The sequence below is a fragment of the Podarcis muralis genome, chromosome 13 (genome assembly GCF_964188315.1).
Source record: "Podarcis muralis chromosome 13, rPodMur119.hap1.1, whole genome shotgun sequence".
Lineage (NCBI taxonomy): Eukaryota > Metazoa > Chordata > Lepidosauria > Squamata > Lacertidae > Podarcis > Podarcis muralis.
In genome coordinates this window covers 18626546-18698309 of record NC_135667.1, presented here as the reverse complement: position 1 = coordinate 18698309, position 71764 = coordinate 18626546, and the positions used below count along the sequence as shown (strand labels likewise).

At 47.5% G+C, this 71764-nt stretch overlaps 1 protein-coding gene across 2 annotated transcripts; it reads left to right on the top strand.

Annotated features, from left to right (window-relative positions):
* The first annotated feature begins 25306 nt into the window (after nt 1–25306).
* CACNG7 (calcium voltage-gated channel auxiliary subunit gamma 7) lies at nt 25307–67241 on the top strand. Of its 2 annotated transcripts, XM_028702870.2 has the most exons (7): nt 25307–25617; nt 26693–26946; nt 44174–44413; nt 46887–46991; nt 55761–55901; nt 60439–60584; nt 65492–67241. In XM_028702870.2, exons 3-7 carry the CDS (start codon nt 44218–44220, stop codon nt 65747–65749), a joined length of 846 nt encoding a protein of 281 aa, XP_028558703.1. In that variant the 5' UTR covers nt 25307–25617; nt 26693–26946; nt 44174–44217; the 3' UTR covers nt 65750–67241. The 2 variants fall into 2 exon arrangements, with proteins under 2 accessions (XP_028558703.1, XP_028558702.1); XM_028702869.2 differs by having other exon boundaries at nt 25307–26946.
* Nucleotides 67242–71764: the final 4523 nt, after the last annotated feature.

Here is a 71764-nt window from a genome sequence, read left to right as displayed (position 1 = left end):
AATCAGAAGCTGCGTAAGCCGCGGTGGACATTTGTCTTCCAAAGAACATTCGGTGTACGGGAGCCAAAACATACCTGTACCAAGGCGTTTGACAACCAAGGTATGACTGTATTGTGTTCCTTTATCTGCCTAATATATAGGCTGATGAAAGAGTTCGGAGAATGTTCCAAAGCTTGCTCACTATGCAGCAACATTATGTTTGATCCTGTGGATTTTGGATATAGGATTATAGTGCTACAAGTCTTACACATATAGTGGTGGACTTGGGCCAGGGAGATACCTGGGTTGGAATGAGCCTTGGAGATTATCCTTAGTTTAGTTGCTGGTTTTGAGCCTAACTTAGGAAGGGGCTGAAACTCCGTGGCTGAGCTCATGCATTCCATTGAGCAGGTCCCAGATTCAACCCCTGGCATCTCCAGGTACAGCTGGAAAAGGCCTGTGTTCGAAACCCTGGACACCCCACTGCTAGTCCTACACTGCCAGCCAGTGTGCTTGGGCTAGGTTGGTCAACTCTATACAAGCCAGTTTCTTCTGTTCTTCATAACTTACCTTGTAGGGCTGTTGTGATGAAGACGCGGCGGTCCCATGTCTGCCACCTTGACCCTGATATGATACAAATGTGAAAAAGAAATCAATGCAATACATAGGTGGGGGGTCACTTGCTAGTTTTATTTAATATACTTCTATTGTACTGTACCTCTCGATTTTACAGAACCATTGTAACACCAGTACCAAGTATACACATTTTGGGCAGGTGCAGACATGCAGGTGTATACCATCCCATATGTAAAGGTGGATGCTTGTGTAAAATTGGCATGTGCCTGGAGCTTGTGGATTTGCCCTGGAGTGTGTGCATAGTGCTGTATTCCTATGCACATTTACTTGCTTCTGAGTAGACATGCATAAATCTGTGCTGTCTTGTATCCGTTTATTCGTGTGTGTCTCTTTGGTAGATCATTCCTTAAGGGTAAATACTGCGAATGCATAGCTATGGTTTGTCTGTGCATATTATTGCAGTGTAAGGTGTACATATGTGTGTGTGTCCCCTTGGTGTGTGCACATGCATTAAAATGCCTTCATATATGATGCCCAATGTGGGTGTGTTTATTTCTATTCCTATATCTGACACATGAGGAGCATGCACACAAATATGATTGTGTGCATCAGTACAGTGTCTGTGTACATTTTGCGGGGGGGTGGAGTGTACACAGTTTGCACACATGGTGTTATATGTACATATCCTGGTTTGAATGTATAGTGTGATGGCGTCCTGGCGAGTGCTTATGGAGCACGTGGGGTCTGTATGGGCAATGTTACCCATGCGCAGATGTGTTTATATGTAGATGTGCATGCAGTGCTGAATGAGTCTGCAAAAAGTGGCATGCTTGACGTACAATGATCATTTTTACATCCTTCGTCGTTTGCAAATCCCTCTTAATGGTTATAGCGACTGGCACTCTCTCTTCTTTTCACAGTAGCTCCCAGAAGTGTGAGCTTAATGAGGATACACATTGCGTCAGGGATGCAGAATAGGTGCGGGTTGCTGCTGCAACATCTCTTGTCCATCCCCGATCAGTTGTGTGTGCAGTAGAAAACAATGGAGTCAGTACATCCAATATCAATGGCTGGGGGCAGGGAAGAGTGCGGGGGGGGGGAGAGAGATGGATCTCTATTTTACAGCAATCCAGCACACACACACACACACACACACACACACACACACACACACACCCCTCTCTCAAGGCACCCGCCCCAATGGAGCCAAGGAGCCAGCCGCGACTCGCCACTCCCCCTTGGTGAGAGAGCCTCGGCATCCTGACACAGCAGCGCTCTGGACCCCTCGCTCCCTGGCCAGAGAACCCAGGCGTCCTGGCCCTGCGCTCTCTCCCTCTCTCTTCCCTGCTCTTCCTGGCTTGGGTGGTGTTTATGAGCTAATCATGCGCAGTCAGGGCCGTTAGCTGTTCCTGGCAGGTCTGAAGTTGCCGGTAAAGGCACCGCTTTCCTAGCAGTGATTAGGGGGAAGCGAGTGCGTGATGGAATGCTAAACAGCAATAACCACACGCGGAGGCAGCGGCGGCAGGAGCAGCAACGCTCCCCGGGGCTTTGGGGAGAGTGGGGCAAAGGGAGGGTCGCGGGTGGGGAGGAACGCCAGGCAGAGGGTGGCCGGAGACCTCGCAGCCCCCAACACACCCCGTTTTAAGGCTGCATCGGATGAGATTGAAGCCTTTGCCCCAGAACCATTTTTTTCCAATGCAAGGGCTCGTCTGTATAATATGTGAAACCAAGAGTGTGCCTCTGAGCATGTGCAGAACGCTTTACTACTGATTCTTCGTGCATCTAAGAAGGGAACGACAGCTGGGGCGGTGGATGAGATTTAACCCCGGACACATCTGATACCAGAACCTTGGGGTGAAGGGTGGAATGATGATGATGATGATGATGATGATGATGATGAATGCCTCATCTATCCAGCCAGCGCTTAATCTGAACAGGATCTTAGCCCTAGAAAATACTTGAAATCATTCCCGACCCCACACCCGCTGCCATACCTTCACACCCTAGGGATATTTGAAGAAGAAAGAGTGCCTGTGAGGTCATGCCGAGTGCTTCCCTTTACCGTAGGAGAGGAACCAGGTCACAGAATTTAAGCCCCTGCACTTTTCTTTCTATCCTTTATGAGAGCAGGGGCGGCATTCCGTTTTGATCCAATCCTTCCTCCAGGGAGCTCAGATAGAACACATAGAAACCACCAGCCTCCATTTAATCCTCGCAGCAACCCTGCGAGGTGGGTTAGGCTGAGAAGACGGACTGTCCCAAAGTCACCGGGCAAGCCCTGAGCCCAGGGAAGGATGGGACCTGGGCCGCCCCAGCCCAGCGCTCTAACCAGGAATGATGCAGGCAATCATTGTCCAAAGCAACACGTTTGTCTGATGGGATGGAGTAACACACCCAGGATGCTGACTGTTGGGGGGCTTGTGATCAAAGAGACCCCACCACGTCCTTCCACAGCTGGCACACGATGATGATGATGATGATGGAGGAGAACATAAGGACATCATTTTTAACTATTATTTCATCTAACGGTTGTTATTTTTCGGTCAATTCCGAAAGTATAATGTACCACAAGCTGAAGTGCTGCTTAAAACATTGGTGGAGTGTGTGTGTTGTTGTTTTTGTTTCACGAAGCATTGCTTGTTAAATAGTTAAGCATTTTTATTTTTATTTTTAAAGGGGGGGGGGCTGCAAGCAATCTGATCTCCTTCCATCTACATGCGCATGGATGGGAGACATCCAGGCAGATAGACAATGCTGCCCCCGTCTGGAGCAATACAGGAAGTGCGGATGAGATGAGAGCCGGGGGGCGGGGAGGCCATCTCAAGAGTACGGCGGCTGTTGCTATGAGGATCCCAAGCCGTGACAAGTGCGAAACGTCATTTGCAAAAGGAGGTATCTTTCCTTGACCTAGTTTCTCTCGCAGGAAAAGTAAGGGTGTCTTCAGAGAAAGGAGGAGAGGCTGGGTGGCAGACGGTGAGGTTGCTGGGCTTGTAGGACGACTGAGGCATTTGAGCTTCTTGGCTGGAACATAGAATCATAGAATAATAGAGCTGGAAGGGGACCACCAAAGGCCATCTAGTCCAACCCCCCTGCAGTGCAGGAATCTCAACTGAAGCATCCATGACAGGTAGCCGTAGTGCCTGATAAAAGTCAGACTACGGGTCCATTTAGCTCAGTACTGTCTGCACTGGCTGGCAGCAGCTCTCCAGGGTTTCAGGATTTTTTTTTTTCCTTCCCATCTCAGGTCATGTAAAGGTAAAGGGACCCCTGACCATTAGGTCCAGTCGTGACAGACTCTGGGGTTGCAATGCTCATCTCGCTTTATTGGCCGAGGGAGCCGCCGTACAGCTTCCGGGTCATGTGGCCAGCATGGCTAAGCCACTTCTGGCGAACCAGAGCAGCACACGGAAACGCCGTTTACCTTCCCGCCGGAGCGGTACCTATTTATCTACTTGCACTTTTACGTGCTTTCGAAATGCTAGGTGGGCAGGAGCAGGGACTGAGCAACGGGAGCTCACCCCGTCGCGGGGATTCAAACCACCAACCTTCTGATCGGCAAGCCCTAGGCTCTGTGGTTTAACCAACAGCGCCACCTGCGTCCCTTTCAGGTCATGTAGGGAGATGCCAAAGAATTGAACACAGGAACTTTTGCATGCAAAGCGGGTGGTCAGCCACTGGACTGCAGCTGCCCGCCCCTAAAAATCCGGGACCACCACTCTTTATTTCTAATAGGAATATAAAAAGATGCTTTTCACTTGGTCAGAGCATTGGCCTTCTAGATTTTCCACTCCTATCTGCAGATACCAGAGTTTGCACCTGGGAGCCTCTGCATACAAAGCAGATGCTCTGGACTACTTTCTTTTGCTTTCTAAGGAAAAGCCTGTTGGCATCTGTCTGTCTCAAGAGACAATGGAGTGTGCCTCCAGGGTGAAGCCAAACTTCTGTGTTTGCGGCACCGAAGTGACCTCTCTGGGGTGCAAGCCTGGCCAGCGTGTAAGGAGTAAAAGCCTACACCACCCAGTGGGATGCACTAGGAAGATCTCTAGGGCAAGCCCCACATAAATGAACTGGAAATGCAGGAGGGGAAAAAAAGCATAATTTTGCCAAGTTCTTGTGTATTTCTCATTCATTTCCCTGAAGCCCTGTACAGGTGATTTTCCTGGCAGATGGCGGCTCCTGGGTCAGATCTGGCTACGGTCCACTCCGCTCTCCTTAATGGTGCCTGAAACCCGACAGCCAGTCTGTACGTTTGAGTGCCACGTGTCAATAAAAAGCCATTTTGCCTCCGTCAGGCTTCCCAGTACAAAACGCTGAGCTTGAATTGGCAATTTGGCAGGGATGATTTGGCAGGCCTGGCGATCAGGCATCACACAAAGGCAGCCTGTGAAACCTGGGAAGTTTTGTTACTGTTGTTCAATTGGCTATTCAGCTCACCTTCTTTGAGGGCATCCATACAGCTGGTACTTAACAGGCACCAGGAGTACTATTCCCTGCTCCACCCCCTGCAAAAGATATACAAAAATATTTGCCCCTTCCAGAAAAGTGAATAGGAAGATCTTAACAAAATAATACTACAAGCATGCTGCTGTTTTCATCTGTGGAGTGGTGGAAAGCAGTGATGCCTGGAGCCCCTTGGGCCAATTCCTAGAGTGGAGTAATAGGCAATCCCTCTTCACAGGAAAAAAAGGGATGCGGGTGGTGCTGTGGGTTAAACCACAGAGCCTAGGACTTGCCGATCAGAAGGTCAGCGGTTCGAATCCCCACGACAGGGTGAGCTCCCATTGCTCGGTCCCCGCTCCTGCCCACCTAGCAGTTCGAAAGCACGTCAAGTGCAAGTAGATTAATAGGTACCACTCCGGCGGGAAGGTAAACGGCGTTTCAGTGCGCTGCTCTGGTTTGCCAGAAGCGGCTTAGTCATGCTGGCCACATGACCCGGAAGCTGTACACCGGCTCCCTTGCCCAATAAAGCGAGATGAGCGCCGCAACCCCAGAGTTGGCCACGACTGGACCTAATGGTCAGGGGTCCATAGGAAACTCTGGGAACTGTAGCTCTGCAAGTGGAAGGTGGGTGGGGTGTCTCCTAACTTTTCTTAGTGTCCATAACAAACTACAGCTTCCAGGATTCTTTGAGGGAAGAATGATGGGTTAAAGCAGGGGTCAGCAAACTTTTTCAGCAGGGGGCCAGTCCACTGTCCCTCAGACCTTGTGGGGGGCCGGATTATATTTTGAAAAAAAGAAAAAACAGAATGAATTCCTATGCCCCACAAATAACCCAGAGATGCATTTTAAATTAAGGACACATTCTACTCATGTAAAAACATGCTGATTCCCGGGCCATCCACGGGCCGGATTTAGAAGGTGATTGGGCCTGATCCAGCCCCCGGGCCTTAGTTTGCCTACCCATGGGTTAAAGTAATATAATGGTGCTTAAAACATAGGGCAGAAATGTGGCTTAAGGAGGATGCTGGCAGCCAGGGCCACCCTCTGAGCTGGTTGCAAGAAAGAAAATGGGCTGAGTGCACACTGAAGTTGGCGAGGCAGCACTCCACTCACCCTGCTGGCCCAGCCTTAAATGTTGGAAAGGATGCTTACAGCCCAGAGCTGACAGAGACTCCCTTCTTCTCTTTTCCCATCCAAGTCAAAGAACCCCAAGAAGAGAGCATGGGGGTCCTTGGTGCTACCCATCAACAGTGAGCAGTCCCTGGAGAGCAGCTCAAGCAGGAGTACAGAAGGCCCTAGAGAGTCTGAAGAGGGAGCTGACAATGCCAGCAACTCACACTAACAGGGCCTTTTCAGCGGTAGCCCCCCCTTGTTGTGGAATGCCCTCCCTTGTGAGGTGCATGCCTGCATCCATCATTATTAAATAGCCGGAGGAATACGAAAACAAGCCTGTTTACCCAGGCATTTGGTGGTTCAAGAATATTGTTCCTGGCAACTCGTTGCTCGTTGGACAGAAGAATGCTATTCACAGTCATTGCATTTAGAATGTTTTCAGCTGTAACTGCTTTTAGAATGTTTTCAGCTGTAACTGCTTTTAGATGTTTTTAACTGTGATTGTTTTTAGAAAGCTTTAACTGTTTCAGAAACACACACCCCCCAGGCTATTGCTTAAGGTGCAAAGGAATTTCGTGGTATATTGAACATTGGGGGAGGATGTTTAGAATTCTCCACTGCAGCTTTTCAGCTCTGCTACAGTTCTCAATCCAAACACTGAGGTGTGTATTTTCTCAGTCCTCGTGGATCATCTTTCTTCTGGATCATTCTGTGGGCAGTCTCTCCTAGGCTGCCCACACACCGTGCACTAAAAGGAAATTAAAAGCATACATCCCACCTCCAAAGAATCCTGGGAGCTGTAGTTTTCCCATCACAGAGATACAGTTCCAAATATTCTTTTTTTGTGAGGGGGTGTGTGTGTTTTTGATGGGGTATGTATGCAAGCCTAAAGTAATCAGTGAAGCTCTATGACATAACAGACGTCAGTCAAAAAGAGGCCCCCAGAACTGCAAATGCGCTTTGAGCTCCCTATAGCAGCGTATTGAACACTGGCATCTGTTGCAGCCCCCTCTTCCTCCTCCTGGCCAGCTGCTCCACTGCCGCCATCTCCACTCCCCACCCGCACCCCATTCCTGTTGGGGAACAAAGCGCCTTGCAAACAGCTCCCTCTCTCTAGCTTGGGGACAGCAATGGTGGGAGGGAGGGGAGGCGGTGGCGATTGCAGCAGCTGCCATCAGAGTTGTTGTGGTGGATTTCGGGAGCTCCCCGTGACAACCCTCTGCGCTACACCCCCAGAGAGAATCCAAAAATGCGTGCTGATCCATTATGTTGTTGTTGGCACCCGTCTGTGTCAAGAGACGATGGAGCGCACCTCCGGGGGTGAAGTCAAACTGCTGTGTAAGCAGCACTAAAGTGAGCTCCTCGGGGCACAAGCCTGGGCAGTGCGCATGGAGGTCCTGGGCTGCCCAGACGACAAGGTCTCCCTCTCAGCCTCGCTGATGTGGTCCAGAGAAAAGCAGAGCAATATGTCTGGCAACAGGAGTTGTCGGAAGGAGGCATAAAAGGAGCCATCAAACCGTGTTTTAGGGAGTCCACTCCGGATCTGTGTAGGGTTTACTCTTTTGCCTTTTCTTCTCCTGAAGATGTCCCACAATGCAGCAGAGGTTTAGGACCAGAGTTTTCCTTCTCCTAGATGGGCTACTTTCCCAAATTGAGGAGCCCCATCTGCCCCTCACTTCTGCATGTGCAGAAACTGCCTTATTGACCATCGGACCCGCTATTGATCTCATCCGCTGACTCCACTGGAGCCTGTCTTCACACGCAGAGACACCTCGGCTCCCCTCACATGGCTTAGCTAGCCAGTCAAAGACACTCCCAGGTGTGGCCTCTGTCACATTCTGGCAGCTCCTAGGAGCCGCAGGTGAGAGCGCAGTGCAGGGGAGGGATGAAAGGACAAAGTGCCCCAGAAGGAGCATGACATGTCCCCCGCCAGAGGTAAAGGTAAAGGTACCCCTGCCCGTACGGGCCAGTCTTGACAGACTCTGGGGTTGTGCGCTCATCTCACTCTATAGGCCGGGAGCCAGCGCTGTCCGCAGACACTTCCGGGTCACGTGGCCAGCGTGACAAAGCTGTTCCGCCAGAGGTACTACTCCCCTAACACCTCACACACCCCTGATCCCTTATAGCTATGTGTATATAATACCCACTATTACTGGGGTCCCCAATATGTGGCACCCTCAAGCGCCCCCTTGAGGCCTGCAGCTCCCTTGCAGCTCCCAAATATATATTTTTTATCTTTTACTTTCAGAAATGTTTGAACTTATTTCTCTTTGAGCTGGATTGCTTGTTTCTCAGGGTGGTGACTTTACTATTTGTGTTTTATTTTGGGAGGGAGGTAGCTGTTTTCCTGGTGTGTTTTTTTGAGGAGGAGGCACTAAGCACCAGCAGTTTTTCTTGTATGGAATAATCATTTTGCGGTGACCATTACATTTGCTTAGATTTCCAAGTGTGACCCTGGGGCCCTGTCTCCCTAGTAGACATCTGATGCAGAACCAACAGAAGGGCTCTGGCTTTGTGTTGCTTCAACCAGATGCCTCTACCTATGCTCAACCTGTAAACAAATGCAAATATTACAGAAACGTCAGTGAGCCTCTGCTCACCTTCTACCAAAGAAAGCTGAATCTGCTGCATCCTGGAGCTTCTCACTGGTGGAAGTGGGTTGGGCTGAGCATAGCAGTACGATTACGGAAAACCTCACTACCCTACAAATGTCATGTCTGCCTTCGTGCCCTTGAGCAGAAGTCTCGGTTGCACCCCGTAGTGCACAACCAGAAGTCTTCCTGGATAAAGAAAGCCTCAGCCATCTCTTCCCTGCTGGCCACTCCCTGCCCCTGGATTCCACAGCACCGAGGATGGGAAACTGAGTGTGTATTGCTACCACCCACAAGGGCGTGTGTGGGCAGCAGGGGCTAAAACCCTGGCTGTAGCCTTACAGGGATTGCAAGCAGTGCTGGTCCTTGGAATGAGCAGAGTGTGCATAACAAATGATAGCAGATGCGTTCCTTCCAAGCGCAGTGAGGACACATGGCCACCAGATGGCGAAGGATGACTATTACCAAGGCCTGGAATCCTAGAATCCTAGAATTGGAAGGGACCCCTGGGGCTGGGGGTCATCTAGTCCAACCCCCTGAAATGCAGGAATCTCAGCATGCAGTCCCCCAGCCAACAAAGAATACTTAACAGATAGACTACTACACAGGAGACCATGCTGGTTGTAGCAGGGCTAGAGGGATCAACCACCTAGCAGCTTTAAATGTTCTCTTTCTTGTTCCCATAGCTCTGTGGTAAGAGCACATGGTTTTCATAGAGAATGTCCTGGGTTCAACTCGCACCATCCCCTGTTTTGTTTTGTTTTTTAAAAAGAAATGTCACGGTAAGCCAATATGGGGAAAGACCTTGGCTGGAGAGACACTGCCAGTTTAGATGGCTGGGCTTAGATGGATCAAAGTGGTCTGGCATATCTTTTATTATCATTAATGGGGATTTTTATTTTTATTTTTGCCCATAAAACCACGTAAGAGTGGATAGGGAAAACACCATACTTTTTAATTGCCCAGATTGCAAAGTACCTGTGAAGATAGCTGGAGAGCATGAGAGAATAATTCAATCATCATTGAAAGTCCTCGACTCAGCACACTTAGGCCACTTAGGTTAGTTACTTCTTCTTTTTCTCCAGCAGACCACTTGAAGATTGCAGAGAGTGTTGGTGGACCACTTAATGCTTTTTTTGGCCCATAGTGATAATTTAGAATGTGCTGTGGTAGATGCTCTATGTTTTGTATTTTAATTATTACTATTACTACTACTACTACTACTACTACTACTACTACTACTACTACTACTATTATTATTTATACCCCACCCATCTGGCTGGGTTTCCCCAGCCATTTTTAACACTTCTTTTATTTCTTCTATATTGTATTTCATTTTAAATCATTATTAATTTATACCTCACCCCATCCTTCCTCCCAAAGGAGCCCAGGGCAGCAAACCACAAGTGATAAAACAATTTTAAAAGTTATTAAAAACCATTCCAATAAATAAGCAGATTTCCACCAGTGTTAAATTCTGTAGACCTTCACCACACCTTTCAATTTGCCTCCTCTCTCTTCCTGTCGCTCTGTCTTTTGCGATGATAATCCTCTCCACTCCCTTCATGGAATCATAGAACTGTAAAAGTTGGAAGGGATCAGCGGGGGGGGGGGGGGTGTCATCTAGCCCCAGCAATATTTTGCTGAATTCGGGGCTTTAACCCTTGACCCAGAGATTAAGATTCTTCTGCTCTACCGACTGAGCTATTCCATTGGCTCTGTCCCTTTCACCTTCCAGGCAGGCCAGACTGCTGGGTTCTGAGAACACAGGAAAGGTTCCTGCAACCACCACTCACAGCCACTGCCATTTTTTTACCAACATGCCATGGACCACTTGAAGGAAGCTCATGGGCCACTGGTGGTCCTCAGACTACAGTCTGAGAACTCAGATAGTCTCATGCATCTGACAAGGAGGGACAATTTAGAGATGTCAATGGACAGGGCTGCCTACTGGGATAGGGGCTGCAGAGGACAGCAGACTGCTAAAGGAGCAAGGACGTGGGTCTCCTTTCTCCAAGCGCTGTTGATTTATTTTTAAAAAACAAAACCCTGGTGTGTTCACCTGCAAGTTTTCCCCCTTCTCGTAATCGCATTGAACACCAGAGCTGCTGGCAGGCTCATTGGGGTTCCCTTTGCTTTTGTGCGCATGCAAACGCAGCCCCCCAACAAGAGCCTCACCCTTCAAACCTTCTGGCACTCTCTCTTTACCCCTGAACAACATTTCCCAGGAGTAAAATGAACCAGTGTGGGTCATCGCCAGCAGAGGGAGCTCTGGTCCCCTGTCTCAGCCTTGAATCAGACAAGGTCTGCTTAATCTTGTCCAACAGGACACATCATATGCACAGTGTTATACATGGAATAAATGAGACCAGGAGAGGTAAGCAATGTGGCGAACCAAGAGAGAGGGGCAGAGGCTAGGAGTCACAAGGAGAGCGAAGCATTTCCCCCCTCTTTTGCTGCTGTGACTGATGCACTTGAAGGAAAATGCCTTTTTGAAAGCCCTAAAACTTAGCCCATGTATAGGGGGAGAAAGGGCTGGGTTACCTGAGTTGGCTGTGGCATCCAGCTAGCAGTGGGAGGGAGGGGGGAGGGAGAAGCAACTAATAATCAGGGGCATTGAGATCCCAGAGGCAACGGGAGGGAGCCAGCGGGACGGATAGGGTAAGGAACCTTAGATCTGGGGCGGGGGCAGATGTGGCCCTCCATTCATCATTAGGCCCTCAGAACTCTCCCTGGGCCTCACTCTGCACCTTCAGTGCATGCTTTTGGCTGGTTGGCTTGTGTCCTTGATACCTTGATTATGCTTCTGGTTTGCCTGGGTGGCTGATGTAAAGATTGGTGTCTATTTAGAAACCTCTGGAGTTTGCATGGGTGGAATGGAGCCGATGGTACAAAAACCAGAGTCATGTCCCTTGCTCTGCCATGTTAGCCTTTGGCCACGCCCATCTCTTGACATGCAGAAGGTTGTCCACGAAGGAAGGAAGCCCTTGGGCTGATGATAAAGCTTCACCCCAGTGTATGGACCCCATAACATACATGAGTAAGGTCCCCCTCTAGCCTCCAAAGGATGGTTGGGGAAGCTGTGGCCCTCCAGATCTTTGCTGAACTACAACTCCCATCACCCCTGACCTTTGGCCATGCTGCCTGGGGCTGATGGGAGTTGGAGTACAGCAACTGGAGCACCACAGGTTCCCTGTCCCTCACAGAGAACTAGATCTCAGAAACGGATGCTGAGGTGCATTGATTTAAACCAGGCATAGGCAAACTCGGCCCTCCTGATGTTTTTGGCCTACAACTCCCATCATCCCTAGCTAACAGGACCAGTGGTCAAGGATGATGGGAATTGTAGTCCCAAAACATATGGAGGGTCGAGTTTGCCTATGCCTGATTTAAACGGTTGTGCTCAGGTCTTGCTTTTGGGCTTCCCATAGGCATCTGCAAGAACAAGATGACGGACTAGATTGGCCACTGGCCTGATCCAGCGTGGCTCTTATGTTCTTAACAAAAAGCCAGATTCCCCAACCCACCAACCCACTAATGCAAAGTAAAAACACTGTGACACGCAGCAGACATTGTCAGGGCTAGCCCAAAGCATGTTGCTGCCTGAGGCAAAGCCGAGTGGGCTGGCTGTTTAATCTGACTTCATCAATGAGATAGGGGCCTCGGAAACACCAGTGCCAGACTTTGGGCTCTCCAATTTCAGTGGTGCCCCATGCGATGCTAAAATTTGCTGCTCCCTGCCTCTTGCGCTCCATTCTACAGCACTGCTGTGGCACCCCTTGCAGCACAGCACATAGTCCGGCCAAACTGGTCACACTAGCCTAAAACCACCTCTGACCACCCATGGGGAAGCCGGCTTGTTTGAGAGGCCGGATCAAGCCATGTGCCATACACAGCTCTGTCAGGAAGAGTCATGAGAAACAGCCAGCATTTGCCACCTGATGAGGTTGCCTCACTTTGCCTAATGGTAGGGGCGGCAGCCCCAGACATTGTATTAGGAGGGTGACTGAGGCAGTGATTAATGCAATGAGAATAAAAGGTAAAGGACCCCTGACAGTTAAGTCCAGTCGCAGACGACTCTGGGGTTGCGGCGCTCATCTCGCTTTACTGGCCGAGGGAGCCGGCATTTGTCCACAGACAGTTTTTCCGGATCACGTGGCCAGCATGACTAAGCCACTTCTGGCGAACCAGAGCAGCGCATGGAAACGCTGTTTACCTATTTATCTACTTGCACTTTGTTCGGTCCCAGCTCCTGCCAACCTAGCAATGAGGATAGTGGTCCTAAAAAGCAAGCTCCTTCCCCCCCCCCCTAACCTGATCAGTTCTGGAGAGTTGCCAATGTGGAGAGTTGGTAGGGACTAAACAGTCACTCGCTTCAGTTCGCTGTCCAAATGCTGGCAGACTGTCCCATCTGCCATCTCCTCCCTCTGCCCCGAAGTCCTTTGCCTGCGGTGGTCTGATTTCAAACCATGCTGCAAAGCAAAACACATCATCTAGTGTCATTCTGACACCAGATGATTGGCAGGTGGGCGGTTCTGCTCACCTATCAAAGAAAAGCCACAGAGGATGGACATGAGGATCACTTCTCCACCTCTGTCATAAAGCCTAGGTAAAGGTAAAGGTAAAGGTAAAGGGACCCCTGACCATTAGGTCCAGTCGTGAACGACTCTGGAGTTGTGGCGCTCATCTCGCTTTATTGGCTGAGGGAACTGGCGTACAGCTTCCAGGTCATGTGGCCAGCATGACTAAGCCGCTTCTGGCGAACCAGAGCAGCGCATGGAAACGCCGTTTACCTTCCCGCCAGAGCAGTACCTATTTATCTACTTGCACTTTGACGTGCTTTCGAACTGCTAGGTTGGCAGCAGCAGGGACTGAGCAACGGGAGCTCATCCCATCACGGGGATTCGAACCGCTGGCCTTCTGATCAGCAAGTTCTAGGCTCTGTGGTTTAACCTACAGAGCCACCCGTGTCCCTTGTCATAAAGCCTAGTTGATAGCTAATCACTTGGATTTAGGCATCACCTAGGCAGTCATCCATGTTTACTTTCTCACCGAAATACATTGTGCTGCCTTGATGAAGCTCTCACCCTGCTCTCTGCAGCACAGAGTCTCCAGCTAACTCCACCACATGGAGAAGATCTCTGACATGTGACTGTCCTTAAGCTTCCGGTGAGATGTCATGTTTACACAGCCACAGCTTAGAGGTTGTCCTTTCAAGGTGGTTATCCAGACATAAGAGGTGGTTATCCAGTCCATAAGTCCCAGCGTTCTTACCTGGCCACACGCTCTCTTAGAATAATAAAACCATAGAACGGTAGCATTGGAAAGGACCACAGGGGCCATCTAGTCCAACCCCCTGCAATGCAGGAATCTTTTTGCCCAACGTGAGGCTTGAACCCACGACCCTGTGTCTCAAGATCTACCGCCTGAGTTACATCCATCATAGGCTCTTGCGTTGATTATCATCAGTGCAGGACTTTAGGGCCGAAGTCCAGAAGGGTCTCTAAACAGGGCCAGTACCCTCGCTCTGTTGCTGACGCTCTTGATTCATTCGAAGGATGCTTTGTTCCTCTAGGGAACAGCAGAGAAAGCTTTGCAGTTTAAACTGGTGTTGGGATGAAAGAACAAGGACTCAGAAGCCGCCCCCTTGCTGCCAACAAGTGCTGTTGACTCTCTTTCGATTCCCAGCCCCTTGAGGCCTGCTCTGCACACCCCGCAGAACGATGCGGTGGAGAGATAATGGGATGAACCTGGACCACTTCAGAGTGAGTGGGAAAGCACTTCTGAGCACCGCATGCAGAGAACCTGCAAGCCAGCTTCTCGTTTAATTGTTATTGTTTCGGTATGGTGAAAACAACAAGAAGAAGAACCTCAGAAAATAATTCTAATCCCTGCAAGCAAGAAATAAAATTAAAAAATACTTCAGAGAGGAGGATTCAAGCTCAGCCCTCTCCCAATCATGCCATTTTTCTACTGTAGGGGGTTTCACGCATAGGGGAGAACAGTGCTTTTTTTCTAAAAAAATGTTTAGGGGTACTCTTATTTTCCTACTCGTATTGAAATACTGCCCCTCAATGAGGCCAAACTTAGATTCACAAAATGTTTAGGGGTATGCGTACCCCTGCTTACCCCCCAGAAGAAAAGCACTGGAGGAGAATTCAAAAACTGGATTCCCCAGCTGAATTGGTACAATCCACACTAACACCTTGAGTTTTTTCATCACTTCATTCGCCAGCTTTTTTTTGCTTATTATATTTAGACCAGGTCTGAATCTCCTTTACCTCTTGAGCAGCGGCTGATAAATCTTTGGTGGCCTCAGTGGCCATCCAAAATTTGCTTGTTGCTAACACACAAACACACATACATACGGGACAAGGTGGTGTCCCTGACCTTATGCCATATGTCTCTAAAATGTAGCATGAATTCTGGCATCTTTCCAGCTCTAAGCTTAGAATTGAGGCAGGAGGAGGCACACAGGGCAGAAATTTGATTTGGTGATTCGCACCTTCCTAAAACAATATGCAAATAAAAAAACCCCCAAAGTTACCTTTTGGAATTCTCCAAATTCTGCAAGGCAGTTTTCCAAACAAAAAGTGTGTACTGAAGAATGCAAAACAACAACAACAACACACCATGTGTGTGAAAACAACATACACAATTGTGTGCAAATTGCTTGTAAAAAAATGTATATAGTAGGAGAACTGTGCATTAAAATAATGACAAATTGTCATGAGGACTTTCCAAAAAAATTACAAACGGATGTGCAAGGGCAGTGAACCAAACCTAAGATTGGAAAACTGAGAAACTCAGAGAAACCAAAATTAAAAGAGCCATCTGCCCCTAGGGTCAGGGAAGAAAACAAGCTCAGAACCAGAAGGGGGCTGAGGCTTGCTGTGCCGCAGCCTTGGGTGGGCGCCCTTAGCTCACAATGGCTCTTGGGCACCATGCACACAGCAAGCCAAGATGCTCTGCTCCCACTTCAGTTCAGAGCTATAGTGAAGAGGGTGAGCGAGATAATCAAACCCTGCTTTTGAACAAGTATATCAGAGGTTGAAGAGTGATCAGAAGTTGTTATCACCCAGATTGACAGCTGTGTTTGTGACATAAATTTGCTAGTTGTCCCCTCCATAATTTCACAGACAAAAATAGGGAAACATTTAATGCACACAAGGGATTATTATTTTGACACATGCTCACCCTGCCTATTGCACCAATATATTGCCAAAGGCTCTATTTGCTGTGTGCAGTAACATGTCATTTCCCACTTTTCAAAACCAAGGTGTTTTTATGCTGGGTGTGTGTGTAGAATTGTCCTACCATCTGTTAACAGAAGTTTCAAAGCCTTACTAGCATTTGAAACTGCTGTTGTGCCTTAGTGTTCATGAATAAGCATTTGTGCACATGTGCACTAGAGGTAGCAAAACTCACCTTTTCCTCACTCAGAGATCTAACTTCTAGGCACACAGAGAGACAGAGAGACAGACAGACAGACAGACAGACAGACAATTGAATTCTGAAGAACGACAACACTCACAACTTGGACTAACACATTTTAACATTCTCAAACGCGGGCACTTCCAGACTATCACTATTTTCAGGTGGGATTCAATTATGTGCTGACAAATTCAGGTTGATTTGGAGTTCTTATGCAACAAACCGGCTTCTCCAAAAGATTGGACTTTTTGCAATAAGTGACGGGGAAATGCATTGGAAAGTATGGGATAACACTTGGGGTGGATCTACACCCGGGGGAAAATGCACTAGAAATAAGTCAGAAATTAAATACAAAAGGGAAAAAAATGCTATGGAAAAACACTTAGAATTTTGTTTTGCTCTCCAGCGCCATCTGGTGTTGCATGTTTATAATGCATTCAAAACACTGTTGTTTTTTAACTAATGTAGCTGAGTCCTTGCTTTGGTACAATGCCATCTAACCTCCCCAGGAACAAATCAGGACGAATGCTCAAGGAAACAGATAGTCTGGAAGTATCCAAAGTAAGGACAGTGAATTATCAGGACTGTGATCCAGGGGATGTATACTATGCAAGGCAGGGGCATTAATTATTAGGGGCTGGCCCAAAGGGAAGTCCCAGGTCTCTTGTGCCAGGCCCCAGATCTCTTGCCCCTTCCCTCTTCCTTTTTTGAAAAAAAAAAAACTTTGCTTCCAGGGCACCTGCCTACTAGACTCACCCATCCACAGGCCTGCCATACATTTATGCTCATTCGTGTTGGGAGCCTATGACCCAGGCCATTTAAATTCTTAGTAACTCCTGCTGTTCCTGGTCACTAAGGGAGAGTGGGAGCCAGGGCCAGCTCTACTATTAGGCAGGATGTGGTGGCAGCCTCTAGCAGCAGATATAGGTGTTGGGGTCAGCAGTGAGGTGCTGGGATGGCAAAGCTATGTGTCACACACAGCCTGCCCTGTGCCCCCTAAGCAAGTCTTTTGCCCTGAGATATTCTGGAGGACGTTGTCTCATCCACTGAGATTCAGCGACCAGTCTGGTCGGCTTCCGAGCATGGAATGGGTGAGAGGGGCCTCTCATCTTTTGCCTCAGGCAGCAAAATGCCTTGGGCTTGCCCTGAGTTGGAGTTAACCGTGGCATTCCAGGATTTGTTGGGCGCTGCAGCAATCTTCAGCAACTGCTTCTGCTGCTGCACACTGTTGTCGGCAAATCGCGAAAACGCAGGGAACCCAGGGACACCGCAAGGAAATGAGAGATGTTTTGTGCCAGGGGTTTTGGGGGAAACCAGAGGGAAGGGCCAACTGTCTGTTGGTTTATGGGTGTCCAGGGATCAAGGGTCATCTGCAGGACTGGGCAGGGATACCTCTTTCCCCCCACTTCCTTCCATCCCCGGCAAATTGCCTGTTCAATAAATAATGTTGTGTTTCAAAGCAGAGTCTTTGAAGGGGACGTGAGCTGTGACAGCTGAGCAAAGGGAAACATGAAGCTATTAGAGGAGGAAAATGTACTTGGGAGGAGAGAGAGAGAGAGAAGGCAATTCAGCACTTTGAGCTCTGGGTGCTGAGTTCAGTGTTATCTGACACCCGCCCTTGCTCTTCTCCCCCCCCCCCCCATCTTCTTTTCAAAATTTGACTTTCCAGAGCTCCTTCACAATTGCGCCTGGCTCTCGTTGTGGGGGAATAGTTTAAGAAGGGTGATGGTCAGATTGGGAACAGGCAAACAAGGCAATTAATGGGCAACAGGAGAGGGCGAGACCTTAAGCAGCATCGCAGACTGGCAAGGTCTGAGCCAGCCCCCAAAGGGGCAAGGGAACAACTACCTCTTTCGTTCATGAGCTTTTATAGTTTGGCAAGGGGGCAGTTATAACCCTTCTGTGTTTCATGTGCACATACAGGCATCTTCCCACTTACACGGGGGTTACGTTACATTCCCGACTACCGCACATATATGTGAAATCGCGTGTAGTGGTGAACATAATCTGAAAAGCCTGCAAACACCCTCAAAACTGCTGGGAACCCTTGAAAAACCAGCAGCAGTTACCAGACTGGCATGAATGGTGGCAATGGTGGCTCTCAGCCTTCCTCATCACTGATGATGTGGAAACAGCAATGGGGGGGTAGACCAGTACCCCGGAGTGCCTGGCTGCGTTTCAGAAGTATATTGGTACCCCAAAGTACTTGGGATTGCTCTTTTTGCTCCATTTTTGCAGCTTTCTCACTGTTCTTTGGCCATTTCCGCCCTTTTTGTGTGCCTTTTTTGCAGTTTGAATTGATTTAATTATTTCCCAGCCCCGCATATATATGTGGTCACTCACGGGTCAAATGTGCATAAGTGGGGAGACACCTGTACCTTTTCCATCATCCTTAGCCATTGGCCACGCTGGCCAAGATTGATGGGACAGACTCCCCGCTCTAAAATATTTGTGCAAGCCAAGAGATGAAGCCCTACGCCAACCTGTGCTAACCTGGTGCTAGCTGGGGCCAACGGGAGTTGTAGTTCAAAATATCTAGAGGGTGCCAGTTGGTGAAGGCTGCTCTGTAGACTCTTGCTATGGAGGTGCCTAAGTCTGTGTAAGGAATTGGGGAGGGGGGGGCAGAGCACTTTTTCAAACTGAGGCTGTCAGCCTATGGCTACTTACTCATCACCTCTTGCACTTCTGATGCAAGCCTGGCAAAGGGCAAATGTTTTCTAGTCAGCATGCCGGACCCTTATATGCCCAACCCTAGGGTGGGCTGGCGGGCAAATTTGACACATGGGTAGGGCTACACACCTGTCAATCACCTAGTGCCACTACAACATCAGATGATGCTGTGTGTTGAAGTTCAGATTGCTGCAACTTCAAAGGGCAGTGTAGGGGCTTTTTGAAAGCCCTTTTGCAAACAGCTCTGAGCTGCTGTTTGAACCTCTGAAAGCCAGCAGATGAGCAGTGGGAGCGTTCCTTGCTCCAGCAGCAAAGGAACAATCCTGGAGCTCACAGTTGCTCCATTTCAGCCACATCAGTATTTGCCCCACACCTGACATCACATACATCATCAAATGTGGAGCGAGTGGGCATGGTTTGGAGGGACATGGCCTTGCAAGCCAAACAGAGACCTCTGGTGGGCCAAGTCTGGCCTTTGGGATGGAGCTTCCACACCCTTCGAATACAGTATCATGATCCCTGAGGATTGGCTTGGGTGGCCGGGGCTGATATGGGTTGGAGTCAATGAGATCTGGAGGGCACAGGTTCCCCGTCCCTGTTGTAGGAGCAATATGCTTGCCAGACTCCCAGGCTGCCTTTCTGGACTGAAACACATCAAGATGGCCTATGCTCTGCAACTTCTGAAAGTACATTTCTAACACCAAAGAGTGTTGATTGCTTAGCCGCCAAATCCAACATGGTAGCAATGCTGTCATCACTAACATTACCACCTATGAAGCTTGGAACTAACAGGTTTGCAGGCAGTGTGAATTGGCTGAGTAACAATATTAGCTCAAGTCACTTCTTTTAAAACTTATTTCATTCATCCTTCTGAAACAGAAACTTGCTCACAAGATATAAACCCCAATCACCTCCGCCCCAAATACCCACCTTTCCCCATTTCATAGGGAGGAAATGCTTTTGAGTCTTTCCAACAAACGTCTCCTCCCTCCCTGGCCTTCACATCTTTACTCAAATTTCATCTTAGCTATGAGCTCCCTAGATGTGAAAAACGGGGTTGACAATATGCTATCCTTGGGAACTGTGGTATGTGTTAAAATGGCAGGCTGTGCCCTACATGGCACCTTAGCTTTCATGCCCATGCATTTCATCTCTGTGTGCCCAAGGGACTCAATGCATTTACCCACCCACTCAAATTTCTGATGCATTCACCCACGTCTAGAAACCCTGGGGAGGGAGGCTAAACACTGATGCCTCTCTACAGTGGTAGCTCACTCTAGCAAAATGTCAAATGCTAACCCCAGCAGTAGCATGATGGGATACTGCTGAAATATGGGCGGGGGGGAGCGAACAGGCACAGCTGTTATCTCTGCTTGGTGGCATGCACAGGCTCAAATGAGGTACGGGCAGGATGCAGGGATGGGACACTTCTGGCTGCTATCAACTTACAACTCACTCACTTTCGCCATGTTGTCATTGTGTGATTGTTACCCCGGTCACATATTGTTGCTCCAGCCTTTGATAAACCAATGTATCGCTCTATGAATCTGTAGCCCAGAGTAGATGTCATAGGGAAGACACCACTGAGTAGAAAAAGTCACCAGGGCAATTGAACCTTCCTGAGTACTGGAGGATTTCCCTTGAACCTGTTGCCAGGTTAGATCCGATTGCTGGATGCCAGGAACAGGGCCTTGCTCGCAGTGGCCCCCTGGTTATTATTTATTTATTAAATTTGTATGCCACCCTTTGTCTGAAGATCTCAAGGCATAAGCACACACTCCAGAGGGCTCCTCCAACCCCCATTTCTCCTCTCTTTTAGGTGGGATTTCACAAACTTAGTTTAGAAGGCCCTTTCCTGTGATCTTCGCCCAACCAACTCTACCATGTTCAGTCGTCCAAGGGTCTCCTGCACCCTGAATGGACTCTACCCAATTTCTCTTGCTGCTGCCCATGCCTGGAACCACATCCCATAATGCCTCTGTGTGACCATCAGTCCTGTTTGCTTCAAGTCCAAACCTCACATTTCCCAAAAGTCTTTGGATCGCCCGCTGCCCAGGCCCTAAGCTAAAGAACATTTAATTGATGCAATCACATATTCTTCCCTTGCATGCTCACGTTTCCATTTGCCCCCTTCATCTGCTGCTTCCCTGAGTCTCTTTTACATTTTAAGTCCTTTGGGGTTGAGTCCTTTCAAACTTGTTATTTATACAGCACCATGCACATAGAGTGCTCACTGGAAGGACAGATCCTGAAGCTGAGGCTCCAATACTTTGGCCACCTCATGAGAAGAGAAGACTCCCTGGAAAAGACCCTGATGTTGGGAAAGATTGAGGGCACAAGGAGAAGGGGACGACAGAGGATGAGATGGTTGGATAGTGTTATCGAAGCTACCAGCATGAGTTTGACTAAACTGCGGGAGGCAGTGGAAGACAGGAGTGCCTGGCGTGCTCTGGTCCATGGGGTCACGAAGAGTCGGACACGACTAAATGACTAAACAACAACAACAACAATGCCCATAGATGGTGTGAAAGGATTTTTTTAAAAAAATGGCAGCTTTTGTTTTATGCAGAATCCCTGGATTTTACATGCTTTGTTTTCATTGCTTCATGGTTTGTTTGACTGGTCTTAATTGCTCTCTTATTGTTGCTTTATTAGGTTTTACAGATTTCTTTTATGTTGAAAAGCAATGTATAAATATTATTATTAATAATAATACTCATAAAGCAATCACACTCAGTGTTTCTCTGGCTGCCATTAACAAGCAGTGGTCAATGAAATGGAGCAGGGCCCTGGAAATGCTGGGTGTGATGACATCACAATACTAAAGGAGAAGGCAAGGAGAAGGAAGTGTCACAGGGTGGTGGCAGCTGCCTCCCATGACGCACAATGATGACCTCATTGCATGATCCAAAGTGGTCTCCAAGCAAGTGACGTGTGACTGTGGCAACAACCCTGAGAAGACTACCTCTGCATATTTTTCTTTCTTTCTTTTTTAAAAAAACACCTCTCAGTTTTGGGGGCCTAGATGAAGAATTAAGTGTAAACAGCTTGGTAGATCACACATTTGATTAAAGAACATAACAACAGAGGAGTATGTCAGCCACAGATCAAGGAATATGTTGTTTTTGTATTCATGTTATTGATTTTAATAAAGGAGGTGATTTGTGTCTTTGTGTTTGCATATTTGAGACATTAATTTTACAAATTAAATATCTCAGGCTATCGTATCTCACAGAAGGAGTTGGAGATTTTTAAATACCCTCTGCAGAAACAACTCAAAACTTTTGCAGTTTCCAGCCTACCCTTTGGCCACCTTCCTCCTGTTGACTGTTTACAGTCTCACCAGCTCTGCGATTTCTCTCCATCTTCCCTCATCTCTGTCACTGGAGCAGAGGGAGGCTGAGTTTGTGGGCTGTGGGGGGAGAAGGATAAAAGGAGGCTTCTGTTCTGTTACTGTCTGATGATAAATATATCTCTACATTCGCCCACTCAAAATGCCTCAAGGCGAGGAATGGACGCCATTTGGTGTTTTTGCAGCACCTGGGACCAAAGAAGCCCAGTTCTGCAACAGAATGGGAAGGCCTTCTGGAGGGGACAGGGTTGCAAATTGGGGTTTTGTGGTATCTTATCTTTTCAGATTCTTCGAGTGCCTGGCTGTGGTTTGAAGTTCACTGAAGGCTTACTGGGGAATGTTTGCATGTTTCTACAGTCTACATCTGTATTGGAATTGTTTTAAAGAGTTTTTTATATCATTTTGTTTGCCGCTCTAGGCTCCTTTGGGAGGAAAGGTGCGGGTATACAGTTGACAAACAAATAAATGCAAAGTTGGCAACTTCTTTTTTCCCCTAGCACGGCTGTGTGTTTGTGTTGCTTTTTAAACAAATACATGGCATGCAAAAATTCAAGAGGCACATGCAGTGTATGAAGTAGTATAGTGGTACCTCAGGTTAAGAACTTAATTCATTCTGGAGGTCCATTCTTAACCTGAAACTATTCTTAACCTGAGGTACCACTTTAGCTAATGGGGCCTCCTGCTGCCGCTGCCACGCGATTTCTGTTCTCATCCTGAAGCAAAGTTCTTAACCCGAGGTACTATTTCTGGGTTAGTGGAGTCTGTAACCTGAAGCATCTGCAACCCAAGGTACCACTGTACAAAAAAAGTGCCTCTGAGCACGTGCAAAGTGTGGGCCCTGAATAGTCCTAGCTCCCACACACAGAGGATCAGATTAAAGCATGCTGAAATGTTGAAACAGACCCTCTGTTAAGTTGTGGGTAAACATATCAGACGACACAGCGATTCTCCAAACAGCTCTTATTTATTCATAAGTCAGAAAAGAACTGAACTGAAGGGTTCAGCCAGCCTGTTTATATAGAGCTCCAGTACAACGTAACTGTAACAACTTTCTGTAACTATCCAATCACTGAACGTCACTTTTGATCCCTTATTTGCATATGTGGACCTGAGTGAAAACCATCTACAGTACCCCCCTGCTGGCCCAGGGTGAGAACTTCAGTACATAACACCCTCCTTCTTCCTTCACCCCTACAGCTATATCTACCTGAGTCTCAGTCCCTTTCTTCCTTCCCACCCAGCCCCATCAGTTTCATTGCTCCTCAGGCTCCCACAAGCTCCTACAACTCGCTCCCACTGTCTCAGGCCCTCACTTCCCATCAGCCCCTGGGGCCCTTTACCTGTTGCCACTTTCCTTGAGCACTGGCTCCTATTTCCTGCAGTGGTCAGAAGCTCAGCTCCAAACAGTAAATCTTGAGGTATCCGGGGGTTTCAGTGTGGCTGCCCCTGCTCTGTGGAACAGCGCCCCCTGTTGAGATAGGCCAGGCACCCACTCTCTACATTTCCCCAGGAGACACTTTTGCTGCACCCAGCTGGGTGAATAAGTGTCTCCCATACGGTGTTCATTCTGCATTGTTTCTGTTTATTTTTGTAACTGCTATTTAGCTGTTTCAATCCTATTTTGTGCATCGCCTTGGGACATGTGCGGAAGGTGATGAATAAATCACAACAATAAATTTTTAAAACCCACTGATGTGTCTCTCCTGTGACTCAGGCTTCCGCAACCAGGTGCCCCTCAGACGTTTTGGAGACTACAACTCCCATCATCCTCAGCTACGGCAGCTGCTGGCTCGTCTCCCAGTTTCTTGCCTCCCAGTTGTCTACAGCTGCTCCTCTCCCAGTTTCTTCCCATTTACTTCCTCCACATACCAAGGGAACCCAAAAACCCAGTTCTGTGAACTCACTAGATTACCACCTGGAGATCCAAGGAATCTGAAGCTTCCAACGTGACCAAAACTCATATTAATAACTATGGCAATAAGCTTCATAAGGCCATGATATCTAATGAGGATCTGATAAAGGTTTTGCCCTAATATGGGATTGGGTCATTTCTTGTGGGTCAACAGGATCATCTTCTGTTGTGAACGAGGCTCTCATGGGGAGAGACCAGGAGTCCTCCTGACTTCGGCTGGAGTCCCTTTAGCTTCCGAAGAGACCTCAGGAACCGAGACTACAAAAGAAAAAAAGGGAAAAAAGGAAAAAAGAAAGCCAAGCCAGATCTCCCTCCCCTTTTCAAGATTTCTGGCTCCAGAGAGCATCGACGCTCAGTCCCCTCACGGCCAGTCCTAGGAACTCCTCGTATGAAGGCTCATTACAAAACCTCTTTTCTCCCTTCGCCACCCATCCTGATGCTCACACTAGGGGGGACTCCGCGCCCGCGTGGTGGTGAGAAGGAGATTTAGGTGCATTTCATAGAGGTGTGCAGAAAACAAGGTGGTGTTCTAAGGCGCAGGTGCCAGTTGTGGGTGTCTCGTTTTGTTATCATTAACATTTTTAACGAACTGTATTTACTTGGCATTATCCCAGCAGCATCAGCTGTGAATCTTTGGTGCTGCTGATAAAGGTAATAATGATGATGATGCTAATGATAGTTGTTGTATATGACAGGTACCAAGAGGAAAACAACACCTCCATAGGCTACAATGACTGTCCAAACATCGGTTAACTCTTCGCTTTCATAGACGAAATGCTGATAACCCCAGGTCGGTTTTGTGAATGTATTGGGCTCAGATGCCCGCACTAAGGCACACGTATGTTGTGTGTGTGTGTGTGTACCAAAACATACGCAGACATCCAGGCTAGCTCATTGTCCGAAATTTGGTGAAGGCTGACTTTTATATCTGACTGTCGACAGTCTAGACCAACACACGCGCGCTCCACACACATGTGAATGCGGGCAGAGCGAATGTTACCGCGAGTGTCGGACGTATGGAGAATGTCGACATTCCCCACGTTTCGGATATTCACCGCTTGCTATCTGTCCTGTGCGTTCCTCTCCTATTCAGATCTATCCGCTTTCTGTCTCTCTCTCACACACACCACCCAGCAGACGAGCCCACTTCCCCCCCGGCTGGCGAGGTCGGGGCGGGAAGCCGGGGCGTCGTGTCCCTTTAAGAGTGGTCCCTCTGACATCACGGCCAGCTGCAGGGAGCCGGGCTGGGGTGTGTGTGTGTGTGTGTGTGTGTGTGTGTGTGTGTGTGCTGGGGCGATTGTGAATTCTCCTCGCGCCCCTCGTCAGTTCCCAGCCAAGCGGATCCCGTGATCGTGCGGGATCCGGCCGCGGGGGCGCCCTGTGCGTGCCAGCCTGTGTGTTTGTGTGCGTGCGTGTGAGTGTGCGAGTGTGTGAGAGGGAGAGGGAGAGAGGGGGAAAGCAGGAGGGAGGGGGACCGAGAGACAGGCAGCCACCTCTCGGCACCCGACTGCGGCATCACTGCCCGATCGAAGCCCCCCAGGACAAAATCGGTAGCAGCCTTTCTCTCTCTCGGGCTCCCTCCTCCTCCCTCCTCCGGCGCGCCTCCACCGCAGCCCCCCTCGCCCGCTCTCTTTTTCCATCCAACGATCCCTCCCCCCCGCACAGCCACCCTTCTCTCCCCCCCTTTTGGGGGTCGCCCTCCAGATAACGAGGCTATCTTTGGCTGAGGGAGACCCTCCTTTCCCCCAACCGGGACTTATTGATTTAATTCTCCCCCTCCCTCTTTTACCCGCATCTCTGCTGCGCTCCCTGACTCCCCCCCCCCAAACGGGTTTTCCTCCTGCTGCGATTTCTGATCGCTCCCCACTCGCTCGTTCTCCCTTTCTCTGCTGCTGCATTCCCTTGCCCCCCCCCCCAGCCTCTCGCCATTGCGTGGCTTTTTCAGTCCTTTGCCTCCTGCCTGGAAACAACCCCCCCCCCCCAATAGCACTCCCCTCTCCTCCGCCTCCTCCTCCGGACCCTCTTCCTTTCCTTCCCTCTCTCTCCTTCTGCCGGGATCCCTCTTCTATTCTCTCTCCCCCTTTTCCGCGTCCCGATTCCTTCGTCCCTTCGAGGGCTTCCCTTTCCCCCTCCCCATCCGCTGCACCCCTTTTCAACCCCCCCCCTCCGCCTCCCCCCTCTCCTGCACCCCTCTTTTCGCCCCTCTGCCTCTTCCCCTCCTCTCCTTCTGCGTCCCTCGTTCTGTCGTCTGCTCGCGCGCTCCCTTCTTCCCCCTGCTGCATTCGTCCGCTTGGCTCCCTTTTTCATCCTGTCATTCCCCGTCTCCCTCCTGCTGCTCCTGCTGCATTCCTTCTTCCGGCCCCCCAGCTCGGCTCCTCCGGCCCCCAGCTCCATATTGACCACCGCCAGCTTGCCCTCCTGCTCCCACCCCACAGAACCGCGGCTGGCTGCTGCATTCGTCGCCCCCCCCCTTCCCAAAGCTCCCTCCTTCTTCTCCCTCTTTCATTCTGTCGTGTCCCCCCTCCTCGAAGAAGACTGCAGCCCCTTCTCCTCTCATCCATCTCTCTCTCTCTCTTTCTCTCTCTTTCCTCCTCTTCTTCTCCTTCTCCCACTTTTTGGATGAAGCAAACTTCTGGATGGGGCCTTCCGCGATAGAGACCCATCGTCGCTTGGGGGTCGCGTAGTCACCGGCCCTTCAAGAAGATACCCTCCCTTAAGAAAGAGGGAACGGGTGACATCCCATCCCAACTCCCAGCCACCCCTTGGAAGGTTGGAGCGAGAGAAAAAGGAGAGATAACTAAGAATAAAAAGCAGGAAAGCGATGCAGGTGCGGTGGAAGAGCAAGGATCTCAAAGCTCCGGTGGGATTCTAACAGCAAGGTGAGAGATACAGACCCCGGCTTAGCCCACCTCCCTTCCCAACAGTGCGCTGAAATCCCTGCTAGTAACGCAGCTGCTACATTGTCCTGCTTGGGAATCGCCTTTCCTTCGCTTCAAGGCAGGTTGCTCTCTCTGTGTGTCCATCTGCATTAGAGACCCAGAATGAGGAGAGGGGTTATCATAGCTCAAATCAGCTAATAGTTCTAAGAGGATGGAAGCCTCAGAGTTACACAGGACTCTTCCCCGGCAGCCCCGGAGTTCTGTGCAATTAAGAAGCTTGTAACCTGCTTGGCTGGCCCTAAGTAAAAGAGAATCTCGCTAATGTCATGCTGCTCTTTTGGGTCCCCACTCTGGATGATTCGCCCAGTGTTGTGTTACTTTGGACAACTTTGGCCTGGGTGTGAGCTTGTGGCCTTTCCTTGAGGGGCAGCGGAATGGCTGTTTTGTAGCACCTGATGTGCATTGCAGATGCTTAACTTTTAAGCCCTCTGGTTGGTGTGTTAGTGAATTCCTTCAGATCCTCTTGGATGAAGGCTGGGTTTTCTCTGGTACATAACAGCACAGACTGGCGATGATGTGTTTGGATTCTTTGGTAATAAGTTAGTGAAGAGAACACACATCCTGAACTCGTTTCTGTGCGGTTCTGTTATTACACTGAGGTGCATGGGAAGCAATTTTTATTGGCATAATCCTCCTCTCCCCCAGAGATGTGGAGTCTGTGCAGGTGGGAACTTCCCTTGCTAGTACATATATGTGCGTATAGTCAATACAAAACACTGCATGCCACTTCATATGAAATCTCATGTTTTTCAGTGTGTGTGATTCCCGTTACACCTAGTAAGCATGTACGGTTCAGCGTCCTTTCTGTAGATTTCTCTGGCTTTCTGTAGAGCCAAGCACAAACACAAAACTGATTTCGAACAGCTGCCTTCAGTTAAACCTTTTCAACTATAACATTACCTACGGAGCCGTGTGGGTTCATGCCTTTACAACACTACACCCATCTTCCTATTTATTTTTTGACGCCTAGTAGATACAAATCCCTTTAAATGCATTTTGTATGTGTGTTGCAAAACAGCCAGAACTGCTAATTTAGATGAGCCGTATGCTGCACCAGTATAGTGTGTGTGTGTGTGTGTGTGTGTGTGTGTGTGTGTGTGAGAGAGAGAGAGAGAGAGAGAGAGAGAGAGAGAGAGAGAGAGGATTGCTGGATGTAAATTCATTCTGCACCTTTCTCTGTGCACTGCACTGCCTGGCAGGCAGGATGTCTGTGATTTAAAAACAGTGTTCTATGTTAGGAGAGTGATTCCAGCCCGTAGTTTGGTACTGTCCCTTTAGCACACTTCCAACATAGCACTAGTATGTTTCACTGGTTTTGTTCTGTTTAAATACAGCATGCAGCATTAGGGTAGCTTGGACACCTTTGTCAAGGTGTTGCACTGGTATGTAATGCATGTGCCTGTGATTTTCTACAGCACTGTGTGTGTGTGTGTGTGTGTGTGTGTGTGAGAGAGAGAGAGAGAGAGAGAGAGAGAGAGAGAGTGCAAGCAAGCAAGAGCTCCTCTTCAATCCTTTTAACATCAACCTGTCTAGATTATCCAATGGTGTGTGTCTGTGTTTGTGATTACTATTAGCTCCTGTCTCTCTAGCTTGTGTGTGCAATTTCACAGGGTGGTGTCAATTGAATTATGTTTACGCTTACCTCCCACCCCTCTTCATGTTAGTGCACATAAGGGTACCTGATTTATGGGAGGCTCCTTTAACGCCTCGGTGCTTAGATTACATGGTGCATAAAGATGAGGGTGGTGTGTGTATGTGTGTGTAGTCTTATATGTGCATCTTATTTAACTGTTTGTTTGTTTGTGTGTGTGTGTGTGTGTGTGTGTGTGTGTGTGTGTGTGTGTGTGTGTATGTGTGTGTGTGGCAGGAGTAGATTTAATGTTTGCATATTTCCCATTAATTCTTGGCAGATTGCCCTCTTTGAGAGAGTATGTACTGTGGTCGCTCAAGTGAATTCCTTTCAACGTTGAAGTCTATGTGAATTCTATACCCTCGGTGTGCATGTGAATTCTCAATGCTAGCGCACAAATACAAAATTCTCGGAACGAGCCCTTTGTGTGTATAGACTGTGATATTATAATTGTAACAGCAATTCTGAGGTTTTAACTTGCATCCAGGAGCTATTCCCAACCCCTCCTCCTCCCCCCTCTGTGTTTTTCTGCTGGATGTGTGAGTCTACTTGAAAGAGAGATGGGTTTCAAGCAAAAAGAGCAAGATTTTGCATATAATACAGTGTATATTTCTGTCTCACTGCGCGCCCCTGAAAACAAACAAACCCACAAATGTTTAATCCCAGATGGTGACATTGCTGTAAGATTGTATTCCCCGCCACAGATGAATATGGTACAGTATTTGCTGGAGGGAAGAGATGTGGTTGCTGTGGAGCTGGGAGAAAGGAAGAGGTATTTGGGGTGGGTTCTGGCACTGAGCTAATGGGTGAGATTTAATCTAGCATGAGATACAGAGGGGTCAAGCAGAATGTGTGCTGCATTTGTGCTAGGTTTGTTACATTTGTGGGGGGCGCGCACACACAACCAACTATACAATGATAACAGCATGGTGTGGGGCAGAATGTGGGGGGACCAGTGTGGTGGTGGTAGAGGAGAAGGAATCATTTTAGGAGTTGCACTAGTGGTTATGGGGAGGGGAAACACTTTTATGCTTATTGTATGGGAGGCAGTGTGGTATAGTGGCTAGTGTGTTGGGAGCACCCTCAATCCCTCCTCATCCATGAAGCTAACTGGCTGGCTCTGGGCCTGTCATGCTCTCTCAGACTCACTTTCCTCACTGGGTTGTTGTGAGGATGAATTGGGATGGATGGGACCGTTAGTGCCATCCTGAACTCCTTGCGGGAAGAGTGAGATTAAACTGTAACAAAGATGGTTTCCTTTGGCCTATTTATCTGGCCTATGAACACGGGTGGCCCTTTTAACACGGAAAGTCTGCGTTAGGTGGAAAGTGCACCCGTGTGTGTGTGCGTGCGCACACACACACATGGGTGCATGCGCAAAAATCTCCTGGGAAATGTTGCTAGTTTTATTCGAACTCTTTTGGTTTTTCTTGAAATTATGCAGAGGCTTCGCCTGAGGAGGAGCCTACAAGTTCATTTTGGATTTCACTTTCGGTGGCATTTCAGCAGCAGTTCCCATTTCTATGTTTAATTCATCACAATCTGATCCAGAGTGACCAGGGCAAAATACATGGGCTTATCCCATTTTACCCTAATAATATCCCAGTGTTAGTCTTGCAACAGCTCTCTTAGGCCAATTGATAGCCAAAATCATCCACTCAGTTTCATAACAGAACAGGGATTTGAACCTGCCTCTCCCTAGTCAGACCACACTACAGTCAGTGGCTTAACAGGCTGTAGAAGTTGGTTCATTAGGGCAAACGGGGCACTGCTCCACAATTGGCCTCCAAACAGCCCTTGCCTGCCTGCCTGCCTTCTTACTTACAGCATTGGCTGTCAGCTTCCTCTTGCGCCTGAATCTCCACTTAGAACTCAGCAGGGAGGAGAAGGATGGGAACAAAACTCGAATGAGTTGGTTCTGCAGGTCATTGGCTCTCTGGCGCCACCTACTGACTAGGCTCCCTGCATCCGCCCAACCAGCCCCAACGGACACCAGCCACTGCAGTTAACGGGAAGCTTTTCCTGCCATGGAAATATGTGGCAGCAAAAGCTCCACCAGCTAAATTTCTATGGAGCAGGCTGCTGTTAAAGGCTCAGGAGCAAGACTGGGGGAAAGGGTGGTCACCCTAACTTAAGGGAAAGGGGTCAAATGTCAACACTCATGGGATCATAGGAAGCTTCCTTAAACCAGACCAGATGACCAGTATTGCCTACTCTGACGGACAGTGGCTCTCCAGGGGGGTCTCAGGGTTCTCAGGGCTTGCTACAGCAGATAATGGAAGCTGGTCCATTAGGGCAAACGGGGCATTGCCCTCAGCCAGCTCCCGCCAGCTCCCTGCCTTCCTGCTTGCAACCAGTCCAGGGCATGGCACTGGCTATTAGCATCCTCTTCCTTGGTCTTGTTGCCCTTGTAGAACTCAGAAGGGAAGGGAGCAAAACTAGAGTTGGTTCTGCCAGTCATTGGTGCTCTGGCTCCACCTACTGTTTGTCCTCCTTCCTTCCACCCTGCCAGTCCCAGTGAGCACCAGACACTACTGAATGGCTGAGATCAAACCTAGGACCTTCTGTATGCAAAGCATGGGAATCTCAAACGCACAGCCTTGGATTATAGGCACTTCACTGCAAACCCAGCTGAGGTGATGGGTTTATAGATAGCTATAGGCTTCATTCACTCTTAACAACTGGCCAGCATTGGTTCTTGATCTGTAGGTGCTACTCAATGAGTTTGTACTCAGGCTAGGAGCACATACTCAAGGCAACATAGCACAGATTTGTTGCTCCTTAAGTACGGTATCCCTTTGGGACTCACGAGTTGAGTTTAGAAATGGGGGGTGAAAAGGGTAGATGTCTCATACTCTCTCATAACATGTTTATTGAGCAACTGGAGTTTGTGATTGCTATTAAAAATGGACAATGGTTATTCCAGATGAGTTGTTTTGAGCATGGAAATAGAATATCTTACGTACAGAGAACTTTAGGACTTGTGACAGCGAGCACTTACAGATCAGTATATAATAGGTCTTGGAAAGTTCCATTAGACATATTGTATGATGAACCCTGCAGGCCAGCTCTTTGAATACAAGTTCAATGGAGAGATTTCCACTCATCCTTTTCTTGGTGTGGATCTCCTCTCCTGCCAAGTTATTGTCTTTTGCACCTCTCACAATCCTGTCTGTTTTCCTTGTATAACTATATTGCCCTTAATTTTTTAATTGGCCCTATCCTGCAGATTGATACTGTGTACGCATTACGACTTACTCTGGCTCCAGTGCGCTCCCACTGCTGGTGTTTGAAGCTCTGTACACATAACATTAGTCACAATCCCTATCTATCTTGAGAAATACAGCTGTTGGAGGCATTTCCTCACAAACCAGTTCCCATCTGATTTGAAGATGGAAGCCATGGTGAAACTGAGGTGTGTACGCTAGAAACAGTCATTGCACATGTGCAGATGGCAGGCCATGGCCAGATGACAGCTTCATTGAACAGGAGTTTGGGGGGCGCATTGCAGGCACAGGGAAACATAAAGTGCATCGGGTAAAGACATTCCCGCCCTCAGGCGCATACAGCAACATGCAAGTGTGACTTGAAATGGGGAGGGGAAGCGACATTGCTGCATTTTAAGCTGCTATTGGGTGCATCACTTCAATGTGGGAAACAACATACCACTTACAGTAAATTATGCAGAAACTGCATGAAAAACTTATGTCATCAAGCTGAGCCACAGTGCAACCCGTCCATCAATACCTATCTGCGCATCCATCATGGCAATAAATATCTGTCTGCCAATCATCCTTCCTCTTCTTCTCTTGTAAATGTCTGTCCACCTGTCTGTCCTATAATCTTACCATCTAGAGTTGGAAAATGTATTTGTAGGCTATCTGGTCCATCCCCCCTGGGTGATGCAGGAATTGAGAGGCAGAGCACCTCCATATCTACTACTATTATTTAGTGTGTGTGTGTGTGTGTGTGTGTGTGTGTGTGTGTGTGTGTGTATATATATATATATATATATGCTTTCGTAGATTTTCACGGGTATAGGTATGCAGGTTTTGGTGTCCTCGGGTGTCTTCCCGTGTAAAAGTTGGGGTGTCTAGGCGACGTTTCGACGAGGTCTCACTCGTCATCTTCAGGCTGGTGCTTTCGGCTTCTTGTTACTGGAACAGAGCAGGATCTCAGTGTTTGAGTTCCTATAAATACTGTTGAGGGGTGTGGTGTATAGCCTCCAATGTTCTGGGCCGAGAGGAAGTTCCCAGGCTAGTGTGCCTTTTCTTCTTTTGTTCCTTAGTTGCTTGAGGGATATCTTGAGTGATTTCTTGAGTGATATCCTGAGTACCACTTAGGTGGGTCATTAGGTGTGGATTAGTTGCTAAAGCCTTTGTGTCTTGACCTCTTGAACTTTGTGAAGAGTTTCCAACCTGAGGAAAGACAACAACATAATCATTCTCCCAGCAGACAAAGGTAATGCCACTGTTGTGATGAACACATCGGACTACCAAGCAAAACTATCAAATCTACTCCAAGACCCTACCTACCAACCTATAAAAACAGATCCCACCACCTATCTGGAAAAAACCACCAAATCCAAAATAAAAGCCTCTCCTATCAGTGAAGAAATCCAGCTAAGAATCATCCCCAGAGAAAAATCATCCAGATGCCCCAAACTCTACGGCCTCCCCAAAATACACAAAGAGGGAACACCACTCAGACCAATAGTCAGCTCCATAGGCTCACCTCTACAAAATCTCGCTAAATTTCTCGCCAAGCAACTTCAGCCCTATGCAGAATCCATCTCTTCACACGTTCCAAACTCCTTCCAGTTCATAGAAACAATAAAGAAGCAAAACCTACATCCCAATGACCTACTTGTGAGCTTCGATGTTGTATCTCTCTTCACACAAGTGCCCATTAATGAAGCCTTGACAGCCATTCAAAACAAATACAATCCCCCCGAATACATCTTGGACCTGACCAACCACTGCCTAACCAACACGTACTTCATCCACAATGGACAAAGATACAAACAGATAGAAGGAGCACCTATGGGATCACCCCTCTCACCGGTCATCGCAAACCTGTACATGGAACACTTTGAAACCAATGCTTTAGACAAGTCAGAACACAAACCCAAACTTTGGCTCAGATATGTTGACGACACCTTTGTAATTTGGCCACACGGGAAGGAAAAACTGGACAGCTTCCTCACACATCTCAACAGCCTACACCCCAAAATACAATTCACTATGGAAATAGAAGCCAACAACCAACTTCCCTTCCTTGACGTCCTAATCTACAAAAAACCTGATGGCTCCCTAGGACACACTATCTACCGGAAAAAAACACACACCAACCGCTACTTACATGCACAATCACACCACCACCCTGCACAAATAAACTCCGTAGCCAAGACTCTCATCTCCAGAACCAAACGCCTGGCTGACAAAGACCACTTGACAACTGAGTTACAGAATCTCTCAAATGTGTTAATTGCCAATGGATACCAGCAAAACAGGGTTACGAAGCTAATCCAAAAAGAAACACCCCCCAAAAACCAAGACACAGAAGAAAACAATGGCATGGCCCTCCTTCCTTATATCAAGGGCACTACAGATAAAATTAGCAAAATCCTCCATAAACACAATATCAAAACAGCCTTTTGCGCCAACCAAAAGATAGCCAATATCCTCAGAAACCCCAAGGATAAAATCCAGTTGGAAAACCAAGGGGTCTATGAAATACCCTGCAAAGTCTGCCCAGCCACGTACATTGGACAAACAAACAGACGAATAAATGCACGTATCGCAGAACACAAGAATGCCGTCAAAAAAGAAGAAAAAACTTCCTCTCTTTTCCAACACATGAAAGAAACAGGACACGAAATTAATTTTGCAGATTCCAAATTGCTCTCTAACATGGAACATCACCACAAGAGAATAATCATGGAAGCCATCGAGATAGAGAAACACCCTCACAACATGAACAAGCGTGACGACACATCCCGCTTGCCAGACATCTGGAAATTAGCCCTCCCCACAAAAACTGACACCAGATCCAGAGGCACACAGAACGCCATCACCAATCAACCACACCAGACCCAAACCCAGACCCTCTCCACAGATAAATTACAGACACCATCCAGTAGCCAAACCATGATGGCACCTCCGGATGCTGCACCCCCCTGCAATCCCTACACAGATCTGGCTGGCACAGGCCACAAAACCACAGCTCGCCCCTATACACGAAGCCAAGCCAGAGCACAACTACAGCCATCTTCTCAGAAAAACTCTTCACAAAGTTCAAGAGGTCAAGACACAAAGGCTTTAGCAACTAATCCACACCTAATGACCCACCTAAGTGGTACTCAGGATATCACTCAAGAAATCACTCAAGATATCCCTCAAGCAACTAAGGAACAAAAGAAGAAAAGGCACACTAGCCTGGGAACTTCCTCTCGGCCCAGAACATTGGAGGCTATACACCACACCCCTCAACAGTATTTATAGGAACTCAAACACTGAGATCCTGCTCTGTTCCAGTAACAAGAAGCCGAAAGCACCAGCCTGAAGATGACGAGTGAGACCTCGTCGAAACGTCGCCTAGACACCCCAACTTTTACACGGGAAGACACCCGAGGACACCAAAACCTGCATATATATATATATATATATATATAATCACAGCATATCTCCAAATAACTCAAGGGGGTGTACACACTTCTGCCTCTCTCTCCACATCATCCTCACAACAACCCTGTGAGGTAGGTTAGCTTGAGAGATAGCGGCCAGCCCAAGGTCACCCAATGAGCTTCATGGCCAAGTGGGGATTTGAACCCTGGTCTCCCAGGTACTCTACTCCCAGGTTCGGTACTCTACCCACTACACTACGGTGGCTGCCCAGCCTCTGCCTAATGACTTCCAGTGAGTGACAGCCTCACCCAGGTCTTTAAACCTCTCTCTGCTCATGTGATCTTCTGTTTGTTTGGGGGGCCATAGCTCCGTGGCAAAGCACCAGCTCTGAATGCAGAAGGCCCCAGATTCAATCCCTGGTATCTCCAGGGTTGGCTAGGAAAAGAGACCTTGCATGGAACCCTGGAGAGCCGCTACTAGTCAAAGTTGACAATACTGACCTAGATGGAGCCATGGTCGGACTCAGCATTAAGGCAGCTGCTTCCCATCCATACCTTTGTCTTTGGCCCCATCTGCACAGTACGTTGAAAGTGGTACCATGCCGCTTTAAACAGTCATGGCTTCCTCCAAATAATTCTGGGAACTGTAGCTCACTAAGGGTGCCAAGCATTTTTGGGAGACACCCCATTCCCCTTAACAATCAACCCCTCTGGGAACTGTAGCTCTGTGGGGGGAAATAGGGCTCTCCTAACGAACAACTCTCAGCAAGCTTATCGGATGACAGTTCCCAGGATTCTTTGGGGTGAGGGGGAGCCATGACTGTTTAAAGTGGTATGATACGTCTTGAAAGGGACAGTGCAGATGGGGCCTTGGGCTGTCCTTGCAAACCTCCTCCTATCCGTTCCCACAAACATATCATCCACTCTCTCTCCCCCTCTCCCGCCTCACACACACACACACACACACACACACACACACACACACACACACTCCTTCTCCCTTGAATGTTGTGTATGCATATACAGATCTGGAACAGGAAGAGGAATGTGTGTGAGTAGGGTGACCATATTGCACCGCCTTCTGTAACCAAAATAAAACAATCACAGATGGGAGGAATCGAATAAAGGTTCTCCTCTGGGGGGTGGGGTGACGCTTCACTGCTAAGGGGCTATAAACAATGCTGTGGGCAGGCAGTAGGGGGCGATGTTACATAGGGAGTAGGGCAGGGAGGTTGATATTTGTTGTTGTTGTTTAGTCGTTTAGTCATGTCCGACTCTTCGTGACCCCATGGACCAGAGCACGCCAGGCACTTCTGTCCTCCACTGCCTCCCGCAGTTTGATCAAACTCATGCTGGTAGCTTCAAGAACACCATCCAACCATCTCATCCTCTGTCGTCCCCTTCTCCTTGTGCCCTCCATCTTTAAAGAGGAAAGGGGGGAGAGGGTATATTTTTATTTCTCTCCTTAACTAGGGGCAGTGTCAGAGGGTGCCCCCCACAAGGATCTGACCCCAACACAAGGATTTGGGCCCTCTAACAAGGAACTGCCCCCATTACTCCCCCCCCCCCCATTTCTGGACTCTTGTTGTTAACATATGCTGCTATTTCTCTCTCTCAACTACCTAAAAATATACTTTGTGCCTTCTGCGCCCCCCACCCTTTTTCTGGTGCCACCCCTCTCCATGACAGACCCTTTGCCATTCAGACTGCCCCTCTCCCCACGGCCCTCCATTCTAGGCCAGATACTATTTTCCTATCCTTCACACACATGCACATACACACACACAGAGAGAGAGAGACAGAGAGTTTAGGTCTTTTTTTGGTCCCTCTCTTCAGCACAAATGCAGTCGAGGGCATAAATAGAAACCCCTGGAGACACAAGCCAGGGAAAAAAAGTGCTTGAAAATCCATTGTGAGGGGGATGATGCTGGACTCTCTGAAAACACAAACATATCTTGGAGAAAACCATAACTATGCAACGGAAGGGAGCAAAGCCTTGATGGCTTGGGGCGTTGGGGGTGGTGTGGTGGTGGAGATGTGCATATGGGGCAGACTGGGGGGGGGCACCCTGGATTCCAGAGGCCCAGTAATTGGAGGAGACTGGAGGTTGGGGCAGCAGCTATGTATTTGAAGCGACTCACCCCTGCTCTACATGTTTTCAACCCCAACCCCACTGCTCCAAATGTATTTCTCATGTGACTCCCATATATCGGTCTGGGGCGTGAGGATAGTTGTCACCTTTGTGTTTTATGACATCAACTTCTGCAAGAGATAAATCAATGGAAGAGATGAGTCTTCCATGGAGTGGGGGGGTGTTTTTGCACGAGAAGGCTTGCTCTCCCCACCCCCCATCCTTCCGCAGAAACCCATCAAGAGAACTGGCCTGAAATTATGAGAACTGAGGGCTAGGAAATTGAGGAAGGGATGAGGGGAGCTCAGCGCTTCAGGTGAGATCTCACTGCTTTCCATTCCCAGAACAGACCGTTTCTGTATCAGTACTAAGCCCCGGAATAGATCAAGAAGATTGACTCTGAGCATGTGCAGAGTTCCATCCAGCTCTCCCTATGTTTACTACAGCCCACCCAGGCACAACTGGTGCAGGGCTTCCAGGTCAGACAGAAAATCATAGAGGTGGAGAGTTCGAAAGCACCAGCCAGTTCAACCCACTGCAAGCTTGAATCCCAGAAACCATTGGGTGGGGGGGAGAAACCAGCCACAGGTGTGATGGATAATTCAGGGTGTGGGAAGAAGAGGGAGACCGAGAAGGTACAACATTGTTTCTGCTGTTTCCAAGTCTCTTTGTAAAATGTCTGCATGAAGGACCAGAACCAGGGACTGGTGTTTGGGGACAGGCAGGTAGAGCGTGGCTCAAGACTTTGTGGGGCATGTATGTGGGGGGTAAGGGGTCACAACACTGGGCATCTGCTAAGGCCCACTCCCTGCAGAGGTCCAACTGCCGACCTCTGGAGCCTCCTGGTCCCCTTGCGCTCTCTCCTCTAAGAGAGGAGGCTACACACGCATTGGCTCAAAAGAGGAACGGCGGCGCATCAACAAAAAGAGAGGATGCCAGGTCTGCGTCAAATTTCCATACGCTGATTTTCTGTCAAGATGCAAATTCAGGGATGCATCCATTCAACTGAGTTCGGGTCAGAGTAGTAGAAAACGCATGCACCTAGGTAAGTAGTGTGAATTTGACTTCAACGGGTCTACTCGATATACGATATCTTTATTGTCATTGTCCCTTGCGGAACAAGGGACAATGAGTAGGACCAATGAGTAGGACCAGCACTGGCTCTCAGCATGGTTGGGAAAGGCTGCAACCTGCTGGCCTGCTCTATCTGCTGTTCAGGTGCTCACCAGTGACAGGCAACTTCAATGCCTCTCCTGCTTCTCCTTAATCCAGACTTGGACCGGATAGAGCCCTTCGAAGAGAGGGCTGTCCTCTGTAAACCAGGGCGCATGGTCACCCTCTTCTCCTCTGAGTGCTTGTTTAGATTGGCACCAGAAGGAGAGGGCAAGAGGGAGGAGGTCCCAGTTCATTGTACAGTGGTACCTCAGGTTAAGAACTTAATTCGTTCCGGAGGTCCATTCTTAACCTGAAACTGATCTTAACCTGAAGCACCACTTTAGCTAATGGGGCCTCCCGCTGCCGCCACGCCGCTAGAGCACGATTTCTGTTCTCATCCTGAAGCAAAGTTCTTAACCTGAAGCACTATTTCTGGGTTAGCGGAGTCTGTAACCTGAAGCGTCTGTAACCTGAACCGTCTGTAACCCGAGGTACCACTGTTTGTGGATTGCAGTCCCTGCCTTTCCTCCGAGGCGCCCCCCCCTCCACCAATAATCTATTGACAATAACTGCTTCTTATGGACATATAGTAACTTTGCTTAGCTTACCTCAAAGGACTGTTGCAAATATAAAAGGGGGGAGGAAGGGGAAAACATACATGACCTTGAGCACCTAGACAGAAAAGCAAGATACAAATATATGTCACACAGCACAAAGTTAAACTCCTGCCCATTGTAGGTATCCCTCCAAGTCCCACCCCCACAACCCGAAGCAAGCACTAGAATGAATGATTGGGGGGTGATGGTGGTGTACTGCTGTGGTTATAAAGCTTTAGTAGTGGACTAGAGCAGGGCTTTCCAAACTTGGGTCTCCAGCTGTTTTTGGACTACACTTCCCATCATCCCTGACCACTGGTCCTGCTAGCTAGGGATGATGGGAGTTGTAGTCCAAACACAGCTGAAGACCCAAGTTTGGAAAGCCCTGGTCTAGAGGCTTGCAGCCAAAGGTTTGTCTAGTCATTTCAAATCAACATGTGAACGTTAGCCTTGTGAGTTACTTAGGGTAGCCATCTTTCAAAGCGTAAAAACCAGCACACCCAAAAAGTTGTTGAGCCAAAACACCACAATTTTCGATTGGCAATGCGCAGCCTTTCAGAAATTCCCCCTGAATGTTAATTCCGCCTTTGAAATCCCAGGAAAATCTGAACGGATGGCAGCCCTACAATTACTCCTCTTCCCTGTCCACACACACACTCCCTTCTCCCTCCCTTCCCTCCATGTTTCCTGGCCTTTTCTTCTCTGGCAGCATAGACACACTGCAAGCACACCTCGTTTTATTGTGCTTCACAGATATGGCTCCTCACAAGGACGTGGGTGCCAGCAGGGGAAGGAAGTCCGCCACCAATGCTCTTCTGTCCAGGGGAGTGGAGCTGGCTAGGGCTGGGGCTGGTTTTCCCCCCTCCCTCCCCAGCAGCCAAGGGGGCCTGGCTTAATAGACCACAGTATAGTGTAAACATAGCTTTTGCATGCACTGGGAAACCCCCCCAAACTATGATGTGACTCGATTTATTGCGATATTCGCTTTATTGAAACCACCTGGAACCAAACCAAGGCAATGCCAATATACATTTAAAGTAGATTAAAAGCACATGACTTCCCCCCAAGAATCCCGGGACATGTAGTTTACCCCAACAGAGTCACAATTCCCAGCACCCTTAACAAACTACAGTTCCCATGATTCTTTGTGGGAAGTTGTGTTTGCTTTAAGTCTATGGTGTGTACTTGAATTAGAGTCCAACAAAATCTGAAGGGCCACAGGTTCCCCACCACTGAGCTAGACCCTTCTGACTTCCTAGGAGGAAAGCGAAAACCATTATGCCCCCCCTCAGCCCTATGTGGCAGCCAGATTTCTTAGTGTGTTACAATATAAATTCTTTACCCATTTTTTTTTTTGCGGGGTTAAGCCCTTACCTGGAGGCAAGCCCCATTGAACACAACAGGACCTATTTATGAGTAAACATGCTCATAATTCACCATTCCCAATCTATGGGATCATTTTTGGTGTACAGTGGTACCTCAGGTTAAGTATTTAATTCGTTCCGGAGGTCCGTTCTTAACCTGAAACTGTTCTTAACCTGAAGCACCACTTTAGCTAATGGGGCCTCCTGCTGCCGCTGCGCCGCTGGAGCACGATTTCTGTTCTGATCCTGAAGCAAAGTTCTTAACCCGAGGTAATATTTCTGGGTTAGCGGAGTGTGTAACCTGAAGCATATGTAACCTGAGGTACCACTGTATTGGGATCCGCTCTACCCAGAGCATTTAAAGTCAGCAGTGTCTCTTATCTCTGTAATGAGCCTGGTCATTATGAGCTGCTGATGAGTTCTCTGCTTTAGTGGTTGCAACAAGCATGAACCAACTATGATTCTGCAATATTCATTTTGAGGACTGTGATGGTCTATCTTGCATCCTGCATTTTGCTTTGTTAAAAATCCCAACAAAATTCTAAAGAAATGGGCTTTTTTTTTGTACATAGGTGGCCTCCTCATGCCAAGCCAAGGCCTTTAGTCCATCTAAGCTCGGTTTGGCCTGCAGCAGAATTCTACCACAGCTGCGCTGGCTGGAGCTGAAGGCCAAAACATCTGGAGGGCGGCAGGTTGGGGAAGGCTGGTCCACGTCAATTGGCAGTGGCTCTCCAGCATATCAGGCAAGGGTCTTTCCCCCATGAGACGCTGGGGATTGAACCCGGGACCTTAACTCGGGACCAGAACTCAGTGGCAGAACATCTCCTTTGCATGCAAAAGGTCTCAGATGCAATCCACAGCATCTCCAGCTAGGGCTTGGGACATGGTCAGAAGGACCAAGAAATTGGGATAAGGCAACTTCCACTGTTCCTAAGATCCATATGCTCTACCACTGAGCTACAGCCTTTCCCCACATACATTTTGAGAATCGCTATTCCTAAGCTGGCGATCAGGAATGCTGGATTGTTCTGGGGAAGGTGTCAGAAAGGCCCAGAGCAAGGAAGGCAGGAAAGCCACCTGACCCTTTAAAAGAAAACTTGGTGAGATCATGACCATGAAGTGGATTGATTGGGCAAGTGCTTGGGAGCCCACACCCTGGGAGTGTCCGCCTCTGACACCTGCCCTGGGTTCCTCTTGAAAAAAACAAAGTCTGGCACTTCAGGAAATTCCAGGAAATTAACAGGGCAGCTCTCAGACCCAGATGCCCAGTGGTGATGGCAGCCCTGCTGCAGCCACTACCTGAGGGAGGAGGCCCAGAAATGTAGGACAGGTCCTGCCAGAAGGCACTTTACTGAGGGCCCCTCAGACATGGTAGACACCAGGGTGTCTGGCTTCTTCACATTAGCTCTGAGATAGCTCAGTTGGTAGAGCATGAGACTCTTAATCTCAGGGTTGTTGGTTTGAGTTTCACCTTGGGCAAAACATTCCTGCATTGCAGGGGGTTGGACTAGATGACCTGTGTGGTCCCTTCCACCTCTATGATTCTATGGCTCTTGGAAGAAGCAAGGCTACACTGGTTGGAATGAAAACCCATGAACTGTGAGCTAGAGAATTATGCTGGAATGGAGAGAACTATAAATCTGGCTTGCGTCATGTCAGAAGGCCTAATGGGCTAGCTAGGGTATGGGTGGTGGAGATTTCATAACCCAGATTTTTTGGGGGGGAGAGTAAGGAGCATATGTAGGGACGCGGGTGGCACTGGGGTCTAAACCACTGACCCTCTTGGGCTTGCCGATCAGAAGGTCGGCGGTTTGAATCCCTGCAACGGGGTGAGCTCCCGTTGCTCGGTCCCAGCTCCTGCCTACCTAGCAGTTTGAAAGCACACCAAAAAGCGCAAGTAGATAAATAGGTACCGCTCCGGCAGGAAGGTAAACGGCGTTTCCGTGCACTGCTCTGGATTCGGTGTTCCATTGCGCCAGAAGTGGCTTAGTCATGCTGGCCACATGACCTGGAAAAACTGTCTGCGGACAAACGCCAGCTCCCTCGGCCTGTAAAGCGAGATGAGCGCTGCACCCCAGAGTCATCTGCGACTGGACTTAACTGTCAGGGGTCCTTTAACTTTACCTTTAAGGAGAATATGTAGGTGGAAGTAAGCATTTCTGGTAGAAGAGTTTTCAAACTATTTCCAGGAAATCTGGAGCTCCTTAGAAACTTACTGTGAGATCTGGTGGACCAGCTGCCTGAAGGATATATTGTGGGCATATTCTAGGGCACCAGGAATAGTGTTATTCAGGGTCATTGTGGGAGTATTCTTGGGCACCCTCTCAGTCCTTGTAACAGGTAAGCCCAGCAGACCTGGCTGACACCCTACACAAACAGAATACTGCCCCAGAATCATAGAATCATAGAGTTGGAATAGACTACAAGGGCCATCGAGTCCAACCCCTGCCAAGCAGGAAACACCATCAGAGCACTCCTGACATATGGTTGTCAAGCCTCTGCTTAAAGACCTCCAAAGAAGGAGACTCCACCACACTCCTTGGCAGCAAATTCCACTGTCGAACGGCTCTTACTGTCAGGAAGTTCTTCCTAATGTTTAGGTGGAATCTTCTTTCTTGTAGTTTGGATCCATTGCTCCGTGTCTGCTTCTCGAATCTTCTGCAGTGTTCTGGGATTTGAGGGCAGTCGTGAAGAGGTTCATCATCAGAGTACAAAAGCTAGGAGAGGGTCGTTAGAAGGCCTCTCAGGGTTGTCATGTAGAGTGGAAGTTTAAAATTCGGCAGGTGCCTGCTGAATTCTTTTCTATTTCATTGGCGCTATCCAGTCACCTGATTTGGTTCTTAAATTTGTTTTAGATGTTTTGTTCTGTCATTTTTAAAAGCTTCCAACTGTCTTTAAATGCCTTTGATATGTTTTTATTTTGTTTTTAACTGTAATTTTTTAAATCACAGAAATATTTGTTGCCCTGAGTCATCCTTTGGGAGAATGGATGGGATATGGATTTATTTTTATGTTTTAAAAATCTACTGGGTCAAAGCAAAGGTAGAGAACTAATTTTGTCCTGTGGGCTGGATTAAAAAGGTGTCCAACCCTCCATGGGTTCACTTTTGATAGGCAGGCAAGTAGAACCAATCCCCACCCCCCAAAGCAGCAGGGCTTGCATCTTGCACCAAAAGCAAGCCCCAATGCCCTTGTGCCCTGCTGGTTGCTCCTTGGCAGCTGTGGCTTTGCCTATCCTACAACTGATGCTATATGGTAGAAGGTAGGTGGCCAGATAACATCATATGAGTGACAGATGGGCGTGGCTGGCCAAAAACAGCTTCTGCAGGCTAGATTGGCAGGCCTAGTTTAGCCCGCAGGCTGGAGGTTCCTCACTCCTGAGTTAGAAAGTGAAGGGTCTTGTAGCGAAGACCCCTTGGATTCTTTGGGAGGTTTCAGTGAGTTAGGGTGGTGCTTAGAGCCAGCTGCCATGTTCTCTTGGTGAAAATAAAGATATTGTGGTTAAAGAGGAAGAATATGGGAGCCAGTAACTATTGGGGCCTCTGAGAACCCATTGGTTTGACTAGGAAAAGCTCAAATTTAATGTGAGTATAGCTTTTGGGGTCTGTGTGTGATTTGTGTGAATATCTGGTTTCTCTGGCTGATTGTTATCAATTCCTCCTCCAGGTCCTTGCGCTGCATTTGGCCAGTGGCTCCCCCTGTCACCTAGGATGAGTAACTGCAGCAGCCGTGCCCTGACCCTGCTGTCTAGTGTTTTCGGAGCGTGTGGACTGCTCCTGGTGGGCATCGCCGTCAGTACTGACTACTGGCTGTTCATGGAGGAAGGGATTGTGTTTCCGCAGAACCAGACCACCGAGATAGTCATGGCACTGCACGCTGGGCTCTGGAGGGTCTGTTTCTTTGCTGGTAAGAGCCTTGAAAAGTCAAGTTTCCCCTCTCACACCTGGAGACTCCAGTTACAGATGATGATGTCACTAGGCCAAATCTAAACTGCTTCGTTAGGCTTGCATGGCTTCCTCTGCTTCCATAATTTGTGTTTTCATCTAATTGAGGAAAGTGATCATGAGAGGGGAGTGAGTTGTAAGGCCATGCATTGGGGCTTTAAAAACAACACATATCTGGGTTTTGCTCTGTTTGCCTGCAAGTCTACATGCACTTGCAGCTGAACTCTTGCAAAGCTTAGGTTGCTGGACACAATCTGACTGCTGGTTGTTAAAAGAAGAGCAAAACTCTTCCGAGGAGCTGTGGTGTGACACAGCAGCTCAGCTTTCAAAAAGGTTCCTTGAACAGCCATCATTCAGGAACCTCGTTCCTAAAACAAATGTTTGAGATCAAACTGCCCACAGAATCTTAATCTACCACTCAAGATACAGTGGCATCAATACTGGCAGCGTGTACCTCAAAATGTGGAAGAATTCTGTAGGTTCAGAACTGCCTTCAGAGTGAGGGTTTAGCCTACTTCCTTTAGTTAAAGGAACTAAAACCACAAGACCTGAATCCTGTACAGTGGTACCTCAGGTTAAGAACTCAATTTGTTCCGGAGGTCCGTTCTTAACCTGAAACTGTTCTTAACCTGAAGCACCACTTTAGCTAATGGAGCCTCCTGCTGCCACTGTGCCACCACTGCGCGATTTCTGTTCTCATCCTGAAGCAAAGTTCTTAACCCGAGGTACTATTTCTGGATTAGCGGCGTCTGTAACCTGAAGCGTACATAACCCGAAGTACCACTGTACTTTGGTTGGTTACTTCGAATTATAATGTGTGTTTCATCGCTCACCCACACAGCTGCAATATACATTCTTGGCCGCCTTTTTCTATAATCCCCCCATCCTACCTGTTCACCTCTGAAACTTCCTTCTGTGGTCACTTTCCCCATGCAAGAGCATACATGTATCTGCTGCCTGTAGGCCCTGTGTGAACTTCTCTAGCTCTCATTTCCCCATCCCTCAAATCCCTAATGCAAATGTCCTGCCTCTTCTTCAACCAGTGCTTCTTCATGAAGCGTGTGGTTAAACTATGGAACTCGCTCCCACAAATGAAATAAATAATAATAATAATAATACCACCTTGCTGCTGCTGCTTGCTCTATCTAGTACAGTGGTGCCTCGCAAGACGAAATTAATTCATTCCGCGATTTTTGTCGTCTTGCGATTTTTTTTGTCTTGCGAAGCACGGTGTCGGAAAAGTTTTGGAAAAGCTTCAAAAATCACCAAAGTCTTCAAAAACCTCAAAAAAGGCTACCACACCGCGTGCTATGAGTTGCTCCTCGAAGTCAAGTCGCAACTGTATTAACGGTGTTAAGAAAAAGGAAACAAACTTGCAAGACGTTTCCGTCTTGCGAAGCAAGCCCATAGGGAAAATCATCTTGCGAAGCAGCTCAAAAAACAAAAAACCCTTTCGTCTTGCAGGTTTTCCGTCTTGCGAGGCATTCGTCTTGCGAGGTACCACTGTATGTGCAGCTCTACCATTGGGCAGAGTGAGGCAGCTGACTAAAGCTTCAGGTGCCTTGGAGGTAGCCACGATGGCAAGTTGTGTGTGCCACATGGCCAGCCTCACATTCCCTAAGCTAGTCAGCTGCCCTCTTGTGTGGTAGAAGATAACTTTCTCAACTTGAAGCAAGAGTCAACAGCTCAGGAGGTTTCTATGGATGGAATATTGGGGAGGGGAGCAGATCACCTCAGGCAGCAAAATGTCCTGGGGCGGTCTTGCTTCCTAGCCCCTGCTTTGCTACCCACTCAAATAAAACCTGCAGTGTGGCAACACTGGCATGCATCAAGTCAGCAGAGCAACATACACCCTCATGCTCTGCCCGCTGAAATATGCGGCCTGAGTTGAGTTGTGTGCTGTCAGTGGCTCGTTGCCACAGTGGCTATGTTACCTACCAGAGGCAGCATGCTTCTCAAGACCAGTTGCTGGAGGAATCACAAACTCTTGTGCTCAGGTCCTGTTTGTGGGTTTTCCTAGCATGTTGGACTAGATGGGTCCTGTGCTCTGGCGCTCACTTGGTGCAAGGCTGTCTGTGGCCCATCGGAAGAAGCTGAATGGGTGAGAGGTGCAGGCAACCAGACCCTCCTCAAACCAGACTGGCAACAAGGAAACACCACTACTGCTGCTGGGGCTTCAGCTCCAGGGAATGGCCATAGGGGATTGCCACTACCTCCTGCTCCTCACAACATCTACCATCCGAGGCACCTGCCTCACTCTGCCTAATAGTAGGGCTGGCCCTGCTGGTCCTCTCACTTGGCCAGACCTACCTCAGTGACATATAGTCCTTTCCACCCCTTGGACCTGTATGAGGTTCCCACCTGATCTAACCTTTGGCCCCTTCCCAGAAGCTTTTGACACCATGAATGTGATGTGTTTTTTTCTTCTTCTGCAGGTCAGAAAAAGGGCAGCTGTGTTGCTTCTGAGTACTTCCTAGAGCCCAGGCCTGACCCTGACCCTGAAGGCCCCCTCGTAACAGAGAACACAGAAAACATACTTAGTAAGTCGATACGCTTCTGTTTGGGCATTGAGAAAAATAAAGCTAAGAGGGGCTCTCTGAAGGTCGAACTCTGTCACATCTACACATTTAAAGCATATTTATACCACTGCAACACTTCCCCCAAAGAACCCCGAGAACTGTAGTTTCTACTACAGAGCTATAATTCCCAGCACCCTTAGCAAACTATAGTTCCCAGGATTCCTTCGGGGAAGCCATGTGCTTTAAATGTATGGTGTGGCTATGAACCTAGACATGATGTTAACCCCACTTGTAGCAATAGGATGAATGGCTTACTTCAACTAAATAACAGGCATGAAGGCCCTGCTCCAGACCAGGGTCCCAGCTGGTGGGGAAATGGTTAAATCCCCAGGGCCGGCCCACCCATGAACCAAGGTGGGGTGACTGTCTTGGGGAGAAGGGAGAGTGAATGCCTACCCCTCGCCTTTGGCCTTTGTTTCTTCCCATCCCACCCACCACATCTATGACTCCCCATGCACATTTCACAGATTAAAATAGCGGTTCTCAACCTGTGGGTCCTCATATGTTGTTGGACTACAACTCCCATCATCCCTGGCCACTGGTCATGCTGGCTAGGCATGAGTTGTAGTCCAACAACATCTGGGGTCCCACAGGTTGAGAAACACTGGATTAAAATGAGAACTGTTTGTTTGGCCACCCACACCCACACCTCCCTCCACAATGGCGCAGGGTTGTAGGCACCCTTCACCTGACTTTATCTTGTATACAGGAGTTGCCAGCATGGTGCCTGAGGGTGCTCACAGAGGCCTCCCCTGGTGGCCCCAGATTCCCCTCCCCTTGCTGAGATTAGATGGGCAAGAAGCATTCGGTTATAACCAACAGGATAGGTTGTGGCATGTTCTTCGTTGCTCTGTGTGTGTTGCCCACAAGAGTTTCTCGGACTTGCACGTGGGCCCATGGACTCCAAAAGGTTGGTGCTCCCTGCTGTTCAGCTTGCCCTTGGCTGACTTAAAAGCCAAGAGGGTGGTTGTCCTTTTGAACAAAACAAGCACACGTAATGGCCTGGCCCAATGTGTCAGCAGCAGTTCGGAATACCCCTCGGCAGCCACAGTTTGCGCTCATGTTCAGGCATTTGCCTACATGCACTGCAGAGAGGCTATGCGCCCACCCACCTGCTCAGAGATTTAACTTCTAGCGACATGGAGCAGGATTTGAGCCCTTGAAGAATGACAGGGCCAGCCACTCATGCCAGCGAAAGGTTAACAAGCCGTTCAACTCCAACTCTCCAAAGCGTATGGATTTATATCCCACTGCTCTCTAAGAAAGGATTAGGGCTCCTTGAGGAGCTCAGTCCCTGGGAATTCCAATACAAACTGAACTGATCCACACTTGCCAGACTAAGGTGAGGATGAGACTGTTGCTATCCGCTGGATTTCACCCTCATCCAAATGTTACGGTGGTACAGCTCTTGCCTAAAAAATGTATCTCAGTGCATTTTAAAGTGCATGGTTTTGACAAGAGAATACATCTATGACTGCCTATTTTGACAGAAAATACATTTAGAAATGTGTATTTGGGGGGCAAAGTCCATTTAGGAATGCTATTTTGACGCAACGAAGCTGCTAGCAATGCTTCCTGTTCTTGCAGGGGAGCCCACTCGCAGGCCATGAGTGCAACAGCAGTTTTCCCTGCCTGCAATTCGTGGCAACTGGTATTCAGAGGCAAACTGCCCCAGACAATGGAGGCAGAATGTAGCCATAATGGGTAGGAGCCGTTGTCAGTAGTCAATTTTTGTCTAATCCTCTTTTAAAGCCAGCCACACTGATGGCCATCACTGCATCTTGTGCAAGTGAATCTATTATTATTATTATTATTATTATTATTATTATTATTATTATTACCTGAACTCCAGTCTAAGGAGTATCTGTAGCTATTAGGGCGCCCCCTGGTGGCCCTGTTCCATTACAATGACTAGTTTTTGAAATGCTGTGGAAGGACACGTAACACAAGCTCTTCTCATACCCCAGTTCTACTCTTTCTTGACTTGCAGGTAAGACTTGCCAGTTTCAGCAGAACTGCCTTCCAAAGGGAGCATTAGCTGCCCACTCCTATGGGAGCCTGCGGAAGGACTACCATAGCTCTTCCCCACAAAAGCTGGCTGGCACTGCCGCAGCTTTCTCCCCTCAAACATCCAACACGCTGTGGACGCTCACCGTATTTTTCGCTCTATAAGACGCACCAGACAATAAGACGCACCTAGTTTTTGGAGGAGGAAAACAAGAAAAAAAATATTCTGGATCTCAGAAGCCAGAACAACAAGAGGGATCAATGCGCAGTGAAAGCAGTGATCCTTCTTGCTGTTCTGGCTTCTGGGATAGCTGCGCAGCCTGCATTCGCTCCATAAGACGCACACACATTTCCCCTTACTTTTTAGGAGGGAAAAAGTGAGTCTTATAGAGCATAAAATACGGTAACTTGGTTTTAAGAGTGAGGACCGAAGGGCACCTTTGCAGCGGAAATCCACTTATCTGTTATTTAAAAACAACAATTAATTAATTAGATCTTTGACCTACCCTTTACCATAAGACCCCAGGCCTAGTTACAACAATGAAATATCTCCGTGGTTCCCAAACTACCTGCCCTCACAGACCACTAGAAGCTATACGATTCTTTAATTGTATTTCTATTGCGTCTTTTATTTCTTACATTGCATTGTATTATAATCTGAAGTCTGTGATTTGAATTCTGTGTGAACCTGAATAAAGCTGGTGGTCTATGGACCACAGATTGGGAAATATCCACTTATTCAACAAGTAGAGCAGTTTGGATTTTGGTTACCTGCAGCTTGGACAACCAAGCCAGAGACAGCCAAAATTGCTCAAGTTTGGTGTAGTTCACCATTCATGCAACAAAACACATATATTTGCTAACTGCTTGGGACTGTGTGGCACCTGGCATTTCAGGTGGGCTTCACACAATGCTTCTCCTCCTAGGTCAAACTTTGCCAGTCTAGTGCCCTTCACATGTTTTGGACTACAACTCCCATAAGCCCTAGTCACCGCAGCTTGGGGGCTGATGGGAGTTGTAGTCCAAAACATCTGAAGAGCACAATGTTGATGAAGGTCTTTGAGGCATAAGTGGCATGGGGGGGGGGGCTAGAGGGAGCAGCACTCTCCCTGGTCAAGTAACCCTCCATCCCACTGCCACTGCAGGACCCTTATGGCTACTTAAAGGAAAGGCACTTTCCACAGACAGAATAGCGCTTTTTCTTTATTTCCAGCAGACAGAGAGAGAGAGAGAGAGAGCAGTTCCCTGTGGGCTCACGTCTGTCCAATGGTGACAGAACTGGGGTAGGGAAGATTTTTAGCTCCCTCAAAATCAATAGGAGCTAAGCCGACCAGGTGAATAAACCAGGCAGGGCTCCTGAGTGTTTAACAGTTGTGTAAAAGAGGAAATTTCCACAGGTGATCTTGGCACGCCAGTTCCACCTGCTGAAATTCCCTTTTCTGTACAACTGTCACATTCACAGTACTAGGGATAGAGGAACCTGCCAACTTGGTTTCTCTCCACGTCTTGTTTCACCAGTCTTAAATTCTGTTCTCCAAATTACTGCTTCAGTTTGCAATGTGTGCTTTCAAAGTCTCCATGAAAATTTGTCTGCATTTTTGTGCAAATTTCTTCCAATAGACACATTCCTGTATGCAATTTTGTGTGATATACACATTATTTAAAGTAGTTTTCCCCAATATAATGCATGTTATATGGTAATATAGGCATTTTAATGCACATTTCCCCCCCCCCCCAATATACACATTTTTGTACACATTCTTTGGCTGGAGAACCGCACCACAAAATTCGGGAGATGTGTGAATTTTGAAGGATTCTCGGTTCATATATTTTTCTGGAAAGTGCAAATTGGGGAGGTTCACATTGAAATCCTAAGCAAACCTTCTATTTTGGCCACCCTGTACTGGGAACTTCAGAGAAAAGATGGGAGCATTAGCAGAAAATATTGCATTGTTTCGCTTTTAAAAATTTCTTACACAGACCTCTCTCTCTCTCTCTCTCTCTCTCTCTCTCTCTCTCTCTCTCTCTCACACACACACACACACACACACACACACACACACACACACACCAAATTTGCCCCTTGTGTACCTGCCCCCATTTTCATTTGGGGGAGGGTGGGTGTCACTACTGCTTTAAGTTGAGGAGAGGAGTGGAAGCTACCACCACAGCTCTGCCCTGAAAATATTTAGTTGGCCTTGACATCTGTGCTGTGTGCCTTGGCTATGAAGAATCAACATAGACAATAAAGCTAGAAAACTGTTAAGGCTAACAAGCAGGGCCTTTGTGGTGGGAGCTGGAGAGGCCAGGTTACCTGAAAAGAAAACCATGCTTCTAACAATAGCTTGGTTTCAAGGTTGCCAACTTTTCAGCCAGTCCCAGTGCTCTGAACAAGTGAACTGACGTGCAGCAGGCATTAGCAGAGGAGCTACCATTGATCTCCATGCTATGAAAAGCCTCACCTGCTGTTCTCTTGCAAAATCAATCTACTTTCAAAAGGCACAAGAGCACAGCTTGCTTTTCTGGTCAGTTGACAACAATTCTATTCCGATTATGACATAATTTCTCAAGTTTCCCTCCCGGAGTAGCAAATTTATTTCATGCAGTTACTAAACACTTAATCTTGAAAACAGAACTGAGATAATTGTGTGTGTTTGATTCAGAGAGAGAGAGAATATATCATTGCCCCCTGCTGGACAAAAGAAGGAATAGTTAGGTTCTTATAATCTCAACTGGAAAAATATTTTGAATTTCCAGAGCAGCAGCAAGAAGATTTCTGCAGCTCATCATTAGGGGTGATGTCACACAAGCAATATCCCATTTCCAGGCTGAGCCAAATTCACCACCTCCGTACCCCAGTCTTCCCTTCTATGCTTTAACACCTGGCAATCTAAACTGCATGGGATGACATAATCATCGTGCGCTAAGTTTTATTGCCGTTGCCAAGTGAAAGCTAATGAGGTGGAACGGGGACGGCATCAGGCTTTATATTTATTTGAACAATTTATTTCCCAAGCTGGCATGCAAGAAACATTAAGCTATCTTTTAAAGAAACCACAGCAAACAGCAGCAACTTATAGAAAGCATTCAGGATCCTTCCCAGTTTGTGGTAAAATGGTGGCAAGCAGAGAGTTCCGCTGGAGGAGGTCCATGGAGGCTGGTCCATAAGGGTGAACAGGCACTGCCCCACCAACCTCAGTTTGTCCTCAGCCAGGCCCTATCCTACCTACCAGCCTTTTTACTGACAACCACTCCAGCGGGCAGCTCTGTCTGTCATTCGCTCTGGCGCCACCTACTGTTGGACTCCCTGCCTCCCACCCTACCAGTAGCAATGGGTTCCAGCCACCACTGGAAGCTCTGAGATGGTCTTTGCCGGAGTCCCTCTCTTTTCTTCCCACTGGGCAGTTGATGACTGATGACCCAGTGAATAGGCAGCTGGAGCAAACTCTGGAGTGATCTTCACCTTACCCCTACTCTCTCTCCTGGAATCATATAGCTTGTTTCCTCTTCCTAGATCAGGAATAGGCAATATGGTGCCCTCCAGATGCTGTGGGCTCTTAATTTTGATCAGCTCTGGCCAGTATAGCTCATAACCGGGGATTATGGGAATTGTGGTCCAAAGCATCTGGAGAACATGACGTTGGCTACCCTAGCCCTTAGGAGGGCTATTTTTTAGTTGCATCTGCCTTAATTCTAACTGGGTGAACACACTTGTTAGTTAAAGGTGGGAAGGAGATTGCAGAATGCTTTATACTACATCAGCTGCATAGGGGGGTCATTCTTTTCAATGTTCTCCTGCTTTTTATTATTATTTAAAAACCTCTCTGTGAGTAGAAAAAAAGCAGAGTGGATAAGTCTGGAATTTTTCTAGCATATGTATATGTCAGGGAGGGACTGGGCAGATGAAGAGGAATGGTGGAGACAGCCTGCACAGGAGCCTAGTATAGACCTAGAAGAGTGGTTCGACACAGGTCACAACCCAGAAGAAGAAGTTGGGAAATAATGGAAGATGAGGAGCAAGAACCAGGTAGCACAGAACAGGCAGAGCCTGAGCAGTGGCTGACTGACATGCTGTCGCTGGAGAGTACCCCAGAACCCATTCTGACCCCCCAGACCAGGCGTTCATTGAGAATGGCAGAGAAGAGGGCTCAGAGGTGGGTGGCACTTAACAGCTGCCGTAGAAGGGAGGAGGAGTCTGATGAATGGGAAGTACAGAGAAGGGGAGGTGGAGCTTCACTCGAGGCAACGCCGGATAATGAACGGTGTGGATGGAATTTTGTCCTGGTAATTCTAATAATAAAGAGGAACTGAAAAGTTCACTTTTTCTCTGTCTCTCTGCTTTACTGGGCAAGCAGTCAGTAGCTACCAGCAGCACCCTGACAGTATATAGTTTTCTACTTGCAGGGAGTATTTACACGGAGAACTATCTCCTCCCCACAGTCCACTCTACCACCTTTGGCATTCGACACTCTACCACGATCCATTCTTTTGGAGGTGTGGAGGGGACCTAGAAAAAGGTTTAAGAATCATAGAATTGTAGACTTGGAAGGGGCCATGACAGTCATCTAGTCCAACCTCCCAGCAAATGCTGGAATCTTTTACCCAACATGGGACTCAAACCCACCACGCTGGTATTAAGAGTTTCCTGCTCTACAACTGAGCTCTGAGGAAGGGTGTTGCATTTTCAATTCTCCCCTAGCAGAAGAAATCTTCCAACAAGCGCAAACCAACTCAGCGGGGAGCAGGCTAGGCCAGAACCTCCCTAATTATAGTTGTGGTTGTTTCTTTAACTTACAGGGAGGGCTTTACAAATGAAGAAACTGAGGGAGTATTCAAAAATGTGATGCATTCAGCTGAAGTCTGAAATGCTACTGCACATTTACCACCTCAGAATTCAACCTCCTCAGATCTGCGGCATGTGCAGACTAGGCCTCAGTTCCAGCCAAGAGAGGTGTCTTATTGTTTGGTAGTGAACCTTGTAGTTCCAGAAATGGCTAGTAGTAAGCTGCTGTTACACAGAGTGGAGGGCAATCAACTCTGCACATATTCAGTGGCACTCTTAATTTTTTAAATAACTTGACATTGTCCAAAAAGGCTGGAGCCCTTAGCTAGAGTTCTGAGCCATCAAGGTTAGATGCTTTGGTGTTCAGGGTTGCCAACTACAAATGGGGTTCATGCCCTTTTAACAGAAGCAGGAATCACCTTATCAGGAATCACACTTGACATGCAGTTTAAAGAGACTTTTAGAAAGGCAACTTTTGGGTAATTGAATCTCATGCTCTGGAAAATTCAATTTTTGTGTGTGAAAAAGTATACTTCATGTTGTATACCAAAGTCAAATTTGTGGGTTTGGGAAGAGGGCCTGACAAATAGGATAGACTAAGGTCGACCTAAGATCATACTCAAAAATGAAAAGAACACTTTGGATCGGTTCCAGAATGTATGGGTGCAAGCATTTATCCGATGGACTGTGTTGTTTTGTCTTGTGGACCATCTGCATGCAAATAAGAATTCACCTGTATGTGGAAATGTTCCATGTGCTTGGGAAACAACTGAGATACAAGGGATTTAGTTTTATCACCCAGGAACATTAGTACACCAAAAAGGTGTGTGTGTGTCTAAAGATAAGGACTCTTGAATGTAAGGGCAAAGAGATGTTTTGATACGTGGTGGACATGCATCTAGTGTAGCACTTGTAAGCTTACATTATTATGGCGCATGTATTACGGTTTATATACTTTTGTACATTTCAATTCAGGCATCTTCAACCTTTGCAGATCCGGCACCCACTTTACTGAATGTCATAGCAGATGTTTACCTCTGCCCCTGCCTCAGTTCTTTTAATTCTGGGAAGCCACATCTATGGTCCTATAGGAAGAGATGGCAGGTGGCATAGCAGTATGAATTTTTTTGCTCTACCTACTGATCTGAAATAAAATGTCCCTTTAAAGTCAATTTTGGATGTGCACACACATTTAAAGCACAATGCCCCCCCCCAATAATAATCCTAGGAATGGTAGTTTACCCCTCACAGAACTCCAATTTCCAGCACCCTTAACAAACTACAGTTGCCATGCTTTAGTTGTACCATGTGTCTGTAGCCTTTGTACATGTTCAGAGGAACTTTGCACTGTTGCCTCAGGCAGCAAAATGTCTTGAGCCAGCTCTGCCTCAAACATTTCAGTCACACATGTTATCTGCTCCCCTCCTTCTACCCCCCCCTTCCATTTAATCAAAGCTCAATCCTGAAATTACTTTGGAGATTTTACTACATTTGTTTGCCACATTCAGATGTGAGTTATTTTATGTGTGGAGTATTCATCTGCGAGTCTGTAAGACCAAATTCTAGAAACAGGGCTATGTTAGGAATCTCAGTTTAAATAAATAGAGTTTGCAGAGAACCAGGCATGATTTTGCATCCAACTCACTGAAACTTGATGTGTGTACTGTGGGGTCATTTCTAAAAGAAAGAGTGCCAGTTTAAGGCCATCTAAAGCCCCAGCCTTTTTACTCCTAAAGGAATGCATGCTGCCTGTGGTTACTCAGGAAGTAGGGGGAATATATCTGTGCATGCTCAGGGGGCTCTCCAAGGAATACAACTGCTTCACATGTCAGAAATCTGAGCATTCAAACCTGGTTCTAGGACTGCGCTTTGGTGAAGAGGATCGACTCAAATTTAACTTAGAAAATCTGACTCTTCTCTTTCTCTCTTTCTCTTGGCAGAGACCATCCGCACAGCCACCCCTTTCCCTATGGTCAGCCTCTTTCTCGTCTTCACAGCATTTGTCATTAGCAACATCGGACATATCCGCCCCCAGAGGACCATCCTGGCTTTCGTTTCAGGAATCTTCTTCATCCTCTCTGGTGAGGTGTGGGGGAATGTTCATCAGAGGGCAATTTACTCCTGGAATCTGTGTGCTAACCATGACATTTGGGATAGCCAAATAAATCCTGTGTGGTAGTCTTCAGAGTGGCGCAGGGATAGGTCATGGCAACTGGGGGACTATAACCCTTATAGTGGGGCGGTGGCTTCTGTTAAGAATTGACAAGCCACAGAGTAGCATTTCACAACCTTGTTCCATGGGGATCTCAGCACGGGTGATGGCCCAAGCACAGAGGAGGTCCATAGTCCTAGGCCGATAAGAAGGAAAAGCACAGGCAAGGATCAGCACCTTGGAGAAGGGTCAAGGTGTGGATTTCAGGACCATGGTCAGCGATCATGCAGCTGAGCCAGACTATATACATTACTGAGTCAATGCCCTGAAGCACCTAATAAATAGTTCTTCACAGCCTGGCTTAGCTATTTATTGACTAGCGGCTACACCATATGAATGCTTCATTTGGCCAGTGAGGCCAAAGTTTTTATCCTGCAGCCGTTGGCTTCTTCTTCTAGGCCCTGGGCTTTCAAGCTGTGGGGATCTCTTCACAGGGATCTTCCAATCCTCTGAAATCTGTGGTCCAGCCTTTGGTGTCTGGTGGCAGAGATGACTCCTCAGGGTTCAGGGGAGGAGAGGTAGGCTGTGGCGACTGTAGCTCCACATGAAACTGTGGAGGACTGTGTCTCTGAAGATTCCTAGTCTATTTTGGACCACAACTCCCATCACTTACCAGCTGACATGGCCTGCTATAGAGTTTAGAATGAGCACTCGCCTTTTGCCAAGGAAACCATTGGTCCACCTAGCTCAGGGCCAGGGAGTCTGTGGTCCTCCAGATATTGTTGGATACCCAGCATTGCCAATTAATAGAGATGATGGGAGATGTAGCCCAACAACACCTGGAGGGTCACAGTTTCCCCACCCCTGATCTCACTGGCAGCAGTTACCTAGGATTTCGGACAAGCATCATTCCCAGCCTCACCTGGAGATGCTGGGGATTGAATCTGGCACTTTCCGCTTGAAAAGCAGGTGCTCTGCCCCAGAGCTATCACTCTGCCCTCCAAGACAGCTTCAGCAACGCTCTCTTCAAACACCCTGAAGAAGCACCAACTAGAAAGGAGCTGGAAAAGGTGGGGATATGCCTTCCCTGTTATACCCTTTCTCTGCTCCCCCATCAACACTTACATTTCAGAAGCCAGGGGCAAGGTCCTACCATTATTTTTTCTACACCCCAAATCCAAAGTCCAGCAGTCTCATGCCCCCCCCCCACTCCAAGAGTCATATTCATAATTTTCTTATTATTCCAAGACTCCCTGACATTCTTTCCATCCATCTTGGTAAAAGCAGAACTGAAAAATTACAGGATTATTACTATTAATCACCTTCTAAACCACCATCTCAAGGCAACTTACGTATAAAATAAAAAAGTTTTTAAAAAAACCATAAAGGGCAAATGCATTTAAAACAAGGCTAAACCCCTAACTTGCAGACACTTGCTATAAAGACTCATTTATCTCCAGCTAGATATTTAGAAACTGGATGCTGGCTTGTACAAATGTGGAGTTTCTCTGTGTCCAGCTTTTCTCCTCTGATGCTTTTGTCTGAGAATTGCTAAAGCACCCACTGTATTTTTGCAAGAGAGGAGGACAGGAAAAAAACCCAGAATTGCCTCTGGCTTCACCTCCCATTAGCTTCCCTGCCCACCAGCTCCAGCAGTAAGCAGCCATCACTTCAGAAGGCAGGTGAGCTGGCGTTACTGCTAAGGCCCCGGGGGGGGGGGCACACGACTCCCTGGCCAGCATGGGAGAAGGAGAGGAAGCGGAGGAATGGCAGCAAAGCAGGGAGCAAAGAGCTGCATCCGGCCGCATCCACCCTCCGCTTCTGTCACGCTCCAACTCAAGCATGACAGAAGTGCCAGAACACAAGCAAAGCACAAAACGGCCTTTAGATTTACGACAAAAGCCCAGTTTTGTCCACTTCTGCCTCCTCCCTCAGACTAATTTGCTGCCACTGCATTCCCCAGTGTGGGAGGAGGGGGAAGAAGAGGGAAGCGGGCAGGGAAACCATAGGCCCACATCCATACTGGGGTCTGGGGGGAGGACCAGAGGAGGAGGAACAAATGGTGCTGCCTGCCTGTGCATATTTATTAAAACATTAATACAATAAGTAGCAACAAATACAGGTAGCAATAAAGCAGCGGGGCATAGTAGGTAGCCAGCATGATGTAGAGGTTAGAGTGCTGGACCTGGGAGACCAGGGTTCAAATCCCCACCCAGCCATGAAGCTCACTGGGTGACCTTGGGCTGGTCGCTGCCTCTCAGCTTAATCTACCTCCTAGGGTTGTTGTGAGGATAAAGTGGTGAGAGGAAGAACCATGCAAGCCACCTTGAACTCCATGGAAGTAAAGGTGGGATGTAAATGTAATAATGAAACACAGGGCTGGTACATCCCATTTCGTAGGGACGCGGGTGGCACTGTGGGTTAAACCACAGAGCCTAGGACTTGCCAATCAGAAGGTCGGTGGTTCGAATCCCCGCAACGGGGTGAGCTCCCGCTGCTCAGTCCCTGCTCCTGCCAACCTGGCAGTTCAAAAGCACCTCAAAGTACAAGTAGATAAATAGGTACCGCTCCGGCAGGAAGGTAAACGGCGTTTCCGTGCGCTGCTCTGGTTTGCCAGAAGTGGCTTAGTCATGCTGGCCACATGACCCAGAACCTGTACGCCAGCTCCCTTGGCCAATAAAGCAAGATGAGCGCCACAACCCCAGAGTCGGCCACGAATGGACCTAATGGTCAGGGGTCCCTTTACCTTTACATCCCATTTCACCACTTGAGATGAAATGGGAAGCGCTGCTTTCCCCTGCCCCTGCCACCTCCACCTACCTTCTCCTGCCCTACCCCCAGCTGCATCTGAAGCCACCCGGCACTGATTTTGGGCAAGAGCACACTGATTTTGGGTGAGATTTCACTCCAAATCACATGAGATCTTGTGTGCTCCTCAAGCCCCCCCCCCCCAATTTCAGGCAAGATCTTGCTCCAAATGGACATGATGTTGCCCAAAATTGGCACCGATGGCAGTAGCGCTTCTCCATCACTGGTGGAGGCAGTGGGGCAGGTGGGGCACCCATGGGCTTGTTACCTGTGGGGTTTCTGCCTCCTGAAGCAGTGGCTTTACCCCACATAATGGCTGGGCCAGTTCTGATAAAATATATAATAAAATAGTAAACCCCCCCCCCAAAAAAAAACATTCCAAAGCCTTGCAGAGCCTAATCAGTTCCACTTAGAGAATAAGTGTGTTTAATCTGTCATTTGGAGGGGTGGAGGACAGAGGGGCTATGGGGGCCAAGGCAATGGGGCCAGGCAAGTGAGGCTGAACAACAATGTTATAGTTCTAATTGCATGGCAAGGGAAGAACGGATCATGGAAGGCAATTATGTCCAGGTTGGTCTTCTTCAGTTCAGATGATATTACGAGTTGGTGAAGAGCAATGGCTGCAAGGCAACCCGAGAAGTAAATCTGCGAGCAGCCGAAAAGGGCAGCACTGGGCCCTTAATGGGAAACAGAAGAAGAGCAGTACATAGGCCTGTCTGCGATGCTGCAGCACAAGCACAGTACGGCACCGTGCTGCACTACTGAGCCAGCTGCATTTTAGCACTCTTTCTCTTTGTCACATGCTACTATGACCAAGAAATGCAATGCAGGGTGAAGCTATGTAGCTGAAGGGGTGCAATTATGTAGATAGGAGCAGGCTTGATTTACAGTAGCTCTCGCTGCCTTCTATATGATATACGGCAATTAATAGCCAGAAATGTGGGCATGCTGTTCACCACCACCACCCAACACATATAGTCTGAAAGGAACCCATAAAGGGGTGATGTGTGTGCATTTGTGTGTGTGTGTGTGTGTGTGTGTGTGTGTGTGTGTGTGTGTGCATGCGCACTGCAGCTGGTTGCAGTGGCATCTCTGCTCTGAGCTAAATGTGGAGAGTGAGGTAGATTTGTGGTACAACATAAGAACCGAGGGAGGTACCTTATACTGAGTTTGATCATTGGTCCATGTAGTTCAATGCTGTCTACACCAGGGGTCAGCAACCTTTTTCAGCCGTGGGCCGGTCCACCGCCCCCCAGACCATGTGGAGGGCCGGACTATATTTTGGGCAAAAAAATAATGAACGAATTCCTATGCCCCACAAATAACCCAGAGGTGCATTTTAAACAAAAGCGCACATTCTACTCATGTAAAAACACGCTGATTCCTGGACCATATGTGAGCCAAATTGAGAAGGCGATTGGGCCGCATCCGCCCCCGGGCCTTAGGTTGCCTACCCCTGGTCTACACTGACTGGCTGAAGCTCTCCCTGGGTCTCAAACTGAAAATGCTTAGCATTTAGAACTGGGACCTTCTGCACTTGTGAAGCAGGGGCTCTACTACTGGAGCTGTGGCTCCTCCCCACAAGCGAGGCCTTCATGAACAGCTGAAAATAACAGCCTCTTCCTTCCCACCCCTCTCCCTCTGTGCTTTTTCTGCAGGGCTCTCTCTGGTGGTGGGCTTGGTTCTGTACATCTCCAGCATCAATGACGAAGTGATGAACCGCCCCAGTGGCTCAGAGCAGTACTTCCAATACCGCTACGGATGGTCCTTTGCCTTTGCTGCTTCTTCCTTCTTGCTCAAAGAGGTACACTTCCCAGCATTTATTTATCTATTACATTTTCATCCAAGGAGCTCAAGTTGGTGGACGTGGTTCTCCCCACTCCCACGAGTCCTCACAACAACCCTGTGGTGTAGGTTAGGCTGAGAATTTGTGTGTGGCTGGACCAAGGTCACCCAGTGAGAGTCATGGCTAAGCGGGGATTCGAACCCTGGTCTCCCACGGCAAAGTCCGGCACTCTAACTGTTACACAACACTAGCTCCCACACTGCACTTGCACATGTGCATGCGCAAACACACACACACACACATCAAGAATCACAAGACAGAGAAACCAGTAGGAGAACACTTCAATCTCCCAGGACATTCTATACAAGATCTCAAAGTAGCTGTTTTACTACAAAGGAATTTCAGAAATATACTGGAAAGAGAAGCTGCTGAATTGCAACTCATTACCAAACTTAAAACCATGGAGAGACCTGGTCTGAACAAAGACATTGGATTCTTATCTCATTATACATGACAAAGCCATTTTTCACCTTCTCACCCCTTGCTTTTTCCTGTAAGACCTATTGCAGTCGTTAAGAGTCGTCAACAGGCTCATCACAGCTACCCATTCCCACCACCCTTCTGAGTAATACCCCTCCCCACCTTCTCACTATATAGAAGGATCTGGCAACTTCTGTTTCAGTGTATCTGAAGAAGTGTGCATGCACACGAAAGCTCATACCAAGAACTAACTTAGTTGGTCTTTAAGGTGCTACTGGAAGGAATTTTTTTTGTTTTTACTATGACAGACCAACACGGCTACCTATCTGTAACACACACACACACACACACACACACACACACACACACACACTCCTGACTCCCAATCTTGAATCACAGATTTAAATTTTGGCCAAGGGGTAAAGCAAGTTTTCCTTTGCTGGCCTTACGGGGCTTTTAAAGCCAGAAGGCAGAAAGGGCGGCCACTGTACTATTGTCAATCCACGTCCTCATTAGGAGTCTAACAAGTGAGACCATCACATCTCCTTCCTCCTAAGGAGATTGCTCCTGTTTAGGGTTCTTGTCTGTCAAACCACCTAAGCGGGATAGCCCAGTCTTCCACTCCCTCAAGTTTAAAGTTGTTTTTATACTGGATCAGATTGTTACTATTAATGTTTGCTGGTTTTTTTTTTAATTATTATTCTATGTGTTGGAAGCCACCCAGAGTGGCTGGGGCAACCTAGCCAGATGGGCAGGGTATTATTATTATTATTATTATTATTATTATTATTATTATGTTCTGTTTCTTCCACTACCCCTCAACTGCCACCAATATACTTTTATTTTATTTTAACTTCTGCAAACCTTGGAGTTTCCCCTAAGCATGATGACCCACCCCCCCACCCCCATTTTGGCTGGAGGTTGGTTTCAGGGCACCATTTCAGTTTTGACTTTTGCTGCAACTTGATTAGGGATTATTAACAGGGAATCAGAGTACTGCATTACTCCTATAAAATATTCCCTCCCAGCTAGGGATGGGCAAACGTATCAGTTTTGATTTCTCTTTCTCAATTTCTCGATGGTTTCAGTTTTCCAGATCAATATGCAATTACTTTTTAAATTTTTATTTTTAAAAGTCCTCACAAAAACTGCCAGCATTTTAGCACACATTTCTCAAATATACACACTTGAGCAAGTAGTTTCCCTTAATGTAATGCATCTTTGTGTGTTTATTTCAGAAATATATGCACATTTATGCACACTTTCCTTCAAACGTACACATTTTTGTATATAGCTGAAGTCTGCACCACAAAATTTAGAGAGGTGTTAATTTTTGAAGGCTACCTGTCCACATGTTGTTTGGGGAAGTGCAGGTTAGGTAGGTTCCCATCAAAATATGAACTGAACCAAAATTCTCCCCTCTATTCAGCACAGTCTCTCAACCTGCAGTAAGGATACAGCAGTGAGCTACACTACAAGAGCCACACTGTTGATTACTAGTCTCTCAAGCCAACTTGAAACACTCGACTAAAAACTAAGGATAACATTGCAGCTGTGTTGCAAGCTACTGCCCCATGTTTGGTCAAACCCCAGGCTACAGTAACGTTCTACCTCTGGACAACATCTCTTGACAGCACTGTAGGACTGTTGCAAACCACTTAGAGGTTAAAATGTTCCCTGGCCTCCAGCTTTCTGTGTGAATGTTACTTCAGGGCTGAATTATAGCCAAAGCCTTTCCTAAACAGATATTATATTAGCTCCCAAAACATGAAGGGTTTTAGAGGGTAAGAAAATCTCTGAATTCTAGATTGGCACATCCCTGACAGGATAGACTCTCTTTTAACAGGATAAACTCGCTTTTAGTCATACCCAGAGGAGGCCCACCGGCATGGCTAACTTAAGTTCTACTTAAAATTAATGGACCTATCTGGATACAACCCAAGTCTCCTTGTCTATGACAATAATTAAAGAAGGGGCTCTGCAAGATATTTTTTAAAAAAACCTCAAGTCTACTGGTTTTCCAGCTGGCAATGTGAACCACATTTGCTTTGGAATTTATATTAGCAAAAATATATCTTTAAATGTTTCACACTGAATAAGAATTGCATTAAAAAGAAGAGGAGCTCTTTCGTCTCTTTGCTGCTACCTTTTGGAGTTTTGCTGTGTGGGTGGGTGGACACAATGATGTCCAGTTCCAGTTGCATTAACATTTTGGATGTTATCCACTTATACCTATGGGCAGCTCTTACTTTCACTTTTCTCTGCGGACATTTAAAAATAAACTCAGTATGAACCAGGAAATTACCTGTCCGGACAAAAATGATGTCCTTTTTATCTCCTTGTGCCTCTTTCTCCATCATCTTTTGGTGCGTTTCTCTGCAGCAAGGAGGGAAACAGAGCAGAGGGTGGTTCTTGCCTTCTTTCACACCTGCCCAAGCAGCAGAGTTTTGAAGCTTCCCTAGTTGTTTCAGCCACATTACCCTCTTCCCTTGCTCCTTTCAGCCAGCCAGACGCACACGCACACATCCAAAACACACACACACCTTCAGTTTTTCCTGCCAACTGATTCAGTATTCTGAAGCTACTGGGGGGGGGAAGGGATTCCCCTTAAATTTTGTTTGTTTGTTTGTTTGTTTGTTTGTTTGTTTTCTGTACTTCTACAAATACTGGGCTTTCAAGCATGCTAATACTTCCTTGTAGGGAAGAAAGCGAATGTCTAGATGTTTGGTCCTGGCCTTGAATTGCCCCGATTCAGCCAATTTCAGGCACGGTTGGTTGTCCTCAAAAACCGTGATGGGCAAACAACTCACTCCACAGAGCTCCTGGACCAAACAAGCATAGAACTCCAACTCTCTGCACATTCCTATTGTGCATGGATGATTCTGTTTTGTCCTCATAAAGACTGGCATTCACCTCCCCCCCCCAAAAAAAAAAACATTGCTAAGAGAAGAAATGTTGGTGCATAAGCTAGCCCTGACTCTCACAGTAATTCAGCAGCGGCATAAGACATTGGGCCAAACTGGACATGACTATGGCTGGGGGAGATATTTGATTCAGTTTGCATTTAAATGTGACTCCACCTAAATTGCGCTTTCAGAAACAGCAATGGCACCGAAACACAGCCAACCAAAATTCGTGCGATTCTGAATTTTGCAGTGCACTTCTCCAGCCAAATAATTTGTACAGGAATGCATTTACTAGGGTAAAGTGTCCATAAAAATGCATATTTTGGTGCAAATAACATACAAAAAAAGCATTCTATTAGAAAAATTGCTTTGCCAAAACATGTAAATTAGGAGAATGCCACACTAAAATGTGGATCAATTTTCATGAGGACTCTTTCTTTCTTTCTTAAATGCAAATTGATGAGGAAAAGTGAAGAGAAAATAGAATAAAAGAGAACATAAAACAGTGAATAAAACCAACCAGGATAGATAAATGAAAGCCTCTTATACGAAGGCAGCATATTTCTATGTTCCAGTTGCTGAGGAGTAGCAACAGGGGATAGATATCACCCTCCTCACCTGCTTGTGAGTTTCCTAGTGGCATCTCCTTGGCAGCTGTTGAAAATTTGATCTGATGATATAAGGCAGTTCTTAAAGTTTAATTGGTGGAGTGGGGGACAGGATATTTCAGTGCTGATTTCACAAGCACGCATCCTCCAGACTTGAAGAAGGCTTTGGCATAGTGCCTCTAGTGGACCTCCTTCCAGGCTAGTGGGGCCCCCAATTGGTGCCTGATAATTGCCACTTTAATTTCCCATATTGCTCCCTACTGTGGAAATTAAAATGGTGGGCATTTGATGCTGAACACAGGGGTTGGGAGTTGAAGGATCTTCAATGCACGTTGAACAGAAATCATGAAGGAAGTTCTTGGGATGTTTGGCATGAGTCAACCATCTATGGACTAGGATGATCATGCCCACTTGCAAAAAGCTGAGTATCATCACAGTGACCAACAGAATGCTTTACGGCCTTAAGTCTACACAAGCTTCAGTGTTACTTGTGCATGTGTGCATTCCATAGCATGACTCCTCATGCCCTGAAGGCATCCTTGAGTGGGATGAAACTGGATGCAGTGAGCCACAGGTGAGCTACAACGAGCGACATGAGTTACAGACATAACACATACACACACATTTATTTGTTTATTACACTGTGCCCCACTTTTCATCCAAGGAAGTCAAGGTGGCCTGCATGGTTCTCCCTCTTCCCATATTATCTTCACAGCCTTGTGGTGGTGGGTTAGGCTGAGAGACTGTGGTTGCCCCAAGTCCACCCAACAGGCTTCCCTGCGAGGATTTGCGCCCTGGCCTCCCAATACCTAGCCAAGCACTGTAACTGCTACACCACAACATACTGGCACCACAACTTGTGAGACCATATGGTTGCATCTAAGGGGTATGTCTTGTTCTTGATATTTCCCTCTGTAACGGCTCTTTGCAGGGCGCAGGGGTGATGTCTGTCTACCTCTTCACCAAGCGCTACGCTGAGGAGGAAATGTACCGCCCTCACCCAGCCTTCTACCGGCCACGCCTGAGCGACTGCTCCGACTACTCCGGCCAGTTCTTGCACCCCGAAGTGTGGCACCGTGGACGTAGCCCCTCCGACATCTCCAGCGACGTTTCCATCCAGATGACTCAGAACTACCCACCAGCCATCAAGTACCCTGAACATATGCACATATCCACCTCACCTTGCTAGACGCACCAGAGAACGAGCTGGACAAGGAAGCCAGCTTTCGCTTGCAGACTATATCGTTCTACCCCAACCTGCCTAGGAGACTCCCCTACCAGTGTGGGTTGTCTTCCCCTCTCTAAAGACTCTTTACCACCTACTCTGCTAGAAATGTTCTCTCTCTCTCTCTCTCTCTCTCTCTCTCTCTCTCTCTCTCTCTGGTGGGAACTATTCAACCAACTTTTGAGATTGCCAGTGCCCCCCTCACCACCCCTTCCGCCCTCTTGGAAACTGTCCTTATTTCCTTGCTTCCCTGGGAAACTACCAATTTGAAAAGCCCACCCCTCAAAACTCAAGTCACGCACACACCCTGTTCATTCTCCACAGAGCAGCAGAAAGAAGGGATATATCTCCCAGTTCAGTTCTGCTGCCTCAGAATACTTCTCCTTTCACTCAGGTGGTTGGAAACCTTAGTGGGAAATGACTCGTGAAGCATGTTCCCCTCAACCTTCTCCCTGAAGAGGTTTCGACAGCAAGCAGGTTCAAAACCATCTGCATTTTTCAGATCTTGTGAGAGGAAGATGCCCAGAAGCCATTTTCTCCCATCAATCCAATTCCTGAAAGGAGAGGGCTCATTGCCAACATCTCCCTCTGTCAAAACAACAACGAAGAAACAAAACTAGCTTGACAAGAAGTAATTGCTTTACCATTGTCATCATTCTCTAGTTTCCTGACTATAAACGACATCTCCTTGACATTTTTACCTCCATCCTTCAAAGGCCCTAATTATTCAGGCTTATCCACCTGACAACAGCCATCCTTCCATCCCAGCTTCTTAGGTGATGACAGGAAATACATTAGACTGCCATCTTGGTTCAACCAAAAATGACCAGGTAAAATGTAGTGCTATATTTTCCATTCCCCTTTTCATCGTGCCGATTCGTGACATAGCTCTACAAATACTGCTATGTTTATTTGTCTCAAAACAACTAGCCCTGAGAGGAATACTCTATTCAGTTTATTTCTACCAATATCTCAATCTCAGTCAATCAAATTATAGCATGAAACTGTTCCCTTGCCGTTCTTCTGTGCTCTAAATGTCCTCCTCCCTCCCCAACACGCACACACAAACCTGCTCCCTCTGTGCTTCATTCTTGCCTTCTAGGTTCTTACAGGAAATGACTAATCATCATTTTTGTATGCCCACAAATGACCAGCTTGGGCACCAATCCTGTAGGTTTCATTATTCTCTCAGGCACTTCCCCTTGGAACCCAACAGCAAAATACTGCACCACCATTTGGGGTTGGCTAAAATAAGGCCTTTTCCTGTCAGGAAATGTGCACGCCCCCTCTCCCGTTTCTGTTCTTATTGTTGAAGAAAATAGTCTGACATCTGAATTTTCTTCCAAGATCTCGTACCATTTGCTTTCTTCCTGGCTCCACCTCCTGGCTCTTCCACCACCTTTATTTTTGTCAGCGTTTTAGAGGAGAACCCAATGTACGATCTGAAAAGACCTTTTTTTAAAAAAATGGTGCCCCTACAAATGAGACAACTAAAACACAATTGTGGAGGGGTGAGGAAATAACTGTGTCTTCCAGCCAACAATGCCTCAAATATTCCCACCCCATCATTCAGTTGTCCATCAGCAAGGGGCCACGGCCATGTCATCGTGGTGCAAATGGAAACTCTTAAGAACTCCAGAAGACTCTTTTTTAAGCATGTCATGATGATGCCACCTGGGGTTTATGAGGCTAAAGACTCAAGGGGAAAGGAAGAGAGAAAGAGAGAGAGGGAGGGAGGGAGAGGGAGAGAGAATTTATTATCCAGCTGTCAATCATTTACCACACTAGGGAGTAAAGTTTGAACCCCTGTTTCCTTGCCTTTCCTATTTTTCTCACTCGTGGTTTTCCTTTGTTTTGACTTAACAACTTATATTTTCTGCATCAGTTTATTCTCGTCTTACATTTATTTTTGTTTCGTTTGCGTAACAGTTTTTCCCCATTTCCTCACTCACTCATGTGTGAGGTTTTTTCCCCTTTCTGTACCCCTCTTAATTTTTTTCCTTTCACAACATTTCACCTTCTTGGGCTTTCTGAATTATTATTTTTGGATTGCTAAACACACACACTCATTTCCTAAGGACTCCGTGTGCATAATTCTCTGGTTTTCCTTCCTTGCCTCTGCTTCTTCCTTTCCCCGCCCATCTCATTTAATTCCTCTTAATATTTTGTGCATTCCCCACCCCACCCCCTTTCATTTTGAAACTGTCTCTTTCCTTTCCAGTTCCTCCCTCTATAATACTCCGCTGCGCCTTTGCAACTCCAGCTCCTGCATATGGATACTCTGTGGTTCAACCAAAGAGGGAACACGGTGCAGGGGAAAAAGGAAGGCTGAGATGAATTTTGAGTAGAAGAGGGATGCTGACAGGACACACACAAAAATGGTGGGAGTGGGGGAGGGGAGGGAGCTGCTGAAGAGGGAAACCTGAACGGAAGGAGTATGGGAATGGGGAGGGAAATAAAAAAAAGGGGGGGAGGCATGTGGTGGAAAAACTGTAAGAGGAAAATGGCACTGAAAAAAGGGATATTACTGGATGTAAGATTGAATAGAAAGAGAAGGCTTGAGGGGGAAATCTTGCGGTGTTTCTGGCTGCTCAGCTCAAACTTATTTTCGCTCTCCCTGTAAAATTTAATCCTGCTTTACCCCCCCCCCTCCCAGTTTCGCTTCAGCTACAGGAAAAGGCTGTTGCTCAGTGCGGTAAATGAGCCTACTTTTCAGGCAGAAGACCGCAGTATCAGTCTATGGGCTTAGCCAAGGAGAGGCTAGTCCCATCAAGTAAAACAATAGAAGTACTTAACTGACCAATCACATTGGTCCTGCCCCCCCAACAAAAGTCCTGCCCCCCCCCCAAATGCAGGCTATGTTCATGTATCAGTCCCTGGTAGGACTGGAAGTCTTCCTGCCTGAAATCCTGTTTCCAGTTGATGCAGGGCATCAGTCTTCAAGCGGTGGGTTGGGCACCCACTACAGAACCACAAGCTGATCTAAAGTGGGTTGAAACTTTGGCACGACTGCCATACAAATATATGGTAAAAAAGAAGAAGAAGAAACTGGGCCTCCCCAAATCCACGTTTGGTTGAAAGATGGGTCCTAAGTTTGAAAAAGCTGGAGGCTACTGGTATACTGACCTAGGTGGACCAAAGATCTAACTTGAGCTAAGGAAGAATTCCTGTTTTCTCCCTCTCTTTCTCTCTGCCTGTCACCAGCCTCTTTTCCTGTCACACAGTAGTAAATTGAGTGATGGGGGAGGACTTCCGCTCCTGTCCTTTGCAGGGGAAAAGGTGGGGCAGGAAATGACATTCTTGTTAGACTGGGCTATTCCCACCCGTTTCCCCTGGGGCATTCAAAGCTTTAAGGAAGGGCATTCTGTGAGGCACAATGGGAAAAAGTTTCACTGTGTTTGCAGGCAATATTGCAATATGGCTTCCTGTGAAGAGGTGTCATGTCAATGCATGGATTTCCTCATGGCACTGCCCCCCCCCCCAGTCTTCCCAATCTGAAGCAAGTTTTAGCACCCACTATGTCAGAATTCCCTTGAGCAAAAGATGACTTATCCTTGGATGCTATAAACCCATCTTACACAGAAGGAAGAGAAGGCAGCAAGGACTTTTGAAGGGTAAGGAGCAGATGCTTGTTTGACTGCTCTCATGCCATAGCTATGAAAAGGGATGAGAAGAAAGATACTGCTGAATCAGCTTTAGACAAAGAGAGAGAGAGAGAGAGTTCTGATTCTCTTTTTCCGCATGTCCCCCCCCTCCTCCTCCCACTGCAGAGTCAGCACCAGCTGCAGTTAAGTTCACCTTCATGCATTGCTTCGGAAATCAGAATCCAGCACTGGTTTCTGATTTTCCTGCCATTTGTCAAGTGGCCTATCTACAGCATCACCATATTTGCACTCCACCCCATCTATTCTTTCAGGGGTCCACAATCATCACCTATTGCAAGAGAGCGCCCCCTGTTTCAGTGAGTAGCCCTTCACTTATGGGAGTCGTTTCTGTGCCAAAGGAGAGTTAGGGATGAGGTGTCGTCTCCAAGCCAGAAGGCTGTGGAAGGGAGTGATGCATCACAGCACTGCATGCAATCCTACAAATTAATGCTTTGCAAATAACATGTTTCTGGTCCACTTGACCTCATCGAGTTAAGGAAACATTGTAGTGACAGATAGCCTACACTTCTGTTTCCCATTTGGCAGATGCCAGCTTGGTGGCAAGACCACTGTGGAGGTAGAGGGAGCTCTATTTGGGGTGTAGGGTCTCACTTTCTCTGGCCACCCTAATAGAACCATAGAATCATAGAGTTGGAAGAGAACCCCTGGGGTCATCTAGATCAACTAGTTGTTATGCAGGAATCTCAACTAAAGCATCCATGACAGATGTTGTTGTTGTTGTTTAGTCGTTTAGTCGTGTCCGACTCTTCATGACCCCATGGACCAGAGCACGCCAGGCACTCCTGTCTTCCACTGCCTCCCACAGTTTAGTCAAACTCATGCTGGTAGCTTCGATAACACTATCCAACCATCTCGTCCTCTGTCGTCCCCTTCTCCTTGTGCCCTCCATCTTTCCCAACATCAGGGTCTTTTCCAAGGAGTCTTCTCTTCTCATGAGGTGGCCAAAGTATTGGAGCCTCAGCTTCAGGATCTGTCCTTCCAGTGAGCACTCAGGGCTGATTTCCTTAAGAATGGATAGGTTTGATCTTCTTGCAGTCCATGGGACTCTCAAGAGTCTCCTCCAGCACCATAATTCTGCTTAAAAACCTCCAAGGAAGACACCAGGTGTGTTCTGACCAAGTCAGAACAGAGCACAACTATTACTTCCCTTGATCAGGACACCATAGTTCTGTTGCTGCAGCCTAGAATAGCATTAACTTTTTTTTGCTGCTGTATTATACTACTGACTCATGTTAAGCTTGTCGTCCACTAAGACCCCAAGCTCATTTCACATGTACTACTGACAAGTCAGGTGTCCCCCATCTTATATTGGTGCAGCTGGTTTTTCCTGCCTAAGTGTAGAACCTGGCCTTTGTCCCTGCTGAAGTTCATTTTGTTAGTTTTGGCCCAGTTCTCCAATCTGTTAAGGTCACCTTGAATCCCGATTCTGTCTTCTGCAGCATTGGCTACTGCTTCCAGTTTGGTATCATCTGCAAATTTGATGAGCCTCCCCTCAATTCCTCCACCCAAGTTGTTTATAAAGAGGTTGAACAACAATAGGCCCTGGACAGAACCCTCTGGCACTCCACTTGTCACTTTTTCCAGGTTGATCAGGAACCATTAGTAAGTTCCTGAGTAAACCAGCTACAAATCCACCTAGTACTTACCTCGTCCAGCCCACATTTTACCAGCTTCTCTGCAAGAATATCATGGGGGACTTTGCCAAAAGCCTTACTGAAATCAAGCTAAACTACATCCACAGCATTCCCCTGATCTACCAGACTTGTAACTCCATCAAAAAAAGAAAGAAATGAGATTCATCTTGCATGACCTGTTTTTGAGAAACCCATGCTGAGTCTTAGTAATGACAGCATCTTTTTCTAAGTGATCACAGACCATCTGTTTCTTCCCTGGTACTGATGTCAAGTTACCTGGGACGGTAGTTACCTGTGTCTTCTCCCCCCCCCCCCTTTTGAAGATAGGTACAACATTTGGCCGCTTCCAGTCTGCAGTTGGGTTGTACCAATCTTAGCCCTAAATCTATAATTTGCAAATTAGGGGGAGGGAAGAGAAGGCACTCACTCCTCAACCTTCCATTAATCCCACAATAAGTCCCACCCCATTATTTCCAGTGGTCCAATGCACTCAATCATTGCTGCCCTTGTCAAGCTATATTGAGTTTGGGAACCTGTGTTTCATCTGTTGTTGTTGTTGTTGTTGGGATATTTATTTATTTATTTACCGGTATTTATTTATTTATTTGCAGGGGGAGGGAAGCTCTGGAAATGCAAGCAGTTGCTCAGAAAGCAGATGGGTGCAACTTTCAGGACTGCTG

What these genes read in the sequence shown, in the direction of transcription:
- CACNG7 (XM_028702870.2), top strand. Translation starts at nt 44,218, where the DNA reads ATGAGTAACTGCAGCAGCCGTGCCCTGACCCTGCTGTCTAGTGTTTTC. An exon ending in GAACACAGAAAACATACTTA is followed by an intron (nt 46,992 to 55,760) that starts GTAAGTCGATAC and finishes TTCTCTTGGCAG; the next exon opens with AGACCATCCGCACAGCCACC. An exon ending in AATCTTCTTCATCCTCTCTG is followed by an intron (nt 55,902 to 60,438) that starts GTGAGGTGTGGG and finishes CTTTTTCTGCAG; the next exon opens with GGCTCTCTCTGGTGGTGGGC.